General features: G+C 49.2%; 3 protein-coding genes across 3 annotated transcripts in view; 2 read left to right on the top strand and 1 right to left on the bottom strand.

The window, feature by feature from the left end:
• LOC142256322 (uncharacterized) overlaps positions 1-11730 on the top strand; it is a 22919-nt gene extending 11189 nt beyond the window's left edge. The window contains exon 4 of the mRNA XM_075327949.1: positions 11365-11730. Coding sequence (XP_075184064.1) covers positions 11365-11410 — 46 coding nt within the window. The 3' untranslated portion in view covers positions 11411-11730. The remainder of the gene's footprint in view (positions 1-11364) is intronic.
• An 18233-nt stretch (positions 11731-29963) lies between these two features.
• On the top strand, positions 29964-47685 carry ATP4A (ATPase H+/K+ transporting subunit alpha). The gene is made up of 23 exons (XM_075328343.1): positions 29964-30008; positions 35469-35603; positions 36175-36234; positions 36302-36505; positions 38296-38409; positions 38516-38650; positions 38799-38916; positions 39212-39480; positions 39596-39794; positions 39871-39980; positions 40054-40188; positions 42137-42329; positions 42427-42602; positions 42883-43019; positions 44423-44573; positions 44679-44847; positions 45046-45200; positions 46380-46503; positions 46578-46723; positions 46822-46955; positions 47027-47128; positions 47213-47304; positions 47391-47685. Exons 1-23 carry the CDS (start codon positions 29997-29999, stop codon positions 47417-47419), a joined length of 3099 nt encoding a protein of 1032 aa, XP_075184458.1. The 5' UTR covers positions 29964-29996; the 3' UTR covers positions 47420-47685.
• A 378-nt stretch (positions 47686-48063) lies between these two features.
• On the bottom strand, positions 48064-52201 carry TMEM147 (transmembrane protein 147). Its single transcript, XM_075328344.1, has 7 exons — positions 52059-52201; positions 51529-51598; positions 50957-51022; positions 49690-49826; positions 49492-49576; positions 49282-49403; positions 48064-48304 (listed from the first exon to the last, which is right to left on the bottom strand). The coding sequence occupies exons 1-7, from the start codon at positions 52133-52135 to the stop codon at positions 48184-48186; spliced, it is 678 nt and encodes a 225-aa protein (XP_075184459.1). The 5' UTR covers positions 52136-52201; the 3' UTR covers positions 48064-48183.
• Between the last annotated feature and the right edge of the window lie 6839 nt (positions 52202-59040).

The following is a 59040-nucleotide window of genomic DNA, read 5'->3' as shown; positions in this document are numbered from 1 at the left end:
GTGATTGGGTGCAGTGTGACACCTGTCACTCAGCGTGGAGGCGTGTCTCACTGCAACCAATCACAGGCGCCTGTGGGCGGGGAAAGCAGGGAATACGAGATTGTTTAATGGGCGGCCGGCTTTTTCAAAATAGTAAAAGCCGCCGGAGCAGTGAGAAAGCCGTGCAGCGCCGGGGATCGGGGATCGGTGAGTATATGAGAGAGGGCTGCTCACTTCAGTCACTCAGGGGATTAGCGGTCACCGGTGAGTCTTCACTGGTGACCGCTAATCAGGACGCGGCACAGACAGAGCCGCAGCATCACAATGAAGTCGGGTGAAGTTCACCCGACTTCATTCTGACAGTGCGGCTCTGTCTGTGTCTGCTGTCATCTGCCATTCAGCTCTGCTACATGGCTGTCTGTGTCTGCTGTCATCTGCCATTCAGCTCTGCTACATGGCTGTCTGTGTCTGCTGTCAGCGGCCATTCACCTCTGCTACATGGCTCTCTGTGTCTGCTGTCATCTGCCATTCAGCTCTGCTACATGGCTGTCTGTGTCTGCTGTCATCTGCCATTCAGCTCTGCTACATGGCTGTCTGTGTCTGCTGTCATCTGCCATTCAGCTCTGCTACATGGCTGTCTGTGTCTGCTGTCATCTGCCATTCAGCTCTGCTACATGGCTGTCTGTGTCTGCTGTCATCTGCCATTCAGCTCTGCTACATGGCTGTCTGTGTCTGCTGTCATCTGCCATTCAGCTCTGCTACATGGCTGTCTGTGGCTGCTGTCATCTGCCATTCAGCTCTGCTACATGGCTGTCTGTGTCTGCTGTCAGTGGCCATTCAGCTCTGCTACATGGCTGTCTGTGTCTGCTGTCATCTGCCATTCAGCTCTGCTACATGGCTGTCTGTGTCTGCTGTCAGCGGCCATGTAGCAGCGCTGAATGGCAGATGACATAGTAAAAAATACGCATTACAAACGCTAGTAAAATCTCAGAAATAGCATCGCACTTGTGTTGCACTCGCACCTAACGTGAACTAAAATCAGCCGAGTTTTTTTCAGCCCAGTCGGACCGATTTTACTCGCATAGATGTGTTTCCACCCTTACCCAAGAACTGGTCAGGTCTTTAGGCTGTGTGCACACGTTGCGTTTTTTACCGCGGAAACGCTGCGTTTAGAACCGCAGCGTTTCAGTGGCAAATTGCATGCTTTCAGCTTTCCCAGCAAAGTGTATGAGAAAGCCGAAAAATCAGTGCACACGCTGCGTTTCTTTCCGCAGCGTTTTGGATGCCAAAAATCGGTGCGGAAAGAAAAGCAGCATGTCACTTCTTTTGTGCGTTGTGGCTGCGTTCTCTCCCCCATTGAAATCAATGATGTGGGGTCAGAACGCAGCTACACCGCAGTTCGCTGCTTTTTTGTTGCGGTCCGCGGGCTTTGTCGGCACGCCAGAACGCAGGCATTTACCTGGAAGTGAGGTCAAGAGGTTTCCTGTTGACCTCACTTCCTGGCAAAGTCCAGGAAAGCCCCCGGTGTCTCCAAAGTGCCCGCCCCGACCCCCGACCCCCCTCCCGAAAATCCAACATGGCCGCGCGCACAGTAGCGCACCGGCCGCCCTGCTCCTATGATTTCTGTCGCATGTGCAATAACACATGCGACAGAAAAATGCCCCCCAGGCCCTGCCCGGTCACCCCCTATTGCCCCTGATATTCCCCCTTACCTGTCCGGTCGCAGCGCTGATCCCCCGCGGCCCCCTCCTCCTTCACAGCAGACGCCGGTCAGTGCGGTCACATGAGCAGAGCAGCTGACAGCCAGCACTGTGTTCAGAGAGCTGTGCTGGCTGCTCGCACTCTGCAGCTGTGACCCGGGGAGAGTGGGTGCAGATTTTTGGCACCCACTCTCCTCAAATGGAGGGTCTGCCCTCCTAGAAAATGGGGGATACGTTTCCTGAACGTGCCCCCATATTCTAGAAGGTCCAGAGGCGACGTGGGACGTCCATATGGATTTCTGCGGACCCATTTTTTTCAAATTTTTTGATTAAATTGGAGAACAAGGGAATGATTTGGGGAGTGTTTTTTCTAATAAAAAAATTTTTGTCATTTTTTTTGCTTTTGTTTACTGTCAATTAGTTATGTCGGGTGTCTAATAGACGGCGTGACATCACTAATTGCTGGGCTTGATGCCAGGTGACATTACACATCTGGTATCAACCCCATTTATTACCCCGTTTGCCAACGCACCAGGGCGCGGGATGAGATGGGGCGAAGCGCCAGGATTGGCGCATCTAATGGATGCGCCACTTCTGGGGCGGCTGCGGCCTGCTATTTTTAGACTGGGAAGAGTCCAATAACCATGGCTCTTCCCACCCTGAGAATACCAGACCCCAGCTGTCAGCTTCACCTTGGCTGGTGATCTAATTTGGGGGGACCCCACGTTATTTTTTTTTTTAATTCTTAATTTATAAATAAAAAAAAAAGCCTGGGGAGCCCTCCAAATTGATCACCAGCCAAGATGAAGCTGCCAGCTGTGGTTTGCAGGCTACAGCTGTCTGCTTTACCCTGACTGGCTATCAAAAATAGGGGAGACCCCCACGACATTTTTTTCATTGTTTTTTGTTTTTTTTATTGGATAAATACTAAGCTAGGCACCCTTTAGTGCCACATGAAAGGTACTAAAGGCGCCAGCTTAGAATATGCAGGCGGGGGTGGGACGTTATATATATTTGACATCCATTCATCCATTGACGCTTTTTAGGCTGTGTGCCCACAATCAGGGTTTGCAGCGTTATGGGCGCTGAGTGTTTTCCCTGCGTCCATAACGCTGCATTGTGCAGTAGAAGCACAGTGGAAGGATTTTTGGAGATCCCATGCCCACTGTGCTTCTTTTCTCCGCAGCATAAACTGACCGGTAGCGTGGCTTCCCGAGCCTCAGCATGTCAATTTATGCTGCGGAGACGAGAGTGTTCTCTGCAGGTAGCATAGAGCTCCACAGCAGCCTGAACCCAAATCGTGGGCGTGGGCAGCTGCAGGAAGGCTGGCACTGTGTACTAGACGCCGTGTCGCTGGATCATGGCCACATAGCCTTAGGCCCCTTTCACACGTCAGTGATTCTGGGACGTTTGTGCTTTTTTTTAAACGTACCAGGATCACTGACATACGCGGACCCATTGTAATGAATGGGTCTGCTCACACGTCAGTGATTTGTCACTGCACGTGTCTCCGTGCGGCGTACCCGCGTGTGCGTGATTGCCGCACGGAGACATGTCCATTTTTTTTTCTGGCATCACTGATGTTCCACGGACCACGCAGTGGTGTGGTCCGTGAAACACGTGCCAGAAAAAAAACGTGCTTTTAAAATAAAAATTATTTTAACTCACCCGGCGTCCAGCGATGTCCTCTGCAGCCCGTCCTCCCTGCTGCTTCTGAGCCGGCTCATTATTGTCGTGCATATTCATGATGTGCGACACAGCCGACCCGGAAGCAGCTGCTGCGGGGGTCAGCGCCGGCCGGATGCTCCGTCGCGGGAGGATTCAGCACCACGGACAGCGGGAGCAGGCGCAGGTGAGTTAATCTCTAAGTGCAATCACGGGCCACGGAGAACGGAGCCCGGATTGCACTTAGACAACCCATGTGTGCCGTGATTCACGGCACACGGAGGGACATGTGCGTGTTTTACACTGACGTGTGAAACGGGCCTAAAAGTGAGAATATTGTTGCTACAGCAACATTTTGGGTGAAGTAGCTGTGGATTCAAAATGCTTAATATACTCCTGAATAAAATCCTTGAGGGGTGCAGATTCCAAAATGGGGTCACTTGTGGGGGTTTTCTGACGTATAGGTACCCAAGGGGCTCTGCTAATGTGACATGGTGCGCGAAGTTTATTTCAACTTTTCCAAAATTCAAATGGTGCTCCTTCCATTCCAAGCCCTCCCATTTATCCAAACAGAATGTGGAGAAGGAAATGACATCACAGGTTTTTTTTCCAAAGGTCTGTGTTCAACCAACTTTATTAACACTGACAAGTCTTAAAAAACGCACCTAAAAAAACGCATGAAAAACGCATGTGTTTTCGATGCCTTTTTCTCAAAAAAAGCATTGTTTACAATTCTCCCCTCTGCCAGAGGGTGCGTTTTTTTCCGCGCTGAAAAAAAAGCAACGTGTGCACATACCCTGACTCAGATGATCATTGTTATCAGCAAACAAGCTGAGCCCCTCTCCTCCTACACATTACCATATGTGCCAGTCGAGGTCAGAAAACTTAACCCTAGCACATCATTCCCTGGTACTCAATTGTGCCCACTGAACTAAGGAAGAACCACTATGTGTGTATAGCTTTAAGTGTCAGCTCCTGCCCAGAGCTTGTGTTTACTTTACTCTTCTCCTTATCTCCTGCTTCCCCCTGAAGCAGAGAAAAAAAAAAAAAAGCGGCTCTTTATGGCTCGTTCACTTTGATGATTCGGCTCATATCGTTCACTTCAAAGAGCCGGCTCAAAGAATCGGCTCGTTCGCGAACGACACATCACTACTGTGCTGGTCTGGGGACCCTCCCCCAACATGTCTGCAGCGTGCAGCACTGGCTGGTACTAGTGGTACCACGCCACCGCTGCTGCTGCTACGTCACGGAGCAGGAGCAGGAGCGGTGAGTATTGTGCTCACCTTGCAGCCCCTGCGCGCTTCCGTAATGGCCCCTGCTCGTGCCCCCCTGCGATCTGCCCCCCCCCCCCCGACATCCCGATCTGCCCCCCGCCATCTCTATTCTGCAGCTCCTCCGGTATCTCCCTCCTCCTTTGCTCTCCTTGCAGCCCCTGCGCGCTCTTGTGATTGCTCCTGCGCGCTCCCGTAATGGCCCCTGCCCGTGCCCCCCTGCGATCTGCCCCCCCGACATCCCGATCTGCCCCCCCGACATCCCGATCTGCCCCCCGACATCCCGATCTGCCCCCCCACATCCCGATCTGCCCTCCGACATCCCGATCTGCCCCCCCCGACATCCCGATCTGCCCCCCCACATCCCGATCTGCCCTCCGACATCCCGATCTGCCCCCCCCCCGACATCCCGATCTGCCCCCCCCCCGACATCCCGATCTGCCCCCCCCGACATCCCGATCTGCCCCCCCCCGACATCCCGATCTGCCCCCCCCGACATCCCGATCTGCCCCCCCCGACATCCCGATCTGCCCCCCCGACATCCCGATCTGCCCCCCCGACATCCCGATCTGCCCCCCCCGACATCCCGATCTGCCCCCCCCCGACATCCCGATCTGCCCCCCCCGACATCCCGATCTGCCCCCCCCCCGACATCCCGATCTGCCCCCCCCGACATCCCGATCTGCCCCCCCCCAACATCCCGATCTGCCCCCCCCCGACATCCCGATCTGCCCCCCCGACATCCCGATCTGCCCCCCCCCGACATCCCGATCTGCCCCCCCCGACATCCCGATCTGCCCCCCCCCGACATCCCGATCTGCCCCCCCCCCCCGACATCCCGATCTGCCCCCCCCGACATCCCGATCTGCCCCCCCCCGACATCCCGATCTGCCCCCCCGACATCCCGATCTGCCCCCCCCCGACATCCCGATCTGCCCCCCCCGACATCCCGATCTGCCCCCCCCCGACATCCCGATCTGCCGGCCTCCCCCCGTGATCTCTATTCTGCAGCTCCTCCGGTATCTCCCTCCTCTGCTCTCCCCCTCTGCTGTCCCCCTCCCCCTCTGCTGTCCCCCTCTGCTGTCCCCCTCTGCTGTCCCCCTCCCCCTCTGCTGTCCCCCTCTGCTGTCCCCCTCTGCTGTCCCCCTCCCCCTCTGCTGTCCCCGTCCCCCTCTGCTGTCCCCCTCCCCCTCTGCTGTCCCCCTCTGCTGTCCCCCTCCCCCTCTGCTGTCCCCCTCTGCTGTCCCCCTCTGCTGTCCCCCTCCCCCTCTGCTGTCCCCCTCCCCCTCTGCTGTCCCCGTCCCCCTCTGCTGTCCCCGTCCCCCTCTGCTGTCCCCCCGACGTCCTCTTACCTGTCTTCACCGGCCGATCACATCTGCCTCCATCGCTGGGTCCTTCTTCCTGGGTCTTCTGCTGAGCTGTCCAACTTCCTGGCTGCTGCTGTAAAGCTGTTCCTCCTGCTAATCCTCTGGGTACTGTGAGTATAACTTTTTTTTTTTTTCTTTTTTTTTTCCTCTATCCCCTTTCTATTTTTACACCTCATGCGTCCGTGCATCCCGCCGAGCGCTGATCAGGGGTGCACATAACGGATCGGCATCCGTGGTCAGTTTTTGGCGTGACAAAAAGCATCGGGGATACAGAAAAAAAAGTCATGCCAAAAATTGAGCAGGGATGCCGATCCGTTATGTGCATCCCTGATCAGCGCTCGGCGGGACGCACGGACTGATGCAATACAAAAAGCGTCGGGGATACGGAAAAAAAAGTATCGCATCTGTCCGTGCGTCCCGCTGAGCGCGGATCAACATCCCTGCTCAATTTTTGGCGTGACTTTTTTTTTTTTTTCCGTATCCCCAGCGCTTTTTGTATCTCATCCGACCGTGCGTCCTGCAGCGGCCGATCAGTGCACTGCGTCTGTGCGTTTGAAAAGTCAAATGGCGTTCCTTGTCTTCTGAGCCCCGCCATGCGCCCAAACAATTGATTTCCATCACATGTGAGGTATCTGCGTACTCGGGAAAAATTGCACAATACATTTTATGGTGCATTTTTTCCCGATACCCTTGTGAAAAAAAAGCTGCCTAGTTGAAGCAACAGTTTTGTGGTAAAAAAAAATTTTTTTCTTTTCACGGCTCAACGTTATAAACTTCTGTGAAGCCCCCAGGTGTTCAAAGTGCTCACCAAACATCTAGAAAAATTATTTGAGGGCTCTAGTTTCCAAAATGGGGTCACTTGTGGGGGAGCTCCATTGTTTAGGCACCTCAGGGGGTCTTCAAACCCGACATGGCGTCCGCTAATGAGTGCAGCTAATTTTGCGTTCAAAAATTCAAATGGCGCTCCTTGCCTTTCGACCTCTGCCGTGCACCCAAACAATTTATTTTTACCACATATGGGGTATCAGAGTACTCAGGAGAAAATGCACAATAAATTGTATGGTGCACTTTCTCTTTTCTCCCTTGTAAAAATGAAAATTTTATGGCTAAAGTAACATTTTTGTGTTAGAAAGTAACATTTTCATTTTTTCCTTCCACATTGCTTTGGTTCCTGTGAATCACCTAAAGGGTTAATAAACTTATTGGATGTGGATTTGAGCAGTGTGAGGGGTGCAGTTTTTAGAATGGGGTCACTTTTGGGTATTTTCTGTCACCTAGGCCTCTCAAAGTCACTTCAAATGTGATGTGGTCCCTAAAAAAAATATGTTGTAAATTTTGTTGGAAAAATTAGAAATTGCTGATGAACTTTGACCCCTTCTAACTTCCTAACGAAAAAAAAATTTCTTTCGAAAATTGCGCTGGTGTAAAGCAGACAAGTGGGAAATGTTATTTAGTAACTATTTTGTGTGACATATCTCTCAGATTTATGGGCATAAATTTTCACACCCATGGGTTGGTCCGAGGAAATCAAGGAAGAGAAGGGAGGGTCAGTATGGTTATCGTGGGCCCCCACATGGGTCCTCTGGTCCTCCTGCCTCTTCTTCTTCCTCTTTTTTGGAGCAAAGACGAATGGGGGACTATTACCCTCATACGAGAGCGCATCAGGCCAGGGGAGGATTTTGAATTTATCTGATATCTCTCTCACACCTAATGATTATGCGGTCCTTTCTAGGGGTCTGGGCTTTATCCCTTCAAATCGGTTTGATTGTTTTGGGTGGATAAAGGACCTTGAGCTTTTCGGTAGAAAACTTAAGTGGAAGCTATTCTTTGAGCACAATACCCAGGAACAATGTAGGGCCTTGGGCATCTTGGAGGAAGATTATGAGTGTTTTCAGTCTCTTTCTGACCTTCTTAGGGATAGTACTAGAGGGAGAGGAGATGGTCCTTTCACTAATTTGAAGAGACCAAGTAAAAAGTCTCCACCAGTTCAAAGCTGTACAAGTGTTGATATTTTTCTTAAACTTGTACAGGATGATCTTCAAAAAATCCCTCAATCACTATATGGTCTGGAATCTAATCTGACTAAAGATGAGTTCCAGGCACTTGATCGGTTATCTAAGAATGATGAGATTATTGTAAAAAAGTCCGATAAGGGCGGAAACCTTGTAATTCTGAGTCATGTACAATATCTTGATATGTGTCACGCTCTACTTAATGATAGGGATACCTATGAACGGTTGCCTCATGACCCTACGTTAACATACACTAATGTTCTTCTATCGTTACTTGATGAGGCTAGGCATAGTAACCTGACATCAGTGAACGAACATGAGTTCTTGAGACCACACTGTCCAGTAGTTCCGGTATTCTATGCCCTTCCGAAGGTGCACAAGGGTCTTGTGCCTCTGAAGGGTAGGCCCATTGTTGCCGGCATTAACTCTATGTCTCAGAACATTGGCATCTATATAGATAAAATCCTACGCCCCTTTGTCACCTCCCTTCCCTCTTATGTTAGGGATACTCCACATCTATTGCAAATCCTGGAGGACGTCAATGTGGGCCGGGATACTATTCTGGCCTCCATTGATGTGGAGGCACTCTACAGTTCTATTCCTCATGATCTGGGTATCAGCGCTGTAGCCCATTTCTTGAGGTCTAGGGCTGTTGAGTGTTCAAGACATAGCAAATTTGTTGAGGAACTCTTATCCTTTACCCTGCATCATAACTATTTTTTATTTAATACTCAGTACTTCCACCAGCTCAGGGGTACAGCTATGGGGAGCCCATGTGCCCCCAGTTATGCTAACCTGTACCTGGGCTGGTGGGAGGAAACTGTAGTTTTTGGGGGGGAGGATGGGGAGTCTCATCAATGTATCGGACTATGGGTCCGGTACATTGATGACATCCTCATCCTCTGGACAGGATCTATTTTTGAGTTCGAACAGTTTGTTGAAGGCCTCAACAGGAATTCTCTTGGGTTGAGGTTTACTCATACATGTGATCGAAATTCCATTACCTTTTTGGATTTGGTAATATGTAAAGATGAGGGGGGTAAAATTCATACCCTTACTCATCGTAAACCAACAGCGACCAATTCCCTTCTTAGGTGGGATAGCCATCATCCTCTCCCACTTAGGAAGGGTATCCCAAAGGGGCAATTTCTGCGGATCCGCAGAAATTGCTCTAGGGAGAGTGATTTTAAGGCTCAAGCCTCAGATCTCTTTGGTCGCTTCTTGGATAGGGGGTATCCCAGAGGGATTCTACAGCAATCTTATGCCCATGCCAGGGACACTAATAGGCATAATCTTATGATCCCCAGGGTCCGTGGGGACGATTCTAATATTACACGAGTCATTGGGACCTTCGATGTACAGTCCGAAAGGGTATTCTCGGTGATAAAAAAGCACTGGAATATCCTGAGGGCTGACCCCGATTTGGCTAAATATATTGCTAAATCTCCAAGTATTACCTATAGACGGGGTCGTACTCTAGGCGATAGATTGGTGCATAGCATGTACCAAAGACCTAGGTCCCCTGGAACCTGGTTGGATAGACGTCTATGCGGAATGTTCCATTGTGGCACATGTAAGTACTGTGGGTCCATGGAACAATGTAAAAGAGTGAGTAGTGCGGCTACAGGAAGAATTTTCTTCCTGCGTGACTTTTGTAACTGTAAAACCTCCGGTGTTGTCTATAAGGCTACCTGTACATGTCCTTTGGACTATGTCGGGAAGACTTTGAGGGAACTCCGGAGGCGGGTTGGCGAACATCTCTCTGATATCCGGAATGGACGAGATACGCCAATTTCTCGCCATGTAAACATGGTTCATGGTGGTGATGTTACGCATGTTCGGTTCTCGGTTTTGGAAGTGGTTAGGCCTAGCCCTAGGGGGGGTGATTTCGATAGGGTTGTATTGCAAAGAGAATTGGCATGGATTTTCAAAATGGGTTCATTGGCTCCGAGAGGGCTTAATGAACAACTTTCCTTTTCTTGCTTCCTCCCTACTTAGTATGTATGGAATCCTAAATTGTTTGATAGTCCTTATGCCCTACTTTGGATGAGTTTCTCAGTTTGAGAAAAAATCATATTGATGGTTACTATATATGTACATTGCTTGCTCTGAGATATGTGTAAAAAATCCAGACGCCCCCCCCCCCCCCCCCTCTTCTCCTTTTTTGGTGATGTGTGTGGGGGGAGGATACACCTGGATATAGCTATAATTATGGACTTAGCCGGGGTTTAGGGTTTAATTTTCTAATGGAAATAGGCGATTGGTCAAGTTATGTACACTGATGTGTTATGAACTATGTGTTATGTATTCTATCTATTTATTATTTGTGCCAAGTGTTGTAAGCGGGGACTCCAACTGTCATTGCACTTGTCTGTAAACTTGTTGTATTATGTGTGGTTAATAATTGCCACTACTAGTAATAAATATATTGAAGGGTCTGATTGTAGTATTATTACAGCGATTGGCTGACACGATTTATTTGTATGATTAATGGCATGAATCTGTCTAGAAGGGTACTTTTATCTTTATTTATGGATGGTGCTCTGACACGGGGGGTCCCACGTATGTGGTACTAGTGTTGGGGTGGCGTTATCGCATCATTAAGATTTATATGCGCGTTGCCTAGGGGTCCCGGACCTGTGCGTTATGTATTGAGGCGCCGCCGGGTCCCTCTGTTTATGCGCTCTGCCGGACATTTGTCTGTGCATGCGCGATGGGAGGCGTTGTGGCGTCACACGGCCGGTAGTTGTTTATGCGCGTTGCCAGGGATATCCCGGGCATGCGCACTAACCGGGTGCGTGTGGCGCCGCTGGGCCTCCCTCTGGGCGTACGCGATATGTGCGGTGCGAGGGCTGCCGGATGTTTGTGTGCGTTGCCCGGGAGATCCCGGGCATGCGCACTGACCGGCTTGTTGTGGCACCGCTGAGCCTCCGTATAGGTTTGCTTGTTACCTAGGAAACTTGGGACAAGTTTCCCTATCATGCTAATGGGGATGTGGGACGGCCCTATATTAGACTATGTCTATTCACTACGCCCGCACCACACTAGGCAATCTGCACCTGTTGAGTGGCTTATATTTGCATAATTGATTGATTATTCCCAGCTGCTCCTGGCTATTTAAATCCATCCTGATATGCAGCTTCATGACGCCTCGCCCTGGACTATGGTAGTGTTATATCTTCAGCATTGTCTGTCTACTATGGATCCCTGCTGATGGCGCCATGAACCTGCATATCTGACAACTATATCTCGTTGGGCAAGTACTTTATTATACTCTATCAAATGCTCCATATCACATGTGGTGTCTATGTTTAAAAATGTCTGTTTTATTGTAAGTTGTGGTTGCTGATTTAGTATGTTTATCTTGTAGCCTCCTGATGAACCATACGTTTGTGCTGTATGGGGAAACGCGTTGAGGTGGAGATAACCTGTTTGAGGTGGAGATTATCCAATCTATGAATTTGAAGGCTCACCTCCAATACAAAGGAAATTGCTGGAGAGTTGCCCCATATACTTCCTTGGACTTTTAAGGATTGAAATCTTCCTTACTTCCATACTGTGTGGCGCTGCCTGAACCAGTCTGTATGGTCCCAAGGATAAGTTGGGCTCTGACTCTATCCCCATTTTCTGTGAACCTTCACTTTTTTGACAACTGTTTATGGTTATCGTACATATTGTCTGTGTATTTTATATATGCGACCACTGGTCTAGTTATTTATGGATATATCTGCACGTTGGTGGTATGTAGTTTTGATTTATACAAAATAAAAAAATCAAAAAATTGGAATAATTGAACTAATTACCATAAATTTTCAAAGTTTGAAAATTGCGAAATTTTCCAAATTTTCGCACAATTTCCTAAATTTTTACAAATAAACACAAAAAGTATCGGCCTAAATTTACCACTGACATGAAGTACAATATGTCATGAAAAAACAATGTCAGAATCGCCAGGATCCGTTGAAGCGTTCCAGAGGTATAACCTGTCAAAGTGACACTGGTCAGAATTGCAAAAAATGGCCCGGTCATTAGGGTGTTTTAGTGGCCGGGGGTAGCGTCACTATGTGACATGTTACTTACTTTACCAAACCAACAACTTTCAAACATTACAGCAGCCCTAGCTCTTGAGCCACAAGCTTTGATGATGTCAGAGGGAGGATTTTTTGTAGATGAACCTGCAGACCAGCCTCTGACTCCACGTCAGATTACACAGGACACAGTTTTGGGGACAAAAGAATCTGAATTTTCCCTTCAGCTACATAGTGATACAGTCATGGTCGGACTGGGGTGTCTGGGGCCCACCAGGGGAAATAACTCTAGGGGCCCACCCTACAGCTACATGCAAATATCTATTAGCCACTATCCCCATTATTGTGGAGCGCTGACTGTAAAGCACAGGCGGCTCCTGCACATCTCCTGTGCACACACACAATAACTCTGTACAATTACAGTAGTTTGCAGTAATGGGATCTTTGGTGACAAGTTATCACCGATCCACAGGTTTGGTAGGTGATAACTTATTGACTGGTGGAACCAGACCAGTGGAAACCGCACCGACCGGAAGATTGGGGAACTTTTATCCCTGATATGACACTTGTATGCCCATTATACAATGCAGCGGCAGGTGGGATGTGTGACCGCAGCTCCATTCATCCTCTGTGGGGTGGGATGTGTGACCGCAGCTCCATTCATCCTCTGTGGGGTGGGATGTGTGACCGCAGCTCCATTCATCCTCTGTGGGGTGGGATGTGTGACCGCAGCTCCATTCATCCTCTGTGGGGTGGGATGTGTGACCGCAGCTCCATTCATCCTCTGTGGGGTGGGATGTGTGACCGCAGCTCCATTCATCCTCTGTGGGGTGGGATGTGTGACCGCAGCTCCATTCATCCTCTGTGGGGTGGGATGTTTGACCGCAGCTCCATTCATCCTCTGTGGGGTGGGGTGTGTGATCGCAGCTCCATTCATCCTCTGTGGGGTGTGATGTGTGACCGCAGCTCTATTCATCCTCTGTGGGGTGGGGTGTGTGACCGCAGCTCCATTCATCCTCTGTGGGGTGGGATGTGTGACCGCAGCTCCATTCATCCTCTGTGGGGTGGGATGTGTGACCGCAGCTCCATTCATCCTCTGTGGGATGGGTTGTGTGACCGCAGCTCCATTCATCCTCTGTGGGATGGGTTGTGTGACCGCAGCTCCATTCATCCTCTGTGGGGTGGGATGTGTGACCGCAGCTCCATTCATCCTCTGTGGGGTGGGATGTGTGAGCGCAGCTCCATTCATCCTCTGTGGGGTGGGATGTGTGACCGCAGCTCCATTCATCCTCTGTGGGGTGGGATGTGTGACCGCAGCTCCATTCATCCTCTGTGGCGTGGGATGTGTGACCGCAGCTCCATTCATCCTCTGTGGGGTGGGATGTGTGACCGCAGCTCCATTCATCCTCTGTGGGGTGGGATGTGTGACCGCAGCTCCATTCATCCTCTGTGGCGTGGGATGTGTGACCGCAGCTCCATTCATCCTCTGTGAGGTGGGGTGTGTGATCGCAGCTCCATTCATCCTCTGTGGGGTGGGATGTGTGACCGCAGCTCCATTCATCCTCTGTGGGGTGGGTTGTGTGACCGCAGCTCCATGCATCCTCTGTGGGGTGGGTTGTGTGACCGCAGCTCCATGCATCCTCTGTGGGGTGGGATGTGTGAGCGCAGCTCCATTCATCCTCTGTGGGGTGGGGTGTGTGACCGCAGCTCCATTCATCCTCTGTGGGATGGGGTGTATGACCGCAGCTCCAGTCATCCTCTGTGGCATGGGATGTGTGACCGCAGCTCCATTCATCCTCTGTGGGATGGGGTGTATGACCGCAGCTCCAGTCATCCTCTGTGGCATGGGATGTGTGACCGCAGCTCCATTCATCCTCTGTGGAGCAGTCAGATAATAACAAGCGCAGCGCTTACAGCCCCTGAGGGAATGAATGGATCAGGGGTCGAGTCAGACATGAGCTCCAGTGTAATGGGGATAAAAGTTGCACATTTTGCCGGTCAGTTCAGGTCCCAGCAATCAGACCCCAACAGATGAATAAGTTATCACATGCTTAGGCCACGTTCACACTGTCAGTATTTTGTCAGTATCTTACATCAGTATTTGTAGCCAAAATCATGAGTGGGTGAAAAATGCAGAAGCGGAGCCCGTCTTTCTATTATACTTTTCCTCTCATTTTACAAATCCTGGTTTTGGCTTCAAATACTGTGGTAAAAAACTCACCAAATACTGTGTGCACGTGGCCTTAGTAAAGGAGATTACTTGTTTTCACTGGAGAACCTCTGGAAGTGCATATTTGCTGCAGTGTAATAATCACAGGACAGCGAGGGGTTAAACATTCAAATATTTAAACTATTGGAAATAAAGAATCTTCCCCCTCCAGACACAACACAATCCACTATACCAAGACCAATAACACCACATACAAGGGGGAAATACCGCCACACCGTGACCAGACAACATATTACCACCACATAGTGACAGAATACAATCACATACAAGAGAGAAATACCGCCACACCGTGACCAGATAACATACTACCACCACATAGTGATCAAACACAACCACATACAAGAGAGTAATACCGCCACACTGTGACCAGATAACATACTACCACCACATAGTGATCAAACACAACCACATACAAGAGAGTAATACCGCCACACCATAATTAGACCACATAGTAACCAAATATTACCACATACAAGGGAGAAATACCACAACACTATGACCAGACTACCAAATAATACTACATACAAGAGACAAATACCACCAAACCATGACAAGACCACATATTACTACTACACAATGACGAATACTACAATAAATGATCATGAATAAAAACCGCAATACTAATAACATTAATATTACCATCAGTGACACTATACACAGGCGCTCTGTATATAGTGTCCGTGTACAGGTAATACAGTGATCACCGATGACTTTATAAACCGGAGAGCTGTATATAGGTAATACAGTGATCACCAGTGACATTATACACAGGAGCTCTGTATATAGTGTCAGTGTACAGGTAATACAGTGATCACCGATGACTTTATAAACCGGAGAGCTGTATATAGGTAATACAGTGATCACCAGTGACATTATACACAGGAGCTCTGTATATAGTGTCAGTGTATTGGTTATATAGTGATCACCAGTGACATTATACACAGGAGCTCTGTATATAGTGTCAGTGTACAGGTAATACAGTGATCACCAGTGATATTATACACAGGAGCTCTGTATATAGTGTCAGTGTACAGGTAATACAGTGATCACCAGTGATATTATACACAGGAGCTCTGTATATAGTGTCAGTGTACAGGTAATACAGTGATCACCAGTGATATTATACACAGGAGCTCTGTATATAGTGTCAGTGTACAGGTAATACAGTGATCACCAGTGACATTATACACAGGAGCTCTGTATATAGTGTCAGTGTACAGGTTATACAGTGATCACCAGTGATATTATACACAGGAGCTCTGTATATAGTGTCAGTGTACAGGTAATACAGTTATCACCGATGACGTTATAAACAGGAGATCTGTATATAGGTAATACAGTGATCACCGATGACTTTATAAACCGGAGAGCTGTATATAGGTAATACAGTGATCACCAGTGACATTATACACAGGAGCTCTGTATATAGTGTCAGTGTATTGGTTATATAGTGATCACCAGTGACATTATACACAGGAGCTCTGTATATAGTGTCAGTGTACAGGTAATACAGTGATCACCAGTGATATTATACACAGGAGCTCTGTATATAGTGTCAGTGTACAGGTAATACAGTGATCACCAGTGATATTATACACAGGAGCTCTGTATATAGTGTCAGTGTACAGGTAATACAGTGATCACCAGTGATATTATACACAGGAGCTCTGTATATAGTGTCAGTGTACAGGTAATACAGTGATCACCAGTGACATTATACACAGGAGCTCTGTATATAGTGTCAGTGTACAGGTTATACAGTGATCACCAGTGATATTATACACAGGAGCTCTGTATATAGTGTCAGTGTACAGGTAATACAGTTATCACCGATGACGTTATAAACAGGAGATCTGTATATAGGTAATGCAGTGATCGCCAGTGACATTATACACAGGAGCTCTGTATATAGTGTACAGTGTGTGTGTACAGGTAATGCAGTGATCACCAGTGACTTCTATAGCTGAGGTTATTCACCTCCGCTTTTCCTCTTCATCCGGCGCTGACCGTCATCACTTCTTCCTGCCTTAATGCGACTCTACAGAAAATAACACACGGTCACCTATAGCCGATCACTCCCAGGGCACATTCCACACTGTTTCCCCAATTTCTACACTACATCAGAATTTTGTTCCCCCATGGAAGACAATATCCTCAAAATGAACCTATATTTCATCAGTAATAATACCCCCTAATTTGCCCCCACAGAAATTATGCCCCAAGTGCCACCATAAACCAATAATGTATGTCCCTCATTCTGGCCCCTTTTATTTAATAATATCGGGGGGAACAAGTGGACTCTAAAGGCTTCCTGCACAAAATATCCCCACACACACTGCTCCTCTCCAAAATAGGGCCACAAAGTGCCCCTTTCCATAATGTACCCCCAAACTTGCCCTTTCTATAATATCTCTCTGCATAAATTCCCGGCTCCCCATTATACTATGCTGCCTGTCACACTCACCTTCCTAATTGCCTCATAATGACCCTCATTTCCCCATAAAGCCCCCCACTACCACATAATGTCACTTGTAAAGTAATACCGCTCCTCCCCCACCCAGGCCCCCCGCATCTCAAATTACCGTATATACTCGAGTATAAGCCGAGGGCCCTAATTTTAACCTCAAAAAACTGAAAACTTATTGGCTCGAGTATAAGCCTAGGGTGGGAAATGCAGCAGTTATTGGTAAATTTCAGAACTAAAAATAGACCCCAATAAAATGTAATGCCCCCATCTCTGTGCCGTGCAGCAACGGCCCCTCCATCCCTGTGCCGTGCAGCAACGGGCCCCTCCATCCCTGTACCGTGCAGCAACGGGCCCCTCCATCCCTGTGCCGTGCAGCAACGGGCCCCTCCATCCCTGTGCCGTGCAGCAACGGGCCCCTCCATCCCTGTGCCGTGCAGCAACGGGCCCCTCCATCCCTGTGCCGTGCAGCAACGGACCCCTCCATCCCTGTGCCGTGCAGCAACGGGCCCCTCCATCCCTGTGCCGTGCAGCAACGGGCCCCTCCATCCCTGTGCCGTGCAGCAACGAGTCTCCCATCCTTGTGCAGTGTATGAATGGGCCCCCCATCCTTGTGCAGTGTATGAATGGGCCCCCCATCCTTGTGCTGTGTGTGAATGGCCCCCCCAGCCTTGTGCAGTGTATGAATGGGCCCCCCATCCTTGTGCTGTGTGTGAATGGGCCCCCCATACTTGTGCTGTGTACAAATGGCCCCTCCATCCTTGTGCAGTGTGTGAATGGGCCCCCCATCCTTGTGTACTGTATGAATGGGCCCCCCATCCTTGTGCAGTGTATGAATGGGCCCCCCATCCTTGTGTACTGTATGAATGGGCCCCCCATCCTTGTGTACTGTATGAATGGGCCCCCCATCCTTGTGTACTGTATGAATGGGCCCCCCATCCTTGTGCAGTGTGTGAATGGGCCCCTCATCCTTGTGCAGTGTATGAATGGGCCCCCCATCCTTGTGCAGTGTATGAATGGGCCCCCCATCCTTGTGCACTGTATGAATGGGCCCCCCATCCTTGTGCACTGTATAAATACCCCCCCATCCTTGTGCAGTGTATGAATGGGCCCCCTATCCTTGTGCAGTGTGTGAATGGGCCCCTCATCCTTGTGCAGTGTATGAATGGGCCCCCCATCCTTGTGCACTGTATGAATGGGCCCCCCATCCTTGTGCAGTGTGTGAATGGGCCCCTCATCCTTGTGCACTGTATAAATACCCCCCCCATCCTTGTGCAGTGTATGAATGGGCCCCCCATCCTTGTGCACTGTATGAATGGGCCCCCCATCCTTGTGCACTGTATAAATACCCCCCCCCCATCCTTGTGCAGTGTATGAATGGGCCCCTCATCCTTGTGCAGTGTGTGAATGGGCCCCTCATCCTTGTGCAGTGTATGAATGGGCCCCCCATCCTTGTGCAGTGTATGAATGCCCCCCCCCCATCCTTGTGCAGTGTATGAATGGCCCCCCATCCTTGTGCAGTGTATGAATGGCTCCCCCCATCCTTGTGCAGTGTATGAATGGCCCCCCCATCCTTGTGCAGTGTATGAATGGCCCCCCATCCTTGTGCAGTGTATGAATGGCCCCCCCATCCTTGTGCAGTGTATGAATGGCCCCCCCCATCCTTGTGCAGTGTATGAATGCCCCCCCCCATCCTTGTGCAGTGTATGAATGCCCCCTCCATCCTTGTGCAGTGTATGAATGCCCCCCCCCCATCCTTGTGCAGTGTATGAATGCCCCCCCCATCCTTGTGCAGTGTATGAATGGCCCCCCCATCCTTTGGTAATGTCCTCATTCCAGTCCACTATTATGCCATTGTTCACACACACACACACACATGCGTTATCCTCACCTGTCCTCCGTTCCTGCGCTGTCCTTACCTTACCAGTCCGCAGGCTCATAGACCCCCCCCCATGATCTCATCCGGTGCACGGAACCACCGCCGCAGGATGCCATCATGACTTTACTGCAGTTACATGCTTTGCGGCACTGTAAAGCATTTAACTGCAGTAAAGCCATGAAGTCACCTGCAGCGACGGCTCCGTGCAGAGGACGGGATCACGAGGGGTCTGTGTCCTGCGGACTGGTAAGGTAAGGACCCCGCAGGAACGGAGGAGAAGAGGTGAGAATGATTTTTTTTTCGTCCCTGCTCTGCGCGTCCTCTTCTCTGCTGCTCCGGCGGTGGCAGTGTGATGGCGGCCGCTGTGTCGGTGTCCTCTTCTCTGCTGCTCCGGCGGTGGCAGTGTGATGGCGGCCGCTGTGTCGGTGTCCTCTTCTCTGCTGCTCTGGCGGTGGCAGTGTGATGGCGGCCGCTGTGTCGGTGTCCTCTTCTCTGCTGCTCTGGCGGTGGCAGTGTGATGGCGGCCGCTGTGTCGGCGTCCTCTTCTCTGCTGCTCTGGCGGTGGCAGTGTGATGGCGGCCGCTGTGTCGGTGTCCTCTTCTCTGCTGCTCTGGCGGTGGCAGTGTGATGGCGGCCGCTGTGTCGGTGTCCTCTTCTCTGCTGCTCTGGCGGTGGCAGTGTGATGGCGGCCGCTGTGTCGGCGTCCTCTTCTCTGCTGCTCCGGCGGTGGCAGTGTGATGGCGGCCGCTGTGTCGGCGTCCTCTTCTCTGCTGCTCTGGCGGTGGCAGTGTGATGGCGGCCGCTGTGTCGGCGTCCTCTTCTCTGCTCCTCCGCCTCCTGTCACCGGCCGCACTGTTCAGGTGTACGCGTGTCTGAAAGATGCGCGTACATTTGAATAGCGGCGCGGTCTCCAGGACAGGTGTGGGACTTCCACAGTGCAGGACCTACGGTGATATCACATGACTGTGATGTCACCACAGGTCCTTCTGCAGCGATAGTACGGAACTTGTGCTATCGCTGCAGTTTGTGATTGAAAGACTGGGGGGCCTCAGAGCGTGGGAGGTGGGGCCCATCAGAGCGTGGGGGCCCTGCCCACTCTGCCCGCACATAACACCGGCCCCGAGAAACTGGCGGCCCCACGACGCTATACACTGCCCCACACTATATAAGGCACAGGGGCCCACTGAGGGCCCGGGGCCTACCGGGGGATTCCCCGCTACCCCGGTGGGCCAGACTGACCCTGGATACAGTATATATCTATCTATATCTCTATATAGCCAAATAATCTGCTTCTGGCTTCTCAGCCTGCAATACAGGTCAACATTACCAAATCCTATGACCCTCAGTATGGTAGAGTTGCTGTCTATGGACAATGAACTCATAAATTTGAGGCCCGCCTGTCCTGGGAGACTAGAGGACATAAGAATTTAATTTATGCACTGAGTTAATTTATTCACTGCACTGAGAGGAGGAGCCGGGACCAGAGCAGTGAATCTCGGGACTGCGGGAGGGAGCCCTCAAATCGGGACAGTCCCGCCGAATCCGGGAAGGTTGGGAGGTATGTATGTATGTATGGGGTCCACAGTTAGGGGATGGTGGACACATTTGTGTAAGGCAGTGCAGGACAGAGGTAGCCTTGGTTCACACACTAAAAATCTGGTGATGGGTCCTCTTTACAACAGGTGGAGACATCTGTCGTCCATGTTGCTTCTGTGATCGTCCTGTCCCATCCTCGGGTTATCAGTTCTCTCTGTTCTGCCCCCACCGGCAGACCGGACCATCATGGGCCACCAGAGATGTGTGAGATTGTTTTTTTGGTTTTGGAACAATATTGAGACAAAGACTTGATGAAACGTGAAATTGGTGGAGGAAGGTGGAACTATAGGGACCGGGGTCTTTTTTCAACTTATGTAACTACCGTATGTATCTGTGACGTCATACGGAAGGTTTCTATGATCGGGGCAGGATGTGGTCGCCATGTAGTTTCCTGGCGGCGAGATTTTGCCTATTTTTTAAGACGAGCCAACACCGGTAAAAGCAACATTCTCTCACCTTTCTCCAACCTGAAGAAACAACCGTCTGAGAAATGGAAGACGACTCTAAAATCCGAAGCTCCGGAGTCCAGGAGTCGTCTCTGCCTCTGATGCCATATCCAACCCAACACCCTGCACCGCTCTACACCCAAGGGGCCACTCCAAGCCAGCACCCGGCACCACCCTACACCCAAGGAGGCGCTCCAACCCATCACGAGCCATACTATCCGAACCAGTATGCCCCAGGACCTCAACAGCCCATGGTCTACCAGCCCACCCAACATGTGGTCACTGTGGGTCCAGTGCCTCCAGTGGTTGGACCTCCTCAGCCGAAATACAGCGACTACATGCCCTGGTCTATAGTGAATATTGTGTGCTGCTGTCTTCTGCCTCTCGGGATCGTCGCCCTGGTCTTCTCTATCAAGGTAATGATGATGAGCAATGAACATTGACTTCCCAGGCCTCAGGGGGCAGAAATACAGGGGGCATCACAGGGGGGCATTATTCCCCAATATAACCCTCTTTTTATGTTTTCTTGATGCTCAATATTGATAGAATCCCCATAATAATATTGTGAGTGGTGGGTCAGTGGGCATTAAGGGGTCTATGGGTGGGTCGGGCGGCATTAAAGGGTCTATGGGGGTGGGTCAGGGCATCAAGGGTTCTATAGGGGAGTCAGGGGGTATTAAAGGGTCTATGGGGGTGGGTCAGGGGGCATCAAGGGGTCTATAGGGAGTTAGGGGGCATTAAAGGGTCTATGGGGGTGGGTCAGGGGGCATCAAGGGTTCTATAGGGGAGTTAGCGGGCATTAAGGGGTCTATGGGGGTGGGTCAGGGGGCATCAAGGGGTCTATAGGGAGTCAGGGGGTATTAAAGGGTCTATGGGGGTGGGTCAGGGGGCATTAAGGGGTCTATGGGGGTGGGTCAGGGGACATCAAGGGGTCTATAGGGAGTTAGCGGGCATTAAGGGGTCTATGGGGGTGGGTCATGGGGCATTCAGGGGTCCATGAAATAATTAAAAAAAAGGGCTTCCCTATATTTTTGGTTTCCGGCAGGGTACAAATAGGTAGCTGGGGGTTGGGGGCAGCCCGTACCTGCCTGCTGTACCTGGCTAGCATACAAAAATATGGCGAAGCCCATGTCTTTTTTTTTTTTAGTTTTTGGGCAAAAAAAATAAAAAAACAAGATTTTCCATTGCCAGTGAAGGTAACACTAAGCATTGCCAGCAGCTGCTTGCGTTATCCCTAGCAATAGACAATGCAGCTGGAGCCCACACTTTTTTTTTTTTTTTGTGTGTGTGTGTGTGTGTGTTTGGGGTTTTATATTTTTATTTAATGAATATAAAAAAAAAATCGACATTGGCTTCGCCCATCGAGCACCCGAGCATTTTACTGCTCACTCATCCCTGCTCCTGACCACACAGCCAGCAGAACAAGTAATCAGATCAGCGGACTCCGGTGCCAGCCGATTACTTGTTCTTTGTCCCCCTGCATCCATCGCAGCGTGTGCGGGCTGTGAGGTCAGCTGAGTTCGGCCGGCACTAGAGCAGCTGTTTTAAATTCATGAAAAAAAAAAACCAAACACATATCCCTAACCCTAGATGGATGCCTTCCTTGGACACGTGCACCTTGAAGGATTGTGTGCCGCCTGGAACTTCTGTTTCTGCATAACCCTAGGGTTAGGGGTAAAAAAAAAATGACGTGAGCTTCATCATATTTTTGTATACTAGCCAGGTACAGCAGCCAGGTACAGGCTGCCCCCCAAACTCCAGCTGCCTAATTGTACCTGGCTGGGAACCAAAAATATAGGGAAGCCCTTTTTTTAATTATTTCATGAATTGTCCAGCCAGGTACAACTAGGCAGCTGGGGACTGGAATCTGCAGCGCAGGGTGGCCCAAGCTTTCTGGCCCCCTCCCCAGCGAATTACAGTCCGCAGCCGCCCCAGAAAGTGGCGCTTTCATAGAAACGCTATCTTCTGGTGCTGTAACCAACTCTTCCAGCGGCCCTGGTGCTAGGTGACACGCTGGGTAATAAGGGGTTAATACCTTTGTTTTACCAGCTGCTATAAAGCCCGAGATTCTTAATATCAGGCCAAGTTTGATCCAGCCGTTAAGAATCTCCAATAAAGGGTTTAAAAAAGACATTACACAGAGAAAAAATACTTTATTAGAAATAAATATACAGACACACTTAGGGACTCCATCTTTATTACTCCCTCTCACCCCTGCCATATCCACCCCGGCGTCCTCCTCCGCCCTGGATCAGGGAGGGGTCAGGGGCATCTACAGAGGTGGATCATAGAGGACACAGTATTTTATTCTTCTCACAGCTGAGGGTTTGTTACAATGGATCCAGTCTAAACAATCCTCTGTGGGATAAACATTCTGGAGCCCAAACTGATACATTGCAACAAACACTCAGGACAGGAGAGAGATTGTGCAACAAAGTATCATCTGGAAAAATAATCTTAAAATTAAATATGTCACTTTCTGGGTTTTTGAAACATTTTATTTAAGGAAATGACAAAACAACGACCTTAATTCTAAGACAAAATTCTGATTTTTACAGAAGGAAAATATCGTTATTTCATTACCCCAGATATAATGTCTAATTATTTTGCTGCTTCAAATAATGATGTCTTGTGCCCCAGATGAAGCCGAGTGGCGAAACCCTCGGTTGTGCTTGTGCAATGCGCGCAGATAATTTTGATATTTCATGCTGAATCTCGTGAATATATTGAATAAATTGTGCTGGTTTTATATTACGTCCAGATCTATCTCGTAGCACAACTGAGGTTCGTGTAGAAAAACAACAAAATCATGAAAATCTGGAAAAGTAATGGAGCAATGCAAAAGCTTCACTGCTGTGAGTTTCTGATAACATCAGTCTGCAGAAACATTAACACTGTCACTTCTCACATTTAAAACACCATTCCAACCTCTTCACCTTATTGGTAACCCTGATTATTTAGTTGTTGCTACCTCTTACTCCCAGATGAAGCCATATGGCGAAACTCTGGTTTGGACTTGTAAAAGACATGCTGCTGTTTCTAATTTTATATGCTGGATTTTTTATCTTGAGAGAATATTGGATAAACCTTGTTCAAATCCTCATTTTCTAATGTTTTTTTTTTCTTTATGTTCCGTTTTCCACTTCTTTAAGTAGTAAATTTTACCCCTTGTTTCCACTTCTTTAAGTAGTAAATTTTGCCCCTTGTTTGCCTCCATTAAGTAGTAAATTTTGCCCCTTGTTTGCCTCCTTTAAGGAGTACATTTTGCCCCTTGGTTGCCTCCTTTAAGTAGTAAATTTTGTCCCTTGTTTTCCTCCTTTAAGTAGTAAATTTTGCCCTTTGTTTGCCTCCCTTAAGTAGTAAATTTTGTCCCTTGTTTGCCTCCCTTAAGTAGTAAATTTTGCCCCTTGTTTACCTCCTTTAAGTAGTAAATTTTGCCCCTTGTTTACCTCCTTTAAGGAGTAAATTTTGCCCCTTGTTTGCCTCCCTTAAGTAGTAAATTTTGTCCCTTGTTTGCCTCCCTTAAGTAGTAAATTTTGTCCATTGTTTGCCTCCCTTAAGTAGTAAATGTTGTCCCTTGTTTGCCTCCTTTAAGTAGTAAATTTTGTCCCTTGTTTTCCTTCTTAAGTAGTAAATTTTGTCCCCTGTTTGCCTCCCTTAAGTAGTAAATTTTGTCCCTTGTTTGCCTCCTTTAAGTAGTAAATGTTGCCCCTTGTTTGCTTTCTTTAAGTAGTAAATTTTGCCCTTTGTTTGCCTCCTTTAAGGAGTACATTTTGCCCCTTGGTTGCCTCCTTTAAGTAGTAAATTTTGTCCCTTGTTTTCCTCCTTTAAGTAGTAAATTTTGCCCTTTGTTTGCCTCCCTTAAGTAGTAAATTTTGTCCCTTGTTTGCCTCCCTTAAGTAGTAAATTTTGCCCCTTGTTTACCTCCTTTAAGTAGTAAATTTTGCCCCTTGTTTACCTCCTTTAAGGAGTAAATTTTGCCCCTTGTTTGCCTCCCTTAAGTAGTAAATTTTGTCCCTTGTTTGCCTCCCTTAAGTAGTAAATTTTGTCCATTGTTTGCCTCCCTTAAGTAGTAAATGTTGTCCCTTGTTTGCCTCCTTTAAGTAGTAAATTTTGTCCCTTGTTTTCCTTCTTAAGTAGTAAATTTTGTCCCCTGTTTGCCTCCCTTAAGTAGTAAATTTTGTCCCTTGTTTGCCTCCTTTAAGTAGTAAATGTTGCCCCTTGTTTGCTTTCTTTAAGTAGTAAATTTTGCCCCTTGTTTACCTCCTTTAAGTAGTAAATTTTACCCCTTGTTTGCCTCCTTTAAGTAGTAAATTTTGCCCCTTGTTTGCTTTCTTTAAGTAGTAAATTTTGCCCCTTGTTTACCTCCTTTAAGAAGTAAATTTTGTCCCTTGTTTTCCTTCTTTAAGGAGTAAATTTTGCCCCTTGTTTGCCTCCCTTAAGTAGTAAATTTTGCCCCTTGTTTGCCTCCCTTAAGTAGTACATTTTGTCCCTTGTTTGCCTCCTTTAAGTAGTAAATTTTGTCCCTTGTTTTCCTTCTTAAGTAGTAAATTTTGTCCCCTGTTTGCCTCCTTTAAGTAGTAAATTTTGCCCTTTGTTTGCCTCCCTTAAGTAGTAAATTTTGCCCCTTGTTTGCCTCCCTTAAGTAGTAAATGTTGTCCCTTGTTTTCCTTCTTAAGTAGTAAATTTTGCCCTTTGTTTGCCTCCTTTAAGGAGTAAATTTTGCCCTTTGTTTGCCTCCTTTAAGTAGTAAATTTTGTCCCTTGTTTGCCTCCTTTGAGTAGTAAATTTTGCCTCGTTTAAGTATTGATGCTGTGTGATTGCTCCCTGTAAATAACCCCACTCCTGAGCGCCCTCTTCAGGCGATGTCTCTGCTGACACTTCGGATACAGATACATTTTGTATTCATTTATGGCTCTTTTTCTGATGCTTCTTTGCAATCTCTAGTCATTTGCAGCTTTGTCTCAGGCTCCAGAAGAAGCTTTGAGGCGAAACTCAGCATCGGGCCTGTACAAGGTGAGCTGCTGTTTTATGCTGATGTTTTATTACGATTTTTCGATGTAATTAGTTAACCCTTGCAGGAGTCCGGGTCTTGTAACACTTTTGCACTGGGTGCAGCTTTGCTTCTTAGAATTACTGCGGTTTACGCTTAAATACCACAACAATCGAACAGGAAGCGAAACGGCGCAGACGCTGACACATCAATCAGGCGCAGGTAACCAGAGCGAGACAACGAGCAGAAAACTGTGAGATCGGGGACAATAGCTCACTGGGACTTTGTGCCTTTAGTTTCAGAGTCAACAGACATAAGGGGGAGAGATCAGGAGGAATGGTGCACTATAGAGAACATGCTACCACCATACAGTGACCACATAGTGCTAGATACCAGGTCTGCAGATTACTGTACAGGATACGTGCTGACAATTGCAATCAATGACTTTTGCTGTCTTTTCCATCTGGCCCGGACCACCATGACGACCTCCTGACTTTTATCTGCAGGGTTTGTAACACGGACACATTCCACTTCTCAGATTTCTGCCATCGTTCACACCTATTCCAACCCCCTGCTCATAATGAACCTGCTATAATTACCCCCCTATTGCCCTGATCCCCCAAAATGACAGAAAGATAGTGCCCCCCATAAACAAAAAGTGCCAGCCAGTAATTGTGCACCACATAGTAAATGAGGCAAGTCCTGAACCCTAAACGGGGTTAATAATTGTGCTCTTCTTTGTGCCACACAGTAGTAGTGCCCCCTTTATGCCCCACACAGTAGTAGTGCCCCCTTTTTGCCCCACACAGTAGTAGTGCCCCCTTTATGCCCCACACAGTAGTAGTGCCCCCTTTATGCCCCACACAATAGTAGTGCCCGCTTTATGCCCCACACAGTAGTAGTGCCCCCTTTATGCCCCACACAGTAGTAGTGCCCCCTTTATGCCCCACACAGTAGTAGTGCCCCCTTTATGCCCCACACAGTAGTAGTGCCCCTTTTGTGCTTTACATAGTAGCAGTGCCCCCATTGTGCCCCACAGAGTAGTAGTTCCCCTTCTATGCTTCACATAGTAGTAGTGCCCCCTTTATGACCCACACAGTAGTAGTGCCCTTTTGTGCTCAACACAGTAGAAGTGCCCCTTTGTGCTCCACATAGTAATACCCCTTTTGTGCTTCAAATAGTAACAGTGCCCCCTTTGTGCTCCACACAGTAATAGTGCCCCCTTTGTGCCCTACGCAGTAGTAGTGCCCCTTTTGTGCTCCACACAGTACTAGTGCCCCTTTCTACTCCACGCAGTAGTAGTGCCCCTTTTGTGCTCCACACAGTACTAGTGCCCCCTTTCTGCTCCACGCAGTAGTAGTGCCCCTTTTGTGCTTCAAATAGTAACAGTGCCCCCTTTGTGCTCCACACAGTAATAAGGCCACCTTTGTGCCCCACGCAGTAGTAGTGCCCCTTTGTGCTCCACACAGTACTGGTGCCCCCTTTGTGCTCCACGCAGTAGTAGTGCCCCTTTTTGCTCCACACAGTAATAGGGCCACCTTTGTGCCCCATGCAGTAGTAGTGCCCCTTTGTGCTCCACGCAGTAGTAGTGCCCCTTTTTGCTCCACACATTAGCAGTGCCCCTTTTGTGCTTCACATAGTAATAGGGCCCCCTTTGTGCCCCACGCCGTAGTAGTGCCCCTTTTGTGCTCCACACCGTACTACTGCCTCCTTATGCTATTGTTGATATTTAACACAATGTAGAAGAGTGTGTCAGCCATAAAAGGCTTACATAAACTCAGGTGAGGGTTTGTGATTCCCCATAATACCTTGCAACTATTGCATCACATGGTATAGCACGGCCAATGAGGATGGACTATCAGAAACACTATAAAAGCCGAGGCAGGGAATGCAGCAGCCAGCTTGTGGTGCATCTGGATAGTGAGAGGATGTCACTGCATAGCCATAGAGGTAGTGGAAGCAGGCTATGAGCGTGTGTGACCGCACCGCAGTGAGGAGCCGGTACAGCCGTTTGCCCTCAGTCACATATGTTGAGGATACTGAGGCCCAGTTTGTGTCAAAGTTTATTTGGAAATGGATACAGCCCTAGGAGACCTTTGTGCGGCCTTTGTGCTTCTCTGAGGGTCACAATGACCCCAGGGGCCCCATTTTAAAAAATATTATCCTCTGACTTTCCCCCTCAGAGTAATGTCCCCTAAGTTCCCAGTTCCAATATTAATGCGCCTGACTCCCCCTTCCAGTAGCCGCCCTGTGCCCCCCACTGCCCCCGTACACTATGAAGCGGGTACAGTGTATCCTCCGGGCGCAGCGAGTCTCCCGGCACTGCACACTGCGTCTTATCTCCTGACATTCAGAAGGTCGCTCAGGTGCTCTCTCTCCTACCAGAGAAGCCCCAGAGGAAATAACGAACATTACTGTCCCTGCCTTCTGAGCCGTGTATCTAATACTCTCCTGTGTGATACTGTCTGCTGAGCTGTGTATCTAATCTTCTCCCGTGTGATACTGTCTGCTGAGCTGTATCTAATCTTCTCCCGTGTGATACTGTCTGCTGAACTGTATCTAATCTTCTCCCGTGTGATACTGTCTGCTGAGCTGTATCTAATCTTCTCCCGTGTGATACTGTCTGCTGAGCTGTGTATCTAATCCTCTCCTGTGTGATACTGTCTGCTGAGCTGTGTATCTAATCCTCTCCAGTGTGATACTGCCTTCTGAGCCGTGTATCTAATCCTCTCCTGTGTGATACTGTCTGCTGAGCTGTGTATCTAATCCTCTCCTGTGTGATACTGTCTGCTGAGCTGTGTATCTAATCCTCTCCTGTGTGATACTGTCTGCTGAGCTGTGTATCTAATCCTCTCCTGTGTGATACTGACTGCTGAGCTGTGTATCTAATCCTCTCCTGTGTGATACTGTCTGCTGAGCTGTCTATCTAATCCTCTCCTGTGTGATACTGTCTGCTGAGCTGTGTATCTAATCCTCTCCTGTGTGATACTGTCTGCTGAGCCGTGTATCTAATCCTCTCCTGTGTGATACTGTCTGCTGAGCTGTGTATCTAATCCTCTCCTGTGTGATACTGTCTGCTGAGCTGTGTATCTAATCCTCTCCTGTGTGATACTGTCTGCTGAGCCGTGTATCTAATCCTCTCCTGTGATACAGTCTGCTGAGCTGTGTATCTAATCCTCTCCTGTGTGATACTGTCTGCTGAGCCGTGTATCTAATCCTCTCCTGTGTGATACTGTCTGCTGAGCTGTGTATCTAATCCTCTCCTGTGTGATACCGTCTACTGAGCTGTATCTAATCTTCTCCCGTGTGATACTGTCTTCTGAGCCGTGTATCTAATCTTCTCCCGTGTGATACTGTCTGCTGAGCTGTGTATCTAATCCTCTCCTGTGTGATACTGTCTGCTGAGCTGTGTATCTAATCCTCTCCTGTGTGATACTGTCTGCTGAGCTGTGTATCTAATCCTCTCCTGTGTGATACTGTCTGCTGAGCTGTGTATCTAATCCTCTCCTGTGTGATACTGTCTGCTGAGCCGTGTATCTAATCTTCTCCCGTGTGATACTGTCTGCTGAGCTGTGTATCTAATCCTGTCCTGTGTGATACTGTCTGCTGAGCTGTGTATCTAATCCTCTCCTGTGTGATACTGTCTGCTGAGCCATGTATCTAATCCTTTCGTGTGATACTGTCTGCTGAGCTGTGTATCTAATCCTCTCCTGTGTGATACTGTCTGCTGAGCCGTGTATCTAATCTTCTCCCGTGTGATACTGTCTGCTGAGCTGTGTATCTAATCCTCTCCTGTGTGATACTGTCTGCTGAGCTGTGTATCTAATCCTCTCCTGTGTGATACTGTCTGCTGAGCTGTGTATCTATTCCTCTCCTGTGTGATACTGTCTGCTGAGCTGTGTATCTAATCCTCTCCTGTGTGATACTGTCTGCTGAGCCGTGTATCTAATCCTCTCCTGTGTGATACTGTCTGCTGAGCTGTGTATCTAATCCTCTCCTGTGTGATACTGTCGGCTGAGCTGTGTATCTAATCCTCTCCTGTGTGATACTGTCGGCTGAGCTGTGTATCTAATCCTCTCCTGTGTGATACTGTCTGCTGAGCTGTGTATCTAATCCTCTCCTGTGTGATACTGTCTGCTGAGCGGTGTATCTAATCCTCCGATGTGTGATACAGATGCTCAGCGCAGCAGTGAAGGGCAGGAGAAGGTTCTGTAATCTCCTCGTCCTTGCTTTATCGCGGCCCTAAGATTGGATCGCGCCCACAGACGCAGCGCGCGGCGGCTCCCGGAGTTTATAAGGCGACTGCACGTCCGCGCCAAGATTTGTTGGCGGCAACCACAAGTCTCAGCAACACCGGACCAGCAAGATGGGGAAGAAGGTAAGAATGTGACAGGGTATCACACAGGAGAGGATTAGATACACGGCTCAGCAGACAGTATCACACAGGAGAGGACTAGATACACAGCTCAGCAGACAGTATGACACAGGAGAGGATTAGATACACAGCTCAGCAGACAGTATCACACAGGAGAGGATTATATACACGGCTCAGCAGACAGTATCACACAGGAGAGGATTAGATACACAGCTCAGCAGACAGTATCACACAGGAGAGGACTAGATACACAGCTCAGCAGACAGTATCACACAGGAGAGGATTAGATACACAGCTCAGTAGACAGTATCACACAGGAGAGGATTAGATACACAGCTCAGCAGACAGTATCACACAGGAGAGGATTAGATACACAGCTCAGCAGACAGTATCACACAGGAGACGATTAGATACACAGCTCAGCAGACAGTATCACACAGGAGAGGATTAGATACACAGCTCAGCAGACAGTATCACACAGGAGAGGACTAGATACACAGCTCAGCAGACAGTATCACACAGGAGAGGATTAGATACACAGCTCAGTAGACAGTATCACACAGGAGAGGATTAGATACACAGCTCAGCAGACAGTATCACACAGGAGAGGATTAGATACACAGCTCAGCAGACAGTATCACACAGGAGAGGATTAGATACACGGCTCAGCAGACAGTATCACACAGGAGAGGATTAGATACACAGCTCAGCAGACAGTATAACACAGGAGACGATTAGATACACAGCTCAGCAGACAGTATCACACAGGAGAGGATTAGATACACAGCTCAGCAGACAGTATCACACAGGAGAGGATTAGATACACAGCTCAGCAGACGGTATCACACAGGATAGGATTAGATACACGGCTCAGCAGACAGTATCACACAGGAGAGGATTAGATACACAGCTCAGAAGACAGTATCACACAGGAGAGGATTAGATACACAGCTCAGTAGACAGTATCACACAGGAGAGGATTAGATACACAGCTCAGCAGACAGTATCACACAGGGGAGGATTAGATACACAGCTCAGTAGACAGTATCACACAGGAGAGGATTAGATACACAGCTCAGCAGACAGTATCACACAGGAGAGGATTAGATACACAGCTCAGCAGACAGTATCACACAGGAGAGGATTAGATACACAGCTCAGCAGACGGTATCACACAGGATAGGATTAGATACACGGCTCAGCAGACAGTATCACACAGGAGAGGATTAGATACACAGCTCAGAAGACAGTATCACACAGGAGAGGATTAGATACACAGCTCAGTAGACAGTATCACACAGGAGAGGATTAGATACACAGCTCAGCAGACAGTATCACACAGGGGAGGATTAGATACACAGCTCAGTAGACAGTATCACACAGGAGACGATTAGATACACAGCTCAGCAGACAGTATCACACAGGAGAGGATTAGATACACAGCTCAGCAGACGGTATCACACAGGAGAGGATTAGATACACAGCTCAGCAGACAGTATCACACAGGAGAGGATTAGATACACAGCTCAGTAGACAGTATCACACAGGAGTGGATTAGATACACAGCTCAGCAGACAGTATCACACAGGGGAGGATTAGATACCACTATACAGGGAATGTATCAGGTCTGGACGTTGCAGTGATTGTGGACAGATCCTGACTCTTGCTCTGATTTTTGCTTTTTTCTCTAGAACTTTCTAATGTTTCTTCCGTTGATATTTCATCTTCTCCATTTGTTACAAATTCCATCTCTCTATAATTATCCTTCTCGGGAGACGCCGGGCCCCGGACCCTAGAATCATCACACGACCCCCGTACCATTCATTACAATATACACTATATCTACACATCACAATACTGCCCCCTAAGGATGAGAATGTAACTGCATGCGAGTCCTCTGCTGGACGGCGGCAGTGAGGGGTATATACTGGAGTCCTGTATACTGTGACTATATTACCGCACTGCGTCCTATCACTCATCCAGCTAATAACTCACCGCACAATGGCGGCTGCTGATATCATATCTCCGTCTTATCGTGTCCAATGGAATTCCTTGTATTATTATAAAAGTGATTACAAGTTACACAAAGCATTATACACCACATACTGATTATAGAGGCAAGATTACACCGCACACTACTCCCAACATATCAGCAGAAAGCACCGCGATAAGTACATACTGTGTACAGGGGTATAACTACTAGAATACTGCTCCCTATATACAAGAATATAACTACTATAATACTGCCCCCTATGTACAAGAATATAACTACTATAATACTGCCCCTATATACAAGAATATAACTACTATAATACTGCCCCCTATGTACAAGAATATAACTACTATAATACTGCCCCTATGTACAAGAATATAACTACTATAATACTGCTCCTATGTACAAGAATATAACTACTATAATACTGCCCCTATATACAAGAATATAACTACTATAATACTGCCCCTATGTACAAGAATATAACTACTATAATACTGCCCCTATATACAAGAATATAACTACTATAATACTGCTCCCTATATACAAGAATATAACTACTATAATACTGCCCCCTATGTACAAGAATATAACTACTATAATACTGCCCCTATGTACAAGAATATAACTACTATAATACTGCCCCTATGTACAAGAATATAACTACTATAATACTGCCCCTATATACAAGAATATAACTACTATAATACTGCCCCTATGTACAAGAATATAACTACTATAATACTGCCCCTATGTACAAGAATATAACTACTATAATACTGCCCCTATATACAAGAATATAACTACTATAATACTGCCCCTATGTACAAGAATATAACTACTATAATACTGCCCCTATATACAAGAATATAACTACTATAATACTGCCCCTATGTACAAGAATATAACTACTATAATACTGCCCCTATATACAAGAATATAACTACTATAATACTGCCCCTATGTACAAGAATATAACTACTATAATACTGCCCCTATGTACAAGAATATAACTACTATAATACTGCCCCCTATGTACAAGAATATAACTACTATAATACTGCCCCTATGTACAAGAATATAACTACTATAATACTGCTCCCTATGTACAAGAATATAACTACTATAATACTGCCCCTATATACAAGAATATAACTACTATAATACTGCCCCCTATATACAAGAATATAACTACTATAATACTGCCCCTATGTACAAGAATATAACTACTATAATACTGCCCCTATGTACAAGAATATAACTACTATAATACTGCCCCTATGTACAAGAATATAACTACTATAATACTGCCCCTATATATAAGAATATAACTACTATAATACTGCCCCTATGTACAAGAATATAACTACTATAATACTGCCCCTATGTACAAGAATATAACTACTATAATACTGCCCCTATGTACAAGAATATAACTACTATAATACTGCTCCCTATGTACAAGAATATAACTACTATAATACTGCCCCTATATACAAGAATATAACTACTATAATACTGCCCCCTATATACAAGAATATAACTACTATAATACTGCCCCTATGTACAAGAATATAACTACTATAATACTGCCCCTATGTACAAGAATATAACTACTATAATACTGCCCCTATGTACAAGAATATAACTACTATAATACTGCCCCTATATATAAGAATATAACTACTATAATACTGCCCCTATGTACAAGAATATAACTACTATAATACTGCCCCTATGTACAAGAATATAACTACTATAATACTGCCCTATGTACAAGAATATAACTACTATAATACTGCTCCCTATGTACAAGAATATAACTGCTAGAATACTGCCCCTATATACAAGAATATAACTACTATAATACTGCCCCCTATGTACAAGAATATAACTACTATAATACTGCCCCTATATACAAGAATATCACTACTATAATACTGCCCCTATATACAAGAATATAACTACTATAATATTGCCCCTATGTACAAGAATATAACTGCTATAATACTGCCCCTATATACAAGAATATCACTACTATAATACTGCCCCTATATACAAGAATATCACTACTATAATACTGCCCCCTATGTACAAGAATATAACTACTATAATACTGCTCCAATGTACAAGAATATAACTACTATAATACTGCCCCTATATACAAGAATATAACTACTATAATACTGCCCCCTATGTACAAGAATATAACTACTATAATACTGCTCCAATGTACAAGAATATAACTACTATAATACTGCCCCTATATACAAGAATATAACTACTATAATACTGCCCCCTATGTATAATATAACTACTATAATACTGCCCCCTATATACAAGACTATAACTACTATAATACTGCCCCTATATACAAGAATATAACTACTATAATACTGCCCCCTATGTATAATATAACTACTATAATACTGCCCCCTATGTACAAGAATATAACTAGTATAATACTGCCCCCTATATACAAGAATATAACTACTATAATACTGCCCCTATATACAGGAATATAACTACTATAATACTGCCCCTATATACAGGAATATAACTACTATAATACTGCCCCCTATGTACAAGAATATAACTACTATAATACTGCTCCTATGTGCAAGAATATAACTACTATAATACTGCTCCTATGTGCAAGAATATAACTACTATAATACTGCCCCTATATACAAGAATATCACTACTATAATACTGCCTCTATGTACAAGAATATAACTACTATAATACTTCCCCTATGTACAAGAATATAACTACTATAATACTGCCCCTATGTACAAGAATATAACTACTATAATACTGCCCCTATATACAAGAATATAACTACTATAATACTTCCCCTATGTACAAGAATATATCTACTATAATACTGCCCCCTATGTACAAGAATATAACTACTATAATACTACGTCCTATATACAAGAATATAACTACTATAATACTGCCCCTTATATACAAGAATATAACTACTATAATACTGCTCCTATTTATAAGAATATAACTACCATAATACTGCCCCTATGTACAGGAATATAACTACTATAATTCTGCCCCTATGTACAAGAATATAACTACTATAATACTGCTCCTATATATAAGAATATAACTACTATAATACTGCTCCTATATACAAGAATATAACTACTATAATACTGGCCCTATGTACAAGAATATAACTACTATAATACTGCCCCTATGTACAAGAATATAACTACTATAATACTGCCCCTATGTACAAGAATATAACTACTATAATACTGCCCCTATGTACAAGAATATAACTACTATAATACTGCCCTATGTACAAGAATATAACTACTATAATACTGCCCCTATGTACAAGAATATAACTGCTATAATACTGCCCCTATGTACAAGAATATAACTACTATAATACTGCTCCTATATATAAGAATATAACCGCTATAATACTTTGTTTTTCCCCCGCACAGGAGAATTATGATATGTTCTCGGTGGAGGCCGGGAGGAATGGAATGGGGGAGATGGACGTGAAAATTAAGAAGAAAGAAGGAAAAGGAATGAAGAAGAAAGAAAAGCTGGAGAGTATGAAGAAAGAAATGGACATTGTAAGGAGTCCCTGGTTCGGGGGAGGAGCCTATAGTCACATCCAGAGCTGCACTCATACTACTGCTCTCGGGTTGCCAGTCATCAGGTCTTTTTGTACAGAGTTTTCTTCGCTTTATTTTGGGGTTTCTAGTATAAACTCTCAGATATAGCGGTATGTAACAGTTTAATGGTGGGGGAGTAAATTACAAAGCAGCAGACAGAATTATGAGCGCAGCTCTGGAGGTAACTGAGACATCAGATAAGTGAAGCAATTTATGAGACCTCCCTGCCCCCCCCCCCCCCCACCTCCTCCGCTGCTCTTCCTATAAGATGACGCTGTCCCTTTAATTGGAGGTGACGGTGATGTAACGGGATTTCGGCATTTCTTAGTCATTTCTATACGGTAGATTGCAAACCGACAAATTCATGGCGGTCATCAGTGTGGAAACACCTGCCATGTGTCACAACAGTGAAAAACACCAACGCTAGTGCTATTTATTGTTCTCTGTTATCAGCCATTTGGAAAATAGCCATCTGTTGCTCTCTGTTATCAGCCACGTCTGGCGCCTTATATTGTATGTCTTCTTCTAGGATGACCACGAGCTGAGCATCGAGGAGCTGGAGCTGAAGTACCAGACCAGCATCTCCAGGGTACGTGCGCCCCCGGCCGCCGCCATCCCATAATGTACGGATCATATATACGTGTTCTATACCGCAGGGGATGAAGAGCAGCTACGCCGGCGAGATCCTGATCAGAGACGGCCCCAACGAGCTGAAGCCCCCAAAAGGGACCCCCGAGTACGTGAAGTTCGCCCGGCAGCTGGCGGGGGGGCTGCAGTGCCTGATGTGGGTGGCCGCCGTCATCTGCCTCATCGCCTTCGGGATCCAGTGCTCGCAGGGAGATATGACCAGCGCCGACAACGTGAGTCTGAGGAGCAAATGTGGGGAGTCCACGGGGGTCCCCTGAAAATATTAGTGCAGCTATAGGGTACAATGTGATGTATACACCGGGGGGGGGACAACAACGAGAACCCGAATAGCGTGCGACTTGTTTTCCAAATGCCCTATTCAGTGCTTAAATAATACCATCAAATAGTCACCACATAATACCACCATACAGTGCACAGATAATACCACCCTACAGTGCACATATAATACCGCCATACAGTGCACAGATAATACAGCCAAAGAGTCACCATATAATACCACCATACAGTGCACATATAATACCGCCATACAGTGCACAGATAATACCACCATACAGTGCACAGATAATACCACCATACAGTGCACAGATAATACCACCATACAGTGCACATATAATACCACCATACAGTGCACATATAATACCACCATACAGTGCACAGATAATACCACCATACAGTGCACATATAATACCGCCATACAGTGTACAGATAATACCACCATACAGTGCACATATAATACCGCCATACAGTGTACAGATAATACCACCATACAGTGCACATATAATACCGCCATACAGTGCACAGACAATACAGCCAAAGAGTCACCATATAATACCACCATACAGTGCTCAGATAATACGACCATAAAATGCAGAGATAATACCACCATACAGTGCTCAGATAATACCAACATACAGTGCACTGATAATACAGCCAAATAGTCACCATATAATACCACCATACAGTGCATATACAATACCAACATACAGTGCACAGACAATACAGCCATACAATGCACAAACAATACAGCCATACAGTGCACAGATAATACCACCATGCAGTGCACAGGCAATACAATCATACAGTACACAGATAATACCACCATACATTGCACAGATAATACCACCATATAGTGCACAGTCAATACAGCCATACAGTGCACAGACAATACCACCATACTGTGCACAGACAATACAGCCATACAGTGCACAGATACCACCATGCAGTGAACAGACAATACAGCCATACAGTGCACAGATAATACAGCCATACAGTACACAGAGAATACCACCATACAGTGCACAGACAATACAGCCATACAGTGTGCAGATAATACCGCCATACAGTGCACAGACAATACAGCTATACAGTGCACAGACAATACCATCATAAGGTGCACAGACAATACAACTATACAGTGTACAGACAATAGTCACCTTATAATACCACTATACAATGACCACTTAAAACCACTATGAGGCACTCAAATAATACTCCTATACAGTGACTATGGTCACTGAGGAGCCCTAATAATACTGTTATACACCAACCACATATCATCATGAGTTTTAAAGTAATACCACAATACACTGCCCATATAATACCGCCATTCAGTTCCCAAATAATACTTCTCTACAGTGAACACATAAATAGCACCATGATTTGCTCATATAGTAATACTATAGAGTGAACACATAAAACCCCCCCATGCAATCTCTAAATAATACCACCATGTAATGAAGACACAATTCTGCCATGCAGTGCTAAATTAATGCAACCGTACAGTGACCAAGCAATGACGTCCCCCAACCTCCTGGGGGCAGCGCATGTGACCGCACAGGTTCCTGACCCTGACACTAATAACGATGAAGGTGTTTCTTGGAAGGTCTTGCTGGAGCTGGAGGAGTTTTGGAGCCAGAAATGTTCTGCACATGGTTGGCTTTATGGGATTGGAGGGACATAAACCACCAAAGGCTCTACCACGATTGTCTTCTTCTTCTTCCAGTTGTATTTGGCCATCACCCTCATAGCCGTCGTGGTCGTCACCGGCTGCTTTGGTTATTACCAGGAATTCAAGAGCACCAACATCATCGCCAGCTTCAAGAACCTGGTGCCTCAGGTAGGACACATGGTGTTCACCGGACGGTTAGAGATTTCCACCATAACACAATATCAAGAAGCTTCAGGCCGTTGCTCGGAGTTGATGCCTCAGGTTTTCGTTTCAGCAAGCAACAGTGATACGAGACGGGGAAAAGTTTCAGATCAATGCCAACCAACTAGTGGTGGGAGACTTGGTGGAGATCAAGGGTGGAGATCGTGTACCGGCGGACATCAGAATTATCTCATCACAAGGTTGTAAGGTATGGATCCGCCAATCGCCTCTCTAGGTCTAGATGTTCCTAGATGTTCTGAAATTTGAATACGTTCCTCACCCTCTGGGTTATCTGGACAATTTGTCTATGGAAACTCGGAGATTGGTTGACACGCTAAGCCTTCATCGTGTTTCAGGTGGACAACTCCTCCCTAACTGGAGAATCCGAACCCCAGACTCGATCTCCAGAATATACCCATGAAAGTCCTTTGGAAACAAGAAACATTGCCTTCTTCTCCACCATGTGTTTGGAAGGTAAAGTTGGATACATATCTGGTCGTCAACCATATGTTTGAGTGGAGTCTATTGTTATGGAGGTCCGATCCCGATGAGGAGCCTCTGTGGTTTTAGACTTCAGACATATGGTGAGTTATCACATCTGGATGTGGGGTGGAGTACAACCAGAAGAAGACCTTCACTTGTGACCTTATGGATCTTTTAAGGTGGTATCTATAGCTGAAGACCAACCTCTTGGGTTGGATCGTATATATTAGTAGATACAAATCCAAAAATTATTATGCCCCATGTTTAATTCAATAACTCTTAATAGGAACTGCCACTGGAATAATTATCAACACCGGCGACCGCACTATCATTGGTCGCATTGCCAGCTTGGCATCAGGCGTGGGAAACGAGAAGACACCAATCGCCATTGAGATTGAGCACTTTGTGGACATCATCGCTGGTTTGGCCATCTTCTTTGGAGCTACCTTCTTTGTGGTGGCCATGGTTATCGGCTACCCCTTCCTCCGTGCCATGGTCTTCTTCATGGCTATTGTGGTGGCCTACGTCCCTGAGGGGCTCCTGGCCACTGTCACGGTGAGAAACCTACAGACCAGGCACAATGGTCAAAATGAGCAGGAGGACCTTGACACCATGAGTGGATTTGGTTCTGCTCCATCTCATGGGCTTCTAACTCAGCCTCTGTCCTTAGGTTTGTCTGTCTCTTACTGCCAAGCGTCTTGCCCGAAAAAACTGTGTAGTGAAGAACCTCGAGGCTGTGGAAACCCTGGGCTCGACCTCAGTCATCTGCTCAGACAAGACGGGAACCTTAACCCAGAACCGGATGACCGTGTCCCACTTGTGGTTTGACAACCAGATCCATTCGGCTGACACCACTGAGGACCAGTCAGGTGATCTCCAAGCCCCCAGATATGGAGAATCCTCAATAATATGCTTTCCTCCTAATCCGGAATCTTCTCTTTTCAGGACAAAGCTTTGACCAGACGTCGGACACTTGGAGAGCTCTGAGCAAGGTGGTCAGTCTCTGTAACAGAGCCGCCTTCAAGGGAGGGCAAGAAGGGGTCCCGGTACCCAAGGTGAGGAGTAAATTCATAGTATAAAATCTAAACTAAAAGAGTGTGTGACCGAAAATATCATCTCACCCTACAGCGCATCGTGATCGGAGACGCCTCGGAGACGGCTCTGCTGAAGTTCTCCGAGCTGACGGTCGGCAACGTCATGGAGTACCGAGATCGCTTCAAGAAAGTGACAGAAGTTCCCTTCAACTCCACCAACAAATTTCAGGTGAGGCTCACACGGAGGTTTGCACAAAGTTCACCGACTCTCATGGCGGCATTGGAATCTGTTCAGACTGCAGACTCTGACACTCTGCCCGATGGCTTTTCTGGTGTCTGGTATCAACACAGGCAGACACAAGTGTCAACCTGCTGTGTGCTCATTCATAGTCAAGCTAGCAGGAGTTCATCTCTGCTGGTCTATTTGCTCCTTTGGGCACATGTACTGAGGCTTCTCACATCTGTTCTCCTATTTATGCTTGTGGAAAACGTCCACCCATGCCAGCTATAGTTTGTCTTTGTCGGTCTGTGACTTGTGGTGTCCCAGACTTTCTGGAGATAGTTGTGCTCTTTGCATGGTGTGGTTGTGGAGTTAATCTCTGCTGGTCTGCTTGCTATTTTAGTCACATGATGTGGGGAGGCCTATCACATCTGCTTCCCTGCTATTTATGCTGGTGGAAACCTTTCACCCATGGCAGCTATAGTTTGTCTTTGTCAGTCTGTGACTTGTGGTGTACCAGACTTTCTAGAGATAGTTGTGCTCTTTGCTTGGTGTGGTTGTGGAGTTAATCTCTGCAGGTCTGCTGGCTCCTTTGATACCATGTTGTGGGGAAAACTATAATATCTGCTCCCCTCCTATTAATACTGGTTGAAACCTTCCACCCATGCCAGCTATGGTTTGTCTTTGTTGGTCTGTGAGCTGTGGTGTCCCAGAGAGATACTTGTGCTTTGCTTGGTGTGGTTGTGGAGTTTACCCTTGTTGTTTTGTTATTGCCTTCCTGCTCTTGTTTTCCTCCTGAACCCCTTATTGTCTTTACCTTTGTGTGTGTGCGGTGTGACAGAGTTTTGGGTTTCCCTTGTCTGTCTATCTGTGGGTTTCATCACACTCCTGTCACGTTCCACCCTGGGAGGAGGGGGAATCAGATCAGGACTGGTAAGGAGCAGGACCAGGAAGGAGACTCAGACCTCTCCACCATCAAGAGCATCCTTGAGATTAGGGATAGTATTGTGTTTTAGCTGCGTTTTTTTTTGCTGTGACTGGTGAGAGCTTCCACTGGCCAGGAAGGTGACCCAGGCATCCCCACCTTGAGGAGTATTCCTGAGATTAGAAATAGCATTGTGGGGTTTTTTCCTGTGACTGGTGAGAGCTTCCACTGGCCAGGAAGGAGACCCAGGCATCCCCACCTTCAGGAGTATCCCTGAGATTAGGGATAGAATTGCGTTTTTGCTGTGACTGGTGAGATCTTCAACTGGCCAGGAAGGAGTCCCAGACATCCCCACCTTGAGGAGTATACCTGAGATTAGGGATAGAATTACGTTTTTGCTGTCACTGGTGAGAGCTTCCAATGGCCAGGAAGGAGACCCAGGCATCCCCACCTTCAGGAGTATCCCTGAGATTATGGATAGCATTGCCTTTTAGCTGTGTTGTTTTGCTGTGACTGGTGAGAGCTTCCAATGGCCAGGAAGGAGACCCAGGCATCCCCACCTTCAGGAGTATCCCTGAGTTTAGGGATAGCATTGTGTTTTATAGCTGTGACTGGTGAGCGCTTCCACTGGCCAGGAAGGAGACCCAGGCATCCCCACCTTCAGGAGTATCCCTGAGATTATGGATAGCATTGCCTTTTAGCTGTGTTGTTTTGCTGTGACTGGTGAGAGCTTCCAATGGCCAGGAAGGAGACCCAGGCATCCCCAGCTTCAGGAGTATCCCTGAGTTTAGGGATAGCATTGCGTTTTATAGCTGTGACTGGTGAGAGCCTCCACTGGCCAGGAAGGAGACCCAGGCATCCCCACCTTCAGGAGTATCCCTGAGTTTAGGGATAGCATTGCGTTTTATAGCTGTGACTGGTGAGAGCTTTCACTTATTTTCATGGTCCTCTCCAAAGTTCTCAACATTACTTCTCCATTATGGTTATTGGGGGTCTTATGGTGATGTACAATGATGATCTTCTGTCCTCCAGCTGTCCATCCATGAGCTTCAGGACCCCCTGGACCTGCGCTATCTCCTGGTGATGAAGGGCGCCCCGGAGCGGATCCTGGAGAGATGTTCCACCATCATGATAAAAGGGCAGGAGCTTCCTCTGGACGCTCAGTGGCAGGAAGCCTTCCAGACGGCGTACATGGACCTGGGTGGCCTCGGGGAGAGAGTCTTGGGTAGGCCCATGGAGGACGTCCTTGGCTTTTGGGTTCTTTAGCCTGTGGTGCACCATAGTGGGATAAGTCTATGGTGACCCTTCCTTACACCCCTCAGGTTTCTGCCACCTCTACCTCAACGAGAAGGAGTTTCCCCGTGGATATCACTTTGACACGGAAGACATGAACTTTCCCACCAGTGGCCTGTGCTTCGCAGGATTGATCTCCATGATTGACCCCCCTAGAGCCACCGTCCCGGACGCGGTCATGAAATGCAGAACCGCAGGAATTCGAGTAAGTGCTCCGGACTCCACAGCACCACCTGGTGGATGAGGCTGATCATTGCATGGGTCGGCCTCACTATTGGAATATTGACCATATAACGAGCCTCATTATAGGGCTTAGGATGAAAGCAATTTACAGCTTTAAGTTCCCAGAGCAGCATGCCGGCGTCTAAGCCTCCTCACACAGAATCCCTGCCCCTCAGATCCTCTTCTTGGATTTTATAACTTTTGGCACAAACCAAAAAATAAAGAAACGATCAACAAAAGATAATTTTTCTTTTCCTGCCGAGGTCATAATGGTGACGGGAGATCATCCAATCACAGCCAAGGCGATCGCTGCCAGCGTGGGGATCATCTCCGAGGGCAGCGAGACCGTGGAGGACATCGCAGCTCGCCTACGCATCCCTGTAGAGCAAGTGAACAAACGGTAATGATAAACCCCAGCAGAACAGTGAGCGCAGCTCTGGAGCATAATACAGGAGGTAACTCAGGATCAGTAATGTATGTACATAGTGACTGCACCAGCAGAATAGTGAGCCCAGCTCTAGAGGATAAGACAGGAGGTAACTCAGGATCAGTAATGTATGTACACAGTGACTGCACCAGCAGAATAGTGAGCGCAGCTCTAGAGGATAATACAGGAGGTAACTCAGGATCAGTAATGAATGTACACAGTGACTGCACCAGCAGAATAGTGAGTGCAGCTCTGGAGTATAATACAGGAGGTAACTCGGGATCAGTAATGTATGTACACAGTGACTGCACCAGCAGAATAGTGAGTGCAGCTCTAGAGGATAATACAGGAGGTAACTCAGGATCAGTAATGTATGTTCACAGTGACTGCACCAGCAGAATAGTGAGTGCAGCTCTGGAGTATAATACAGGAGGTAACTCAGGATCAGTAATGTAATGTATGTACACAGTGACTGCACCAGAATAGTGAGTGCAACTCTGGAGTATAATACAGGAGGTAACTAAGGATCAGTAATGTATGTACACAGTGACTGCACCAGCAGAATAGTGAGTGCAGCTCTAGAGTATAATACAGGAGGTAACTCAGGATCAGTAATGTATGTACACAGTGACTGCACCAGCAGAATAGTGAGTGCAGCTCTGGAGTATAATACAGGAGGTAACTCAGGAGCAGTAATGTAATGTATGTACACAGTGACTGCACCAGCAGAATAGTGAGTGCAGCTCTGGGGTGTAATACAGGAGGTAACTCAGGATCAGTAATGTAATGTATGTACACAGTGACTGCACCAGCAGAATAGTGAGTGCAGCTCCGGAGTATAATACAGGAGGTAACTCAGGATCAGTAATGTATGTACACAGTGATTGCACCAGCAGAATAGTGAGTGCAGCTCTGGAGTATAATACAGGAGGTAACTCAGGATCAGTAATGTAATGTATGTACACAGTGACTACACCAGCAGAATAGTGAGTGCAGCTCTGGAGTATAATACAGGAGGTAACTCAGGATCAGTAATGTAATGTATCTACAGTGACTTCACCAGCAGAATAGTGAGTGCAGCTCTGGAGTATAATACAGGAGGGAACTCAGGATCAGTAATGTATTGTATGTACACAGTGACTGCAGCAGCAGAATAGTGAGGGCAGCTCTGGAGTATAATACAGGAGGTAACTCAGGATCAGTAATGTATGTACACAGTGACTACACCAGCAGAATAGTGAGTGCAGCTCTGGAGTATAATACAGGAGGTAACTCAGGATCAGAAAATGTATGTATACAATAACTGCACCAGCAGAATAGTGAGTGCAGCTCTGGAGTATAATACAGGATGATTAATAATCTCATGTGCCCCTCAGAGATGCTCGGGCGTGTGTCATTAATGGTGGGCAGCTGAAAGACATGAGCAGTGAGGAGCTGGTGGAGGTGCTGAAGATGCACCCCGAGATGGTGTTCGCCCGTACGTCCCCGCAGCAGAAGTTGATTATTGTGGAAAGTTGTCAGAAACTGGTAAATACCCGGTCGTGTAATGTCTGCACTATGTATGGGGCACAGTGGTCTGAAGAGCTCGCACTCTATCAGCTGTGACTGCAGCGCTGCTTGCGGTTCTTGCAGGGAGCCATTGTGGCAGTGACGGGGGATGGGGTCAATGATTCTCCCGCTCTGAAGAAGGCCGACATCGGGATCGCTATGGGAATCGCAGGGTCGGATGCAGCAAAGAACGCGGCCGACATGATCCTGCTGGACGATAACTTCGCCTCCATCGTCACCGGCGTGGAACAAGGTGCAGATGCTGCGGGGATCTGCGCCACCTGCTGGCAGTGCTGGGGATCTGGCGTCACCCGCTGGCAGTGCTGGGGATCTGGCGTCACCCGCTGGCAGTGCTGGGGATCTGGCGTCACCTGCTGGCAGTGCTGGGGATGTGCAGAGGGAAGGATTCTCTTCTTTCCAGCGTTGTATATAATGCATTGCTTTCTATCAGGTCGTCTGATTTTTGACAATCTGAAGAAATCCATCGCCTACACCCTGACCAAGAACATCCCCGAGCTGGCCCCGTACCTCATCTACATCACCGCCAGCGTCCCCCTGCCCCTGGGCTGCATCACCATACTCTTCATAGAGCTGTGCACCGACATCGTGAGTAACGCACGAGATGCCAGACTCCAGAGCTGCACTCACAATTCTGCAATGCAATGTATGTCCAATCTGACTGCACCAGCAGAATAGTGAGTGCAGCTCTGGAGTATAATACAGGAGGTAACTCAGGATCAGTAATGTAATGTATGTACACAGTGACTGCACTAGCAGAATAGTGAGTGCAGCTCTGGAGTATAATACAGAAGGTAACTCAGGATCAGTAATGTAATGTATGTACACAGTGACTGTACCAGCAGAATAGTGAGTGCAGCTCTGGAGTATAATACAGGAGGTAACTCAGGATCAGTAATGTAATGTATGTACACAGTGACTGCACCAGCAGAATAGTGAGTGCAGCTCTGGAGTATAATACAGGAGGTAACTCAGGATCAGTAATGTAATGTATGTGCACAGTGACTGCCCCAGCAGAATAGTGGGAGGTAACTCAGGATCAGTAATGTATGTATGTACACAGTGACTGCACCAGCAGAATAGTGAGTACTGCTCTGGAGTATAATACAGGAGGTAACTCAGGATCAATAATGTAATGTATGTACACAGTGACTGCACCAGCAGAATAGTGAGTGCAGCTCTGGAGTATAATACAGGAGGGAACTCAGGATCAGTAATGTAATGTATGTACACAGTGACTGCACCAGCAGAATAGTGAGTGCAGCTCTGGAGTGTAATACAGGATGTAACTCAGGATCAGTAATGTAATGTATGTACACAGTGACTGCACCAGCAGAATAGTGAGTGCAGCTCTGGAGTATAATACAGGAGGTAACTCAGGATCAGTAATGTATGTACACAGTGACTGCACCAGCAGAATAGTGAGTGCAGCTCTGGAGCATAATACAAGATGTAACTCAGGATCAGTAATGTATGTACACAGTGACTGCACCAGCAGAATAGTGACTACAGCTCTGGAGTATAATACAGGAGGGAACTCAGGATCAGTAATGTATATACACAGTGACTGCACCAGCAGAATAGTGAGTGTAGCTCTGGAGTATAATACAGGAGGGAACTCAGGATCAGTAATGTATATACACAGTGACTGCACCAGCAGAATAGTGAGTGCAGCTCTGTAGTATAATACAGACAGTACAGTACAATACAGTAGATGAGATATTAGGTGGACACTGACCGCAGTCTCTTCTGTCTCCGCTCGGTCAGTTCCCCTCCGTGTCTCTGGCCTATGAGAAGGCGGAGAGCGACATTATGCATCTGAAGCCCAGGAACCCTCGGCGTGACCGCCTGGTGAACGAGGCTCTGGCGGTGTACTCCTACTTCCAGATCGGTGAGCCTCGGGCTGTAGTACGGGGGGGGGGGGGGGGGGGAACCTCGGCGGATCCTGATCTCCGTCTTTTCCAGGTGTGATCCAGTCGTTTGCCGGCTTTGTGGATTACTTCACGGTGATGGCGCAGGAGGGCTGGTTCCCAGCTTATTGCATCAGTCTCCGCGCCCATTGGGAGAACCAGCACCTGCAGGACTTGGAGGACAGCTACGGCCAGGAATGGGTAACGCAAGGGGGCCAAGCAGGGCGCAATGTGCCGCACTCTCCTGCGCAGGGCATACATACACTGTATAGACAGATTAACCCTTGCTTTCCCCGCAGACGTTCAGCCAGCGCCTCTACCAGCAGTACAACTGCTACACCGTCTTCTTCCTCAGCATCGAGGTCTGCCAGATATCGGACGTCCTGATCAGAAAGACCCGGCGTCTGTCCGTCTTCCAGCAGGGATTTTTCAGGTGCGTCGATCCCCGGACCCCCGGTGTCAGATACCCGTCCCCATCTCTAACGCTCCCCTCCCCCCCCCCAGGAATAAGGTGCTGCTGATCGCCATCGTCTTCCAGCTGTTGCTGGGTAACTTTTTGTGTTACTGCCCGGGGATGCCCAACGTCTTCAACTTCATGCCCATCCGGTAAGAGCCCCCCGCGTCTGGACCCCCCTCCGTATCTGCCCGTGTCACGTCTCTCCGTTCACCCCCTCCGTCTTGTCTCCGCAGCTTCCAGTGGTGGCTCGTTCCTGTGCCGTTTGGGATTTTAATCTTCGTGTATGATGAGATCCGTAAACTCGGGGTCCGCAGACACCCAGGAAGTGAGTACACCCTACAGACTGCGCATGAAACGATTATTTAATTGAACCGGCCCTTTAAATGATCGTCATTCTTGTGTTCTCCGCAGGCTGGTGGGACAAGGAGCTTTACTATTAGCGCCCCGGAACCCCGTCACACACTGAAGACACGGGGGGCCGAACCCCTCACTACCAAGGAGCTGGTCGTGGAGAAATCAGAGAATCTGCTGTATATAGGAAATCTGGGAACAGCTGCAGTGTCGCTCCACTGTGCCGGAGGGGCTGGCGCCTTCATCCCCTCCATTTCGCTGTGACTTTTCCTCTCGCGCCCTGTGAGATGGCCGCAGACCTCGTGTGAGGTCACAGTGCCGCACGACAGAGATTAATAAATTATTACACATGTGACTGCTGTGGTTTTGTTACAATTGCATCTGAGCGAGAAAACTGCATTGTGAATGCAGCTCTGGCTGTGACTGGAGCCAGCACTCAGAATAGGAAATGGGACCCCCCCTCAAATTATGCCGCACTGCATTGTGGGAGATGCATTTCCTTCCTATTGACCCTACTTCTCCCACCATGCATAGCAGCATTTGTTCTTCAGAGCAGAATAGTGAGTGCAGCTCTGGCTGTGACTAGAGCCAGCACTCAATAGGAAATAGGACCCCCTCCCCCCATATTATGCCGCACTGCATTGTGAGAGATGCATTTCCTACCTATTGACCCTACATCTCCTACAGTGCACAGGGCAGAACAGTGAGTGCAGCTCTGGAGGAGACTCCCGGGCAGTGAAGGGTCCGAGTCAGATTTATTATAAAGGTTTTATATAATAACAGGTATAAAGTTCTCCGGATTCTTAAACATCTTCCTGAACGCAGCAGAGTCCGTGGGGAGCGCGGGACCGGATCAGTTACCGTGAACGAGGCTGACGAAGAGCGTGAGGCAGCTGAGGGACAGCACGCCGGTGGTCACAGCCTTCAGGAGCAGCGCCGTCCAACTGCCCAGCAAGAAGATGTGCACGAAGCAGCTGGAAAGAGAGGAGACAGTCACTACCTCTGCTATCTGCCAGTGAATGGAAGCACAAAGTACAGCTGGCCAAAGAATCAGTGTAGACCATCCAGAGGCAGCATAAATCACCCCCTCCTGGCCGACCCTCGACCTTGGTACCTCCCCACCTTCCCCCTTTGGCTGACCCTCTCCCCTCCATCCTCCCAAATTTGTCCTCCCCCTTCCATTCCCACTTCCTGGCCAACCCTCTCCCCACCACCCCATCCTGGGCTCTCGGCCGACCCCCCCCTCTCCCCACCACCCCATCCCGGCGGGACCCTCTCCCCACCACCTCCATCCCGGCGGAACCCTCTCCCCACCATCCCTATCCCGGCCGACCCCCCAACCCCCCCCCCCCCCCCATCCCGGCGGGAGCCTCTCCCCACCACCCCATCCCGGCGGAACCCTCTCCCCACCACCCCATCCCGGCGGAACCCTCTCCCCACCACCCCATCCCGGCGGAAACCTCCCCCCACCACCCCATCCCGGCCCACCCTTTCCGCCATTTCTCCCGGCCGACTTCCCCCCCCCCCCTCTCCCATCTGTCCTGGGCTCCCGGCCGACCCCCTCTCCACCTCATCTGCTCTGGGTTCACGGCCGACACCCCCCCCCCTTCCCCCACCCTATCCTGGCCGACACCCCTCTCCCCCACCTCATCATGAGCTCTTGGATGATTTCCTCCCCTCCCCCCCCCCCCCCCGTCCGTCCTGGCCGAACCGCTCATCCCCATACGCCCCTCAGGCTATCACCCTGTCCCGAGCCCCTGACTGACCTTTTCCACAACCCATCCCACCCCACCCTGCACTCCTTGTTGACTTTCCTCCCTCCTCCTCCTGGCACACCCTCTTGTCCCCCATTTCCTCCATCCCCCCAGGTTCCCTCCCTGTCCTGGGCTCCTGGATGACCCTCCCGTCCCCCCCACCTTTAAGCTGCTGCAGACCCTCGCCCCATACTCACTCTAATAGGAAGGCCTTGTACATGCTGAGCCCCAGCAGGACGGTGACCGGAAGCCGGAAGTGAGCGGGGAGATCGTAGCGTGTCCACATCCAGACCAGGGCCGCCACCGCCATGTAGTGCACCTGACAACACCAATGGGTACAGAGATCAGAGGGGGCGGTGGGCACGGGGATGGTAATGTAAGATTCGGGCGGGGGGGGGGGGTCGTACCAGGCTGATGTTGGAATCGATGCTCATCTGGATGTATTTCCAGTCAAATTCAATCCCTCGAGCGCCGACCCAGAGGGGGAGACACCTGCACCAAACGAGACGCCAGCAATTACCCCGAAACAAAGGGCACCCGAGTCTCCCGCCAGCTCCATACTGCACAGAGGAGCCGCTCGGACCGTGTACCAGACGCACCCTTACCTGGACATGACCAGCTCCGCGGTCGCCCAACCCATCGCCGCCACCATTATCTTGTACTCGCCTTTCCCTGCGTTACGAGACATCACCAAGTGCAAACCCAACAGGTCCGCCAGGTCCACCGTGGCCTTCATGAATTCCTAGGAAACAGCAAATGTTATACTCCAGAGCTGCACTCACAATTCTACTGCTATTTAATGTTATTCTTTTGTCGCAGTCAGAGCTGCATTCACAATTCTACACTTCTGTAATTTACCCATTTAAGTAAAAAACTACCTTCACATTTCTGCCATTATAGCACATCTCATCTCCCCATCACATCTATCCAGAGCTGCATTCATAATTCTGCTCCTATTAAATGTTTTATTCTCCAGTCACATCCAGAGCTGCATTCACAATTCGGCTCCTATTAAATGTTTTATTCTCCAGTCACATCCAGAGCTGCATTCACAATTCTGCTCCTATTAAATGTTTTATTCTCCAGTCACATTCAGAGCTGCATTCACAATTCTGCTCCTATTAAATGTTTTATTCTCCAGTCACATCCAGAGCTGCATTCACAATTCGGCTCCTATTAAATGTTTTATTCTCCAGTCACATCCAGAGCTGAATTCACAATTCTGCTCCTATTAAATGTTTTATTCTCCAGTCACATCCAGAGCTGCATTCACAATTCTGCTCCTATTAAATGTTTTATTCTCCAGTCACATCCAGAGCTGCATTCACAATTCTGCTCCTATTTAATGTTTTATTCTCCAGTCACATCCAGAGCTGCATTCACAATTCTGCTCCTATTAAATGTTTTATTCTCCAGTCACATCCAGAGCTGCATTCACAATTCTGCTCCTATTAAATGTTTTATTCTCCAGTCACATCCAGAGCTGCATTCACAATTCTGCTCCTATTAAATGTTTTATTCTCCAGTCACATCCAGAGCTGCATTCACAATTCTGCAGTTATGTCATTTACTCTGCAGTCACAATTCTGCTATTATAAAACACATTTCATCTTCTAGTACACATCTGGAGCTGCAATCACAATTCTGCACTTGTATCCTGCAGGAGTGCAGAGACGTCTTTTGCTGTAAGCGTCGCCCCCCACGTTGCTGCACAGCTGAGAATAATAGGCTGTCATTCAGATGTGCAAGAACCTGAAAGCAGATAAAGGAGTGCAGCTCTGGATGTGACTGGAGGAAGGGTCACTCACTCAATGCACTGATGATCAGAACGGGTGGAGCGCCCCCTAACAGGAGAAGCCTGAAGTGTCTCACCCCAATAAAGTCGTAAGCGCCGGCCGCTCCCTCCCAGGTCGGGAAAAAGGTGGCCAGGAAAAGCATCTGGAAAAGAAAAGGGAAAATCAGCACTGACTGGAATGTGGACCCCGCTGAACCCCGACCTGCCCCTCACCCCCCTGTATCCGGGCACTATGATGCCCGGGGATCGATGACAGCTGAGCCTGCCGCTGCCAGCATCAGTCGTGGCCTCTACCTCTAGCACCAACTACACCTAATGAATTTTCCCCAATCAATGGTGCCAGTCTGCTCCTGCGCCACCGCCGCCCCAAAATCACCTCCTGTGACCCCCCCGACCCCCCTGTATTCTGCTGTGTCACATTATTTCCATCCCTAGTTCCAACCAAACCTCCTGCACTGCCCCAATCACGGCCACGCTGCACCCCCCTTTGTGCCATCCCAGCCACCACTTACTGGAGTACCCTCCGCCAGGAATGCCACCCCCGCCCCCGACAATCCCCCTGTCTCCCCAACGTAACCTGCAGCCCCTGTGTAACCCGTCACTGGTACCCCCAGATTACACCAGTCCCCGGCAGCAGGACCCTCCTCACCTTGCAGAGCTGCACACACAGGTAGGTGGCTCCGGCCTGGACACATCTCCAGAAGGCGCTGTACTCCGACCTGCAGCATAGAAACAGTGAGACACAGCCCGCACCCCGGTACTCACAGCCCGGACCCCGTACCCCGATACTCACAGCCCCCCGGTACTCACAGCCCAGACCCCGCCTCCCGGTACTCACAGCCCAGACCCCGTACCCCGATACTCACAGCCCAGACCCCGCCTCCTGGTACTCACAGCCCGGACCCCGCACCCACCGCCCAGACCCCGTACCCCGATACTCACAGCCCCCCGGTACTCACAGCCCAGACCCCGCCTCCTGGTACTCACAACGCAGACCCCGCACCCTCCTCCTCCTCCCGGTACTCACAGCCCAGACCCCGCACCCACCGCCTCCCCCCGGTACTCGCAGCCCGGACCCCGCACCCACCGCCTCCCCCCGGTACTCACAGCCCGGACCCCGCACCCCTTGCTCGCGGTTTCTGGTACTCGCACCCCCTTCCCCCGGTTTCCGGTACTTACAGGCCGCTGCATTTGTAGGTGATGAAATACGGGAAATAAGCCAAAGCGAAGCAGTTACCGAAATGAAAGAGCGTCATGGCGACCGGAGAGCACGGCCCGGTCACCACACAGCGACCAATCACAACCAGGGCTCCACGCCTGCGCAGTACACAGAAACCTATGGGAGCATGCGTAGTAGGTGACAGGAGAGGCGTAACTTTGCTCTGAGCATGCGCAGTAAATATGCTGTCAGTGACGGCTCAGTGGGTAATGTCGTTATTTTCTGGTCCACAAATTACCCTTAAGGCAATGGTTAATACATATTCAGAATAGACGACCACCAGAAGACCCCTCAAAGAGATAATCACAAGCAGGGAACTGCGCCTGCGCACTCCAATGCTAAGATACTTATCTGAGCATGCGCTGTAGGTAACAAGGGCGGAGCTGTCCTGTGGAGGCGGAGCATGTGCAGTGGATACATGGAACTGTCAGTCACCGCTCAGCTACTGTGTGAGGGGTCAGGGCTGCGGAGCGTTCTTATATGGGGTCAGGGCCGCGGAGCGTTCTTATATGGGGTCAGGGCTGCGGAGCGTTCTTATACGGGGTCAGGGCTGCGGAGCTTTCTTATATGGGGTCAGGGCTGCGGAGCGTTCTTATATGGGGTCAGGGCTGCGGAGCGTTCTTATACGGGGTCAGGGCAGCGGAGCATTCTTATATGGGGTCAGGGCCGCGGAGCGTTCTTATATGGGGTCAGGGCCGCGGAGTGTTCTTATACGGGGTCAGGGCAGCGGAGCGTTCTTATACGGGGTCAGGGCTGCGGAGCGTTCTTATATGGGGTCAGGGCTGCGAAGCTTTCTTATATGGGGTCAGGGCTGCGAAGCGTTCTTATATGGGGTCAGGGCTGCGAAGCTTTCTGTCACAAACCACCGGGGGGGTCACTCAGAAATCCCCCCGCGCTGGCTACCAGTACGTCACAATCGGGGGGTAACAAGTGGGGGTCACCCCTCCTTTATACCTCCCGACCGACAGACAGAGCACGTGACGCGCTCTCTAGCGCCCCTCTTATAGTCAGGCCAATTATGGAATTGCCCGACCATAAGCAAGGAGGCCGCTATACTACTTATGCCGATTATTGAAGGGTCCCCGGTGAGAGTAAGGTATATATTCCCCCGACCTCCGCGGGCGGAATATATAAAATCTCCCCGAATCTCACTGGCCTCCCCACAATAATCCTTGGCACAATTCGCTGCCACCAACCGATTTACGGTAACTATTAGCCGAACACACAGACGTGGGATTCAAGATCGAGATAACAGAACAGCCCAAGATTAATTATATAATTTAATCAGCCTAAAGCACACTAGAAACTACAATATATACAATAGGGAATCTACAGAATATACATATGTCAGAGTACAGTTACAATCAAAGCATGGGTTACAAACAGGCATACACAGTTCCAGCAGTTACCTTGTTGCGTCTGGCCACAGGGGGGCGCTGTACCCAGGTTTCTAGGATCCTTCCCACAGATGTTTCCTACACGTGCCCCCAGCGAAAAGAACACTGGAAAATGGCCGAAGTAGGGTTATCAACCTGGGCCAATCCAGGTCCCCTCCTACCTTAGTGACCTCAGAGGGAGCACTGCTCCACCCCTGGCTTGAGTTATGGACAATCCACAACATGGAATATGGGCCATAACTTTGCCTGGGAGCGTCGTAGGCGGACGCCAATGCTCTCATTGTGACAGTTATGAATTTAGCTACAGAACGAGGGGACTCATGACCTGTCTGCCAGTTCCCCATTGGCTGATATCACGCCTGGGGCATTTCCCAATGTCCTGCTCCCATAAAAAGGGTGTGCCGGCATCGTCCGCATGCGGAGACACCATTTTTATGGTTGCCATATTTATCGGAAATATGGCTTGCGAGATATGAACCATTTTTTACTGGAGTCGTTCTGTCTGCTAGTTCCATAGCCTTGCTAATGAGATACAACTCTTGTTACAGGGTGACGGCAGGGAGTCATCCTGTGTCCATTGTTCCCACACCACCTCATCTCCATATCACAGGAGATGGCCATGGGATTTGTTGCTAAACCAGTTGTGTGAAGGAAAGGGGGGGTGACACCAGGAGAGGGCTTCCTGACATACTTGAATATCATGATTTATCGTCATATCTCCGGATTTACCTCACACCTCCCCCCTTTTGAGGGCGCTAGGGGGCAGCACACTCCGGTGTTCCCCCGTGCGCCCGTCCGCGACCTCTCCTTGTCGGGACAGCCCGTCTGCGTTACCGTGGTCACGGCCCCTTTTGTGGCGAATGGTGAAGTTGTATTGCTGGAGCGCAAGGCTCCATCGCAACAATCGCCCATTCGTCCCAGAGACGGTGTGCAACCAGCTGAGGGGATTGTGGTCCGTCTCCACGATGAAGTGGCGCCCGTATAGATAGGGTTGCAGACGCTGCAGGGCCCACACTATGGCCAGGCACTCCTTCTCCATCGTGGAATAGGCAACTTCCCTTGGTAACAGCTTCCTGCTCAGGTACAAGACTGGGTGCTCTTGGCTCGCAGAGTCCACCTGGCTGAGCACCGCACCGAGGCCGAAGTCACTGGCGTCGGTCTGTACTACAAACGGCCGCGTGAAGTCGGCTGCCTGTAGCACGGGCGGGCTGGACAGGGCGTCCTTTAGGGCCCGGAAGGCTGTCTCGCAGTCCATTGTCCAATCGACTGCAGAGGGCAGCTTCTTCTTGGTGAGGTCCGTCAAGGGCTTTGCCAGGCTACTATAGCATGGAACAAACCTCCTATAGTACCCAGCGGTCCCCAAGAAGGACATCACCTGCTTCTTGGTCCTGGGGGTGGGCCAGGATGCGATGGCTTCCACTTTCTCAGGCTCGGGCTTCAGTGTTCTCCCACCTACCCGGTGACCGAGGTACTGGACCTCGCTCATGGCCAGCTGACACTTTCCCGGCTTGATGGTCAAACCTGCCCGGTGGATCCGCCTGAGCACCTGTGCTAGATGCTCTAGGTGGTCCTCCCAGGTGGGACTGAAGACGGCAATGTCATCCAGGTACGCGGCCGCGTACCCTTCAAGTCCCTTGAGCAGGGTGTTGACCATCCGCTGGAAAGTGGCAGGGGCATTCCTCATCCCGAATGGCATCACCGTGGACTCGTACAGTCCAAATGGGGTAATAAAGGCAGAGCGTTCCCTGGCCTTGCGAGTCAGGGGGATCTGCCAATATCCCCGGCTCAGATCCATGATGGTCAGGTACTGAGCCCCGGCCAACTGATCGAGCAGGTCATCGATGCGTGGCATTGGGTACGCATCGGCGACCGTGACCGCATTGAGCCCCCTGTAGTCCACGCAGAACCGAGTGGTTCGGTCCTTCTTAGGGACGAGGACTACAGGCGAGGCCCAAGCGCTGTTGGATGCCTGGATCACCCCCAGCTTCAGCATCTCGTCAATCTCCTGGCGCATGTGTTGCTGCACCTCCAGGGAGACCCGATATGCTGAACGCCGGATCGGGGGATGATCCCCAGTGTCCACGTGATGGACAGCCAAGTCAGTCCTTCCGGGCTGGTTGGTAAACAACCCCCGGAAGGGGAGGAGGGTGGCCCACAGCTGGGACCGTTGGTCTTCCAAGAGCTGGTGGCCAACCTCCACATCCTCAATGGATCCGCCTGCCCTAACCTGGGCTAGCATATCCAAGAGGGTTTCCGCTTCTCCCTCCTCGGGCAGGTTGCACACGGGGAGCGCACATGCCTCCCGCTCATGATGTGCCTTCATCATGTTCACATGGAAGGGCTTCCGCCTTCCACGGGCAGGGTCCAGGGTGACCAGGTACGTCACAGGGTTGAGCTGCTGGTACACGAGGTATGGGCCTTCCCAGGCTGCCTGAAGCTTGTCCTGTGGTACGGGGACCAGTACCCACACCTTTTGACCCACTTGGTAGGTCCTCTCACAAGCGTTCTGGTCGTACCAACGCTTCTGATCGGCCTGGGCTTGAGCCATATTGTCGTGTACCAGTTGCGTCAAGGCCTGCATTTTGTCCCGGAAGCGCATGACATACTCGATAACCGACACTCCAGGGGTGGCCAAATCCCCTTCCCAAGCCTCTTTCACCAGAGCCAGGGGGCCCCGCACACGTCGCCCGTACAGGAGCTCAAACGGTGAGAATCCTGTTGAGGCCTGTGGAACCTCCCGGTAAGCAAATAACAGGTGTGGGAGATACCGCTCCCAGTCACGCCCATGGGAGTCGACCAACATCTTAAGCATCTGCTTTAAGGTGCCATTGAACCGCTCGCACAGGCCATTAGTCTGTGGATGGTACGGGCTGGCCACCAGATGTCGCACCTGGACTTGCTTACAGAGGGCCTCCATCAGCTGGGACATGAATTGGGTCCCCCGGTCAGTGAGCATTTCCTGGGGAAAACCCACTCGGGAGAAAATCTCCAGCAATGCGGTGGCCACCTTGTCAGCCCGAATGGACGACAAGGCCACTGCTTCTGGGTACCGGGTGGCATAGTCCACTACCGTCAGTATGAAGCGTTTCCCGGAGCTGCTGGGGATGGCCAGCGGGCCGACCAGATCCACAGCCACCCTCCTGAAAGGCTCATCGATGATTGGCAGAGATACCAGTGGGGCTTTGGGGCGTGGCCCCGCCTTCCCCACTCTCTGACAGGTTTCACACGAACGGCAGTAGGCAGCCACATCGGCCCCCATTTTTGGCCAGTAGAAATGCTGGTTTAACCTGGCCTTGGTCTTAGCGATCCCTAGGTGTCCGGCCATCGGAATCTCATGTGCGATCCGCAACAACTCCGTCCGGAACGGATAGGGTACCACCAACTGTCGGTCCCTGGGCCACGCCTCCGGTGAACCCTGCTGGACCGTGGCCCGGTACAGCCGTCCTTGGTCCCAGACCACTCGCTCCGGGTCCGAGTCCGAGGGAGGCTGTGCCGCCTGCTCCTTAAGAGCTTTCAGGCTGTCGTCAGCTTCTAACGCTGCCTGAAACCCCTGACTAGATGTGGCCAGAATCGACGAGACTGTCACATCTTCAGTCAGTACCCCGGGACCTGTGTCCTGGCCTCCACCTGACTCGGCTGCCACTTGGTCAGAAGGGGAAGAGCTATCGGACCTCCGGGAGGCCCCTTGGCTTCCAGCACTCCCACTGCGGGTGACAGCGGCCACAGCCGCTGCGACCGTGGGTCGTGCCTGCTCCTCCTCCGTTCCTGACCAAGTCGCCGGTTCAGGCAGACCTACCTGGCTTCCTGACACCCCGGTTGTGGGGGAACCATGCACCGAGATCTTACCTGGGAGCACTTCCGCTCCTGGACCGGCCCCAATCTCACCTGCCTGTTCCCCTCCTGCAGCAACAGAACCCCGCTGTGAAATCTCTGGGGACCCCACATTTGCTGTGGTAGCCCCCACCCCACACACTGGTCCTCCCCCTGCAGCACCCTGCTCTCTGCTTATCCCTGCAGAGGGCAACAGATCCCAGCTCACAGGCTGGTTACTTGTAGAGGCATTGTCACACCTTTCTCTGACCCCCTCCCCTCCTGTCACAGCTGCAGCTGCGTGTGTGTCTATGGTGTCTGTGCAAGCAGAAATATCAGAGTTCACTCCCTCCTCCCTTACATCATTCATAGATAACACATTAACATTGTTAGGAGTCATGTCAGTACGGGCTGAAGGTTCAGCCCTTGGGGGGGGCCCAAACTGGGAGGTTATCTGCCCCAAATCTGTCCCAAGTAGCACGTTTGCAGGGATCCGATCAGTTACCCCCACCTCCCTCACCCCCCGCCCTGCGCCCCAGTCCACATAAATGTCAGCAACAGGCAGCGCCGGGTCAGTGCCTCCAATCCCGGAGACAGCGAGGGTTTTTCCAGGGATCAAGTCTTGGGGGGACACCATCTCAGGCCGCACCAGAGTCACCTCCGAGGCGCTGTCTCGCAGTCCTATGGTCACAGACCGGCCGACGGTGACAGGTTGGAAGCTGTCCAGGGACCTACCACCACCCCCACCCACACAATACACCTTGGGCGGCCCTTGGGACGGGGACGGAGCCGGGGCCTTGGGACGCTGAGGGCACATGGCCTTGAAGTGTCCAGGTAGGTTGCACTGGTGGCACCGTCTTGGTTCCGCCACGGGCCTGGAGAGGGGAGTTGAGGGGGACACCCCCTGCAGTCTAGGGGCAGGTGGGGCAGTCGCCGAATTCATCTTACCCCCTCTCCAGGTGCTGCTGGTGGCCGCTCTCCTGGCCTCAGGGGCCCGGTTGTTGGTGTAGTCATCGGCAAGGGCAGCTGTAGCCGTGGACCCCTTTGGCTTCTGGTCTCGGATGAACTGGTGGAGATCCTCAGGGCAGTTCCACAAGAGTTGCTCCGTGATGAACAAGTCCAGGATCTCCGGTCCGGTGGAAAGCTGCAGGCCTTGGGTCCAGTGGTCGGCAGCTCGGGCAAGTGCCCGCCGGTGGTCAGCCCAGGAGTCCTTTGGTCCCTTCTGTAGGCTCCGGAACTTCTTGCGGTAGGACTCTGGAGTGAGGTTGTACTGTTGGATCAGGGCCCGCTTGATGGTGTCGTAGCCCTGATCTGCCTCAGCAGGCAAGTCCCCAAGGATATCCAGGGCCTTACCCCTTAAACGGGGGGGTCAGGTATTTGGCCCACTGGTCCTTGTCCAGATGGTGCTGCAAGCAAGTCCGTTCAAAAGCAGTCAAGAAAGAGTCCAAGTCTCCATCCTTCTCCAGCACTGGGAAGTCCTCAACACGGACCTTTGGAAGTTTGGTGTCTCGAAGGTCACATGTGGCTGATGAGGGCTGGAGCTGAGCTAGCTGCAGCTGGTAGTCACGGTCTGCCTGTCGCTCTCGCTCTTCACGCGCTGCCTGCCGCTCTCGCTCCGCAGCCTCACGCTCTGCGTGCCGCTCCGCAGCCTCAGCGTCACGCGCTGCCTGCCGCTCTGCCAGGAGTTCCTTGTAGCCCTTCTGGTCTCCAGCCTGGAGAAGGGCCATAGCCATTT

This window comes from Anomaloglossus baeobatrachus, chromosome 11 (assembly GCF_048569485.1).
Source record: "Anomaloglossus baeobatrachus isolate aAnoBae1 chromosome 11, aAnoBae1.hap1, whole genome shotgun sequence".
In the NCBI taxonomy this organism is placed as follows: Eukaryota; Metazoa; Chordata; class Amphibia; order Anura; family Aromobatidae; genus Anomaloglossus; species Anomaloglossus baeobatrachus.
This window is presented reverse-complemented; position numbering and strand designations above follow the sequence as displayed.

Excerpts from the sequence above, each read along its gene's own strand:
- ATP4A (XM_075328343.1), top strand. Across the intron at positions 35,604-36,174 it reads TGAAGAAAGAAATGGACATT|GATGACCACGAGCTGAGCAT; the intron begins GTAAGGAGTCCC and ends GTCTTCTTCTAG. Across the intron at positions 40,189-42,136 it reads ACTCCACCAACAAATTTCAG|CTGTCCATCCATGAGCTTCA; the intron begins GTGAGGCTCACA and ends TCTGTCCTCCAG.
- TMEM147 (XM_075328344.1), bottom strand. The coding sequence starts at position 52,135 with ATGACGCTCTTTCATTTCGGTAACTGCTTCGCTTTGGCTTATTTCCCG. Across the intron at positions 51,023-51,528 it reads TGTGTGTGCAGCTCTGCAAG|ATGCTTTTCCTGGCCACCTT; the intron begins GTGAGGAGGGTC and ends TTTCTTTTCCAG. Across the intron at positions 49,404-49,491 it reads TCGATTCCAACATCAGCCTG|GTGCACTACATGGCGGTGGC; the intron begins GTACGACCCCCC and ends TGGTGTTGTCAG.